Below are 72,089 nucleotides of genomic sequence, written 5' to 3'. Positions count from 1 at the left end.
TGGGAAAGGTCCTGAGTTCAGGACCTTCCTGAGCACACCAGGTGTGTGCCACATGCCTGTGATCCAGGCTGACTGAGACTAAGGGGTAAAACCTAGAGTGAGAAGCCTGTGGTGGTGGTGGTGGTGGGGATTTCTCTGTCTCTCTCTCTTTCATGGAATAAATAAAACTTAAAATGGAAAATGGGAATGAGAGGAATATAGCTGAAAAGATAGCCAGGCACAGAGTCAGACCTGAGAGTTGGCATAAACTCTGAATGATCATGTGTTTATGTCCTCAGCTGCACATTTACACAGGAGGTACTGCTGTATACTGTCTACCTGCTGTAAGTAGATAGTTATTTCACTCAAAATCATGCTTTTCATTTATGGTGGTATTCTATTTGAGTCACTTTAGGGCTTTGTTCATCTTGCCACATTATAATTTTGACTTAATACAACTACTTGTCCGAAAGACTGCCATCCAAACATGAGGAGAGAAATTGAATTATCGTTTTGTTTTTTTTTTTTAAATTGAATACTAATGGCATACTGACTATTCGACCAAGGTACATGTTGTATTAATGATGACAGTTTTTCCAAGTGTAACCAGATTTTAGACCTTGTTCTAGTCCACAGGGAGTTTCACAATAATCAGGTAAAAATTGATAGTTTTTATAAAGATTAGTGAAAAAGGAGATAAATTACTATCCCTAAAAACTCCTTTAAGATACTCCAGCAAGTAGGACCAGCAATTGGCGTGATGACTGTGTTGCTGGACTCCCATATAGTTGACCATGGTTCGAGTCCCAGACTCGGTGGCTTAAACTCACGCCAGGCGCGTGTGCATGCGTACCCAAGATCCCGAGAGGAGAATGGAGGAGAATGGATTGTGGTGTGGCCATCACCAGGGGGTGATTTCTCACTTTCTGTCTCTCTCTCTCTGTCTTTCTACTAATGGCATACTGACTATTCGACCAAGGTACATGTTGTATTAATGATGACAGTTTTTCCAAGTGTAACCAGATTTTAGACCTTGTTCTAGTCCACAGGGAGTTTCACAATAATCAGGTAAAAATTGATAGTTTTTATAAAGATTAGTGAAAAAGGAGATAAATTACTATCCCTAAAAACTCCTTTAAGATACTCCAGCAAGTAGGACCAGCAATTGGCGTGATGACTGTGTTGCTGGACTCCCATATAGTTGACCATGGTTCGAGTCCCAGACTCGGTGGCTTAAACTCACGCCAGGCGCGTGTGCATGCGTACCCAAGATCCCGAGAGGAGAATGGAGGAGAATGGATTGTGGTGTGGCCATCACCAGGGGGTGATTTCTCACTTTCTGTCTCTCTCTCTCTGTCTTTCTGGCATGTGCACATGCCATATAGCAAAAACCTCTCCAAATAAATAAATAAATAAATAGATAGATATTTCAGTAAGTTGTTTGAAAGAGATAGGGGAAGGAAGCATGTTAATGCAGAGTCACTTTGATTTAAAAAAATCAAGGTGCAGATTTCTTTCAGTTCTTCAGGAGGAATATCAAAATGAGGATTTAGGGTGACTTCTCTGTCATTTATCTCATCTCATTAATGGGAACTTCCCAACTTGCTAAATCCTATTGTTCATTATACTTTCCCTTTATTTTTTTGGCTGTATCCTCATCTCTTTGGTGAGGTCTTAATTTGAAACAAATGATGTTTGTTTGGTGGTGGGGAGAGTGGTAACCCTTGACAACTGGGTATTTTCTCCCGGTGCAAGTACTTTATTTATGAGTTTGTGTTCACCTTAAGCTGCACTATTGGCATAACCCCAGTGTCAGAAGTAGAAATGGAATGAGAGCTACTCGGCTGCTATTTTTAAACTTGAAGGAAGTGTTTTTCTTTTACCTATGTTCTTATTTTCTGTGTAAACTATAATGCCCAAAGAGGTAAAATAAAAAGACATTTAAACTCTCATTTAAGTTCTTAGAGAAAGCATTTTGTTAAACTATATTTCATGACCTAGCAAATAACAGGTCAAATACTATGACTTTGGAGACCAGCAGTTGGTGTAATGGCAGTGTCGCTGGACTCCCATGTGGTCGACTGTGGTTCGAGTCCCAGACTCAGTGACTCAAACTCATGCTGGGCATGTGTGCCCAAGAGCCCGAGAGAAAAATAGAGGGAAGGGATTGTGACGTGGCCATCCCCCCTGGGGAGTGATTTCTAGCTTTCTGTCTCTCTGTCTCTCTCTTTGGCAAGTGCACATGCCCTATAGCAAAAACCTCTCCCAAACAACAAAAGCAACAAAACAAATACCATGACTTAAAATACAGATTTCATCAAAATTTTGACCTGACAGAAACTCCTGATTATAATTCATGACCCATGTGGAGACAGAAAATCAATCCAGAAATGAGCTTAGTAGGTGCTGAACATATAGTCCATATTGTTTTGCCCCTCAGAAATCATTAAGGTAGCCATGCTTATTGGCCTTGCTCTAAATCGGTGTATTGCACTATCAGTTATATTTGTTGAAAGCCTGAAAAGACTTAGCATTAGCTGCTATGGCAAATAAATTCTTCTTCAATACTTTCTGTTGATTAATCAGTTTTCAAGTCCCTTACAAAAGATGAGAAGAATTCACTTTTTCTTTCTTTGTCCCTTCTTTGTGTCCTATCACTACCTGCTTTTCACTTTTTTCTCTACCATGCTCTAGAGGCTGTTAGTTATGAACCATCTCCCTCTCAACTCCTGCACCCTCTGCTCCCCTTTTCATTTGAGATTGCAATGGAAAATCAGAAGTTGTCTTTTATAGCTAGAGCCCCTGTCAAGCAGACCTAGCTCCCCCAGTTCCATCTCTGATAGCATTTGTAACTACTCTGTCCTCTTACTGCTTTAGACCTACAACTAGTAACGGCTTTCTGTTGGTGCTGATCACTGGGCAGCTCCTCACATATCACTAGTTCAGAAACCATTTTCACATCTCTGTACATGTTCCCTTCATTAGTTATGTTCAGTTAAACTTGTCAGAGTGTGCATTAGTTTTTCTGCTGGAACTGATAAACAATAAACCTTATCCTTTACTCAAATAATTGGCTGCACATTCTCCTGGGCACTAAAAAGAAGATGCTGAGCACATTCCCCTCTCCTTTACATTGTGCAAGCTGAAATAGTTGTGTGAGTGGTAGATATTTCAACTACAGGGTGCCCCTAGTCCCTCGAAATGACTTCCTTTTGCATATGAGAACATTCAGAATTTGCAGGTACAGTGAAGGGTGTGTGGCTGGCATAAGGGAGGCAGGAGAGAAGACAGTTCATGGATGGTATAGCTCTCTATACACAAGGGAAAGAAGAAATCATCACCTGTCATCTACCTTGACACTTCTGTTTTTGCAGCTTGGAAATCACTAAGCCATGAAGGAAACTGCAAAGATATGCAGACATATGGTAATAGGTTCTTTCCCAAGGGAGTATTTGGGCTTTTTACATCTTAAATGACTCCTATGACATCTATACATGCCTATGTTTATAATGTTATAATATGTCAGTGAATTACTTTAAGATCTTTAAAACATTATTTTATATAATATAATGACTAATTTATATAATATAATGACTAATTCAGGCCAATAATTACAATAAGACTATTTTATATGCAGTAAATACTCTAGAGTGGCAATCTCTATATATCTTTAATTCTCTCCCCAGTACATATAAGACCTTGTGCTGTGTTCCCTGATTAATATTTGAGTACATGCCTTACCCCCAGGTTTAGATTGGAGGCATATTCTATGCCAGACATAGTACGAACATTCACACATGAAATTTTCAAGTAAGGGCATTTGGGCTGTAAGTAGTAACAGAGACAACCTACATGGACAGGTGCCAAAGAAAAATATTCTTGAGAAATAAGAGTCTAAGAAAAGAAGACATTAAATATTTGAGGGAAATCAATGGAATTTAAAGTTAATAAGATTAACTGGGAATAATTTATGCATATACTTAAATACTGTTCTCTACAGTTCAAGATTGTGATAACAGAAGTACCAGCTCTAGCATAGAAATTACTAAGCAGTAGATAAAAATGACTACTTTTTATTTTATCATACATAGACAGGTACCTCAAAGAGATAAAGAAACTCCCTACCAAGATATATTAACAATACCATGAAATTTGACACATTGTTCTTTAAGTAAGAGGAAGAAATTCAATGTTTTTGAGCAAGTCAGTCACTTAATCTATGCTGTGGTTTGTACAGAATTCTTTGGGACAATGTATCAGATACATTAAATAGAGGCTATTCTGGATAAAGATATCAATTAGGGAATTATAATGATGCAAGCATGAGGTAATGCATGCCTACATGAAAATACTTATCAGTATAGATGGAAAAGGAAGAATTATGTGAAAGGAGAATTAAATAAATACGATAATAGATGAGGGAGGTGAGTTTAAAGAAGAAAGGGGGCCAAAATATTTGTATTCCTATGGTGAGAACAATCAGGCAGTAGAAACAAAGGAAATTATGAAGAGAAAGTAGAGTGGGGAGATTGGTGGTGTGATGAAATCATTTTTACCAGCTGAATATGGAGGTTTGGCAAGATGTATTGTGCGCAAGACAGTTGGAAGTTCTGATGTGGAATTTGTAAAAGGATTTGGCAGTATAGATGTCGACCTGTGAAACATATGCCTAGAGGTGATATTTTAGGCCAGAGTGCTGTTGAAATTGCTAAGAAAGTAAACTGATGTGGGAAAAAGATGAGGTAAGGGTAGGTAGAAAAAAAATCTTCCGTGAATGCTTATCAGTGGAGGACTTAGAAAAAGCAAGTGCAAAGAGGTTACATTCCATTTTAAGCTGTTAAAGTACTTCCTCATGCATTTCCTAATTTGACCAAAAGATAACCCTCAAAGGGAAAATGGTATTCACTCCAAGAAAAGAATGTCCAGATACGTTAAGTGACTGGCCTAGGGTTACTCAGTAAGTGGTAGGCAGGAACACAATGAAACCTGGATCTCTTGCCCTTTCAGCTCAACATTCCACACTGAATTCATGCACCAACCTCCATTACAGGGGACTTTTCTACTAGTACTCCTGGATATATTATGTTTAAGTACTGCTCAGTTTAAGACTCTGGTAACAGAGGTAGCCAGCTCTAGCAGAAAAAATTACTAAAATTACTAAAAATTACTAAACCATGTATAGCAATTACTACTTATTTATCTTACATAAGCAGGTACCTGAAAGATGCATCCTCTTCCCTTTCAGGAGCTTTTCTAATGGTACTCCTGAAGCCATCTGGAGTTTACAGAACTCTCTTAAAAAGACCCTCCTTGAATGGACAGGACATAGAAAGAAAGAAGAGGCCAGGGAGGCATGGTTTCCTGCTAGTTTAGCCAGATTACCTTTGCTTACACAACCAAACTCGAACCTAACACTTCATTTGTACAAGGCATTCCTCAGCCAAAATGAATGAAAAAACCATAGGCTCAAGTATTTCTGGATGTCATGGGCTATTTTTTATGACTAACTCACTTTCCCAACAGGATTGGAAATATTCTGTGGAAACTTATTGTATTTTACCTAAGAAATGGTTATCACTGACATGAAAAAAAAAAAAGGCATTTTGATGTCATTTGTGTTTCTGATGTGCTATTCTAAAATAAGTTGACTGCAAGTCTGAGTGTCAAGATATCATATTTTTCAAAGAGGTCATAGCATGACCTTCTAATACTTGGAAAAAATTTCTTTGTCTATCTCAGCACCAGATTTACCAAGCAATGGCTTCACAGTATTGAAGCACTGAGGTTGCTTCAATATAGGCTTCATTTATCCCAAATGGATTTCCAGTAGACCATCAAACACACATAGGAACATCTAGGTCCCTTATCTGGAATGCATAAAATGCATTTTGAGTTTTGTCAAATTTACCTCTTCTTTCTTATTTTGTGGCTTATCCATTCTGAAAATTGAGTTAATCCATAGTGATGTAAAAAATGAACTCTTGTTGAACTTTTGCTCTAATTTGGAAATCATCATGGAGAATGACTTTAGATAATATGTCAAATCCACGAAGTCCTGAATTTGAAATATATTCTAATATGTTTAAAAATTAGTAAACCTCAGTGTCTGTGCTTCCCCAGGACCTGGGACTGACCTGTGTGACTTCCCATTTGTGTTGAGTCTACTCAGGCTGCAATCATGTCAAAGGATAGATGATTTTCAACCCTACTATAAGCGAGAAGAAGTCCTTTATGTTAGATGAGGAAGAGGAGTGCCTGGACAGAAGAAATAAAGCCCTCAGAAATGAAGTGAACCAGAGTTGACTTGGCACAAAGTGTGGAAGCTGATGAAGAGGACAGTTGGCAGCGTTCATTTCTCAGCCTCTGTGAGGCTGTGTCTGCTGCTGAAGGCTGAAGTCCAGAGGGAGACAGTGGGAAGGTTGGGTGGATGTGAAGGGGGAAAGCAAGACTGAGCTGGAAGGACCAGAACTTGTGTCAGTCTCTTATCACATCCAAACCTCCACATTCGATGATGGCATTGTACTGCAGAAGAAGCTGGTGAACTTCATCATGGAGATAAATATGTACCTGACCTGGAAACTGCACGTTTAGCAGGAGTTTTATGGGCCATGAACCTAGCTACTATGTTTCCTAATCAGGAGAGACAGTAGAAGGAATACTAGGGTATCATGAATAGACAGTCAAAGCAATGTAACTTTTCCTCCACCAGGACCTTCTAGCTCTCAAAAGGTTCCTCATGGATTACTCTAACATGGAACTATGCTGTGAAGTGGCTTCTGGGAAATGATGATAAACTAGACTGTTTTATATACCATTTCTTTTTCCTTCTCTCTTACTCATAAATATATATTAGAAATTAAATGAGAGTAGATTGTTTTAAATGTAGTGAATAATTTGTGGTTATTTGGTAGTTCAACTCTTATTATTAATATTACATTAAAATATGACAAAATTCACAACTGGCTTGGCCTTCTCACCTAGATGGATCTATAAGTTGTCACTGAACAATTTAAATGTTTATGTTTTATTATTCAGAGGTCTCTCCCTAATAAATGCATCATACTAGTATGTTCTTTTAACAACTCAATATAAAATAATTACAGGGAAAAAATGGAATCAAATGAAATATCTGGGAAATTCCAGTAGGCAGATTGTATCCAGTTAGTCCTTCTTGGATTCAGTTGACTATGATAAAACATTAGCCAAATTAATGTTTTTGGCTAATCTTCTACTACATCTTTATTCTTTCATCTACTTGCTTTTGGTGCCTGTGGTCATTCTTTAATAGGAGATGAACAGAATCAAGTTAATCATAATCCTTGGTACAAGGTGTTTGTATTTTAACTCTTTGTTTTTTAACAAAGAGTTTTATCTATCTGACTTTCTAATAGTATTTTACTTATTTCCATTATTATTTGATAATTTAATTAATATCCATGAATTCCACCAGAGCCAAAAATTAAAACACTATAAATATACCTCTTTATCTTATGCTTTATCTTCCCATTTTAGGTAAATATAGTAGTGAATTTTGTGCTTGGCATTACTTTAAAAAAGGCTTTTTACACACATACATAAACAGATGTAAATATATGTATTCATGTATAGGTGTAAGTGTGTATATACAACCATATTATATAAACGTATATATAAATTTGTTATATAAACATATATATATGTGTATATATATACTCCCACCTATACATGAATACATATATCTACATATGTTTATGCACATGTGCAATGTTTCATGTATTTTCACACAATACACACACACACACACACACACACACACATATATATATATATATATATATATATATATATATAGCTAAGAATATATTGTTTTGCTTCACTTGTTTTTGAACTTTATAAAAATGCAATCATAGTCTTTTCTGGACTTGCTGTCCCTATACAATGTGATATTAAAGTTTAACCATATTGTACGTAAGGCTATAAATTCATTCATTTTCATACATGAGTAACATTCTGTTGTGATTATATCACATTTTATTTGTCCAAGCTCCTGCTAGTGGTTATACAGTTGGGTTTTGGTGGGTTTGTTTTTCAGGTTTTCATCTTGTGAATTGGTGCTACAAACATTCTATACAGTTTCTGTTGAGAATATACCTTGGAGTAGACATGCCAAGTAATGGTATATGCCAAGCTTTGACTCTATAAATACATAAATTGTTTTTCAGTGTGAATGTAACTATTTTCACTTCCATCAGAAAAACATATTCAGGGAGGCAACGCATTAATGGCACAAAGAGGTGTGGTATTATCTGTTGAAGATGTTTTGTAGTTCTATCAACAGTACTAGGGAGAAATGTTCACCTGTTGAAATATCCATTTTGTAAGACAAATACTAATGTGATTGAATGTATGGAAGAAAATAAAATGAAAAAAAATTTTTTTAAATAAAAGGAAAAAAAACTCTCTTAATTTATATAGCCTGTCCAATATTTGAACTGGTAAACTTGTTAGCTTTTGTTATTCAAAAACATGTAAAATTATAGTCATTATGGTAATTGATTGGAGTACTGATGGGACTGAACATATCTTTGTATGTTGGGTTGTTGGAAAAGTCATGAGGTATTTTCCTGTGCAAAAAATGTGTCATGACTTTTCCAACAGCCGAATATTTATGTTGGACTTACATAGTTATTACTTATTCATATCTTATGCCAGTTTTTTGTTGGACAGCTGCTATTTTTTATTGAAATATATAATTTAAATACTTATGATAGCCATCCTTTTATAAGTATTTTGCAAATTACTTCTTCCAATTTGTTTGTATTTTAACTCTATTTTTTTTAATACAGAGTTTTTAACTTTACTGAAACACATTTATCAATCATTTTCTTTTCTTTCTTTTTTTTTTTTTTTTTAGAGTTTTTGCTATAGGGCATGTTCGCTTGCCTGAAAGAAAGAGAGACAGAGAGATAGAAAACAAGAAATCACCCCTAGGGTGGATGTCCATGCTGCAATCCCTTCTCCTCCATTCTCCTCTAGGGATCTTGGGCACACACGCACACGCGCCTGGAGTGAGTTTAAGCGACTGGGTCCGGGACTCGAACCGCAGTCGGCTACATGAGAGTTCAGCGACATAGCCATTATGCTAACTGCTGGTCCTGATCAGTCATTTTCTATAGTTGATATTTTTATGTTTTATTTTCTAAACAAAAAAATCATTTTCTGTTCCACAGCCAGAAATTTTCTTCTTAATTTTTTAAGTTTTTACATTTGGCACATAAAGTCATGATAAATTATATTATAAAAATATATGCAACACAGATCCATTTGTTAAAGTATTTCTCTACCAATGTGTCAGCTCAGCTTTTTCATTTCAGAGCTACATATGCTCATGGTTCTATGGCCCTTTACTGAATTCCACTGTTTAGTTTGTCTATCCCTGCACCAGTACAATGACTTAATCACTATAGTTTCATTAAGTCTTATTTAATCAGGGTAGCCTTCCTGGACCTCCTTATTCTCCTTTGGGAGTGTCTTAGCTAATTTGAGTCTTTTGCATTTCAATGAAAATGAATCTGTTGTTTAAGTTTCACCAGAATAATCATTGCAATTTAGACTATTCTGGATTGTATTGATTCTGTAAATCCATTTGAAAAGGATTGAGATCCTAATGCTCTTAAATCTTCTTATCCATAAATAGGAGCTATTGTTTCATTTCTTAGGTCTTTTTAACATTATTCAGAGAAAAGTTCATAATTTTCTGCATATAGGTATTTGTTAGATATTTTCTGCACATATCTTTTGTTAGACTTACTCTTAGGTATTCATAATTTTTTTTGGTCTTTTTGTATTATATTTTCTAGTTTATAATTGAGCTTATGTCTTATCTCCTTACTCAATTCTCACATTATTTCTATCAATTTGTTAATGGCTTTTTACTTGAAATATCATAATATTTATTTTTTCTGGTCTGATTGGGATGATTAGAACTTTTTGTAAAATGTTGAATATAAATGACAATAGTGAGCATTCTTGTTTTGGTTCTTAATTTTAAAGTGAATGTGTCTGATATTTTCTTGTTTAAAATAATGTTTTTTTCTGTTTTCCATAGATACACATTATGAAGTTAAATTCTCTTTGTTTACTGAATTCTTTTTAAGCTAAGTATCTATTTAAATCTAATTACCATATTTTTATTTAATCTGTTAATAACTTGAATAGTGTTTATTATTTTCTAAAATTTGTTCTTTCGTTTATAGGGTAATTCTTACCTAGATATCATCTATTATCTTTTTTTTTCCCCAAGTTTTTTTCCTATATAGTGCATAAGTTCACCAGAGAGAAAGAGAAAGTGAGAAATCATCCCCCAGGAGGGATATCCATGCCACACTCCCTTCTCCTCCATTCTACTCTCGGGATTTTGGGCATGTATGCACAAGCACCCAGAGTGTTTTTCAGGCCACTGGGTGTGGGTCTCCAAAGGAAGTTAGCCAATGTGGGATCCAATACCTTAACCACTGTCCATCTGCTGGCTGCCATCTATTATCTTTTCATACTATTGGATTCTACTTGTAAATATTTTCTTTAGAATTTATGTATCTATATTTATTACCAGTGGGTTATTATACTTTTTATCATCTGGTTTTGAATCAAGATTATGCTGATTTGTAGAATCAACCACACATTCCTTCTTTGTTTTCTATACTCCAAATATTTATTCACATTTGGCACAATTTGCTTCTTAAATGTTTTGTGGCATCAGTTATAAAATTTAGGGGGCCTGATTTTTGTATGTATATAAATTTTATATTTTTGGTTCAACTTAGTAATAGTTGTGGGAACATTCAGATTTTTATTTCTACTTGAGGTTCTTTTTTTCTTTTCTTTTTTCGAGAGGTTTTTGCTATAGGGGCCGTGCGCTCACAGGAAAGACAGAGAGACAGAGAGACAGAAAGTGAGAAATCACCCCTCGGGGGGATGGCCACGCTGCAATCCTTTCTCCTCCATTCTCCTCTTGGGATCTTGGGCACACACACACACACACACACACACATACACACACACACTCACATGCGCCCAGCGTGAGTTTAAGCTACCAGGTCCGGGACTCGAATTGCAGTTGACTACATGGGAGTCCAGTGACATAGCCATTACGCTAACTGCTGGTCCCTACTTGAGGTTCTTTTAGCAAGTTGTAATTTTCTCTTTTTTTGTTTTGGTTAAAATTTATAATTTATTGGCATACAGTTGTTGATATTGTCATATATTTTAATCTTGGTCATATCTTGTGCCATAATCAGCATGTTATTATCCAGTATATTACTTATTTGTGTGTATTCTTTCTCTTTCTATCTATATCACTCTCTCTTTCCTTTTTGACTAATCTCACAAGCAGTTTATTTAGTACCAATTTATCTATATTAATCCTCTCTATGGTATTTTTTGGTCTATTGATACTGTATTTATACCTGCTCTTGTCTATATTATATTCTTCTTCCTGCTACGTTTGTTTTTATTCTGTTACTCTTTTTATAATGTTTAATGTTGGAAAACTGACTTTTGAGACTTTTTTGTTTGTTTGCTTTTGTATTATAATGATATCAAGCTAAGCAATCCTCAAAATAGTTCTGCCGCTGTTGACCACAAGATTTAACACATAGACTTTTTTGGCTTTTCAACTCTAGGCTTTTATATATTTTTAAAATATTTACACTGAAATTCTTTCTTTGATCCATGGATTTGGTGGAATGTGTTTGTTTTCTAAATTTTCAATATGTTAGGATATTAAAAATTTTTGTTATTAACTTCTTGTTAATTACACTTCATCAGAGATGCTGTTCACTGGGACACCTATTTTTGACATGTGTCTTTCTATGGGCTTGTACGCAATCTGTTTTAAAAATATCCTATATGTCCTTGAGCAGGACAAGCATTTCTAACTATTGGATGATGATATCTATATATAGCCATTAGAACAAGCTTGTTGGGTATGTTCTATTTTTAATCTTTATTGATTATTTTTTGTCAGTTGACTTGATAATTGAGGGATCAGTTCTGCCATATCTTATGCTAATTGAACTGTTAAATTTTTATATAGTTTTAACAATTTTGATGCCTACATTTTAAGTACATGCCTACACTTAATGTACAGCTCTCCTTGGTTAGACTTGTCATAATTTCCTAGTAAAGCACATCTTTTATTAATGTACAGTCACCTTTGATATTTCAGGGATTCTTTTTATTCTTTAAAAGACATTTGGTCTAGAAATAATATAGCAATTCCAGTTTACTTTTGGTCATTATTTGCTTAATGTACCTCTTTTATCTGTACATTTTTTTCTTGTTAGTTTCCTTATGATTTAGGAATATACTATAGGTAACATCTAACTAGATTTTTTTTTTTTTTAGAGAGATTTTTGCTTTAAGGCACCTGCAGTCACCAGAGAGAAAGAGAGACACCAAACAAGAAATCACTCCCTTGGAGGATAGTCACACCACAATCCCTTCTCCTCTATTCTCCTCTAAGGATTTTGGGCATGCACAGAAACACCTGGCTTCAGCCTCTGGGTCTGGGACTTGAACCATGGTCAGCTATGTGGGAGTTCAGTGACATAACCATGATGCCATCTTCTGGTCCCATATCTCACTAAATAAAGTTCTATGTGATAATTTTTAATTGGTGAGTTTATGTTTATTCATGCCTATTAACTGGTGAGGTATGTAAATTGATCATGATTATTGGAAAATTTAGAGATTTTTCTACCGTTTTAATTTTTATTTTGTTCATTCTCTTATTCTATTTCTTTTCCCTTTTTTCTGTTTTTTTACTCAAAAAATAAGTTTTTTTTTTCTCTTACTGCTATTTTCTTTTAAGTGATCAGAATTTATATACCTAGTTTAGGAATATACTCCTTTTATTCATTACCATTGCTTTGTTTATTTAATTTAAAGAAAGTCAGAAATTAGAGTGTCGGGGACCATCAGATGGCATAATGGCTAAGTCGCTGGACTCGTATATAGTCGACTGCTGTTCAAGTCCCGGATCTGGTGGCTTAAACTCACGCTAGGCGTGTGTGTGTGCATGCCTAAGATCCGGAGAGGAGAATGGAGGAGAAGGGATTGCAGCATGGCCATCCCCCCTGGGGAGTGATTTCTCGCTTTCTGTCTCTGTCTCTGTCTTTCTGGCAAGTGCAAGTGCACTATAGCAAAAACCTCTCCAAAGAAAAAAGAAATTAGACAGTGTCTTGAACTCTCCCTGAAAAATATAAGGCTTCGAGAACACTTTAGCTCCATTTTATCATGTTCCAATATACATGCCATTCCTGTAGAATATTCCAGTTCTGCCCTTTCTTTTGCCACATAGTCAATACCATGTTATCATTTTTAGTAAATGCTAGTTTTTTGTTTTTGTTTTTCCCAGAGGGTACATGTGCTTGACAAAGAGAGAGAGAGGGGGGAAAGCATTCCACATTGGGGTGTGGTCATGATGTAAGCCGTTCTCCCTTTCTCCAGCCTGTAGGAATTTAGGGCATGCATATATACATGCCTGATGTGGTTTTCAAGCAGAAGGGGCTGGGATTTGGTTCCTTTAACTTCTGGACCATGGAGCTGGCCTGTAAATATTAGTTTATTAATTCACTTTCCTTCTTTTATTAGAGACCATCCTTCTAGGATCATTATTTCCCCCTTGGTAGTTCCATTAAAAGTGCCTTTGTGCAAGTCTCTTGATGGTAATTTGCTTTAGCTTTTTAAAAAAAAATTTTTAAATTATTATTATCATAATCTTGTTTATATTACATTGAATCACATATGTTTACAATGTATTACATTTCTTTTTCTGGAAGGAATACCATTTATATCAGTCAAGACAAAGACATTACTATCCACATCATCATTATCAAATAGCTTTTCATCATTTTTTTCCAGATTATTATTATTTTTGTTCTCATTATTTTTTTAAATTTTTATTTCTTTTTACTTCTATTTCTATGTGTACATTTCTCACCAATCCAGTTCACCATACTAGGTTATCTTCAATAGATGATAATCCATTTCTTTGTCTGAAAAATACCTTGCCTCTCTATTTTTTCTCCTTAATGTCCTTCCTCAGATGCTATTGCTTCACCTGCCCTCTTTTCACACTGTATCTGGTATTCACAACCATTTACTTAATTTCTATAAGCTCTGTTTTTAAGAAGTTCTTTGTGGTATTTTTGGCTTCACTATGATACATTTAAGGATAGATTTCCTTTTCAGTTATCTTTCTTCAATGTTATGCTTCATCAATTTGAATATGTAGAATGCACCCCAAATCTGAACAAATACGGTGATCTTTAGACACATGCAGAAATGTGGTTCTATGGGCAGTTCATTTGTAAAGCTATAAATACCATTAACATGTGAATATGCTAGCTGCCTATGTCCTAAACTAGTTTCAGGTTAAAAGAAGCCACGTAAATTAATCAAAACTGGCCCCCAACAGATTTAAAAAAATTGACATAAAATTGCACCAGGTGTCTTCATATCTTCAGCCAATTACCATCTGAAAACAACTGGCCTTACATTCCACTTCCCCTGCTCCCATTTTCTGTCCTTTAAAAACAAGACCTAAAAGATAACTAGATTCATTTTTAAAATACATATATTGCTTCTTCCCTTATCTCTATTCTCTCCATCTACATGTTTTGTTAGATGCAGGTTATATAGTCTCATTCGAGTCTCTCTGAATTTCAGTCTCGTGTTCATACTTTCATCTACTTTGTAGCATTCATTGTAAATAAACATTTCAAGTATACATTTTAGTTTATTAACTTTCTTCAAAGGTTAATCATTTCCATTTAACCTCGCCCATTTTAAAAATTTCAATAATTATGTTTTTATTTCTGTAAATTTTATATGAATGATTTTTGTCTGTTCAGTTAGAATTTTTTCTGTTTTTTGCTCATTTTATTATACCTTTCTAAAATATCCTGTACAGTCATACTATTTTCTGTGTCCAGCAATTCCAGTATCTACAGTCCTTACAGGCTGGTTATCCTGCTTTTCCTTCTTTCTGCTTTCTTTCATTCACAGTGGCTTGCCTTCAAGTATCTCTAGTAATTTTTGTCAACATAGTGATCTTAATCTATTGTAGCCCTTTAGGATACTTGTGAGGTTGCCTCACACTTTTGCAGGTAGTGAGTGGGTACATCCCTTGTAAATTTTTGTTCAGAGTACGAGTGTCAGGTGATAATTCTCGAACTCCATCCTCACAGCAGTGATGCTACAGGGGTCCACCTCAGGGCAACCCTACCCTCTCCCTACTTACTATCTGCTTGTCCTGCAACCCTGGCTACAAGCTATTCTCACTCCCTACCGTTCTGGCCTCAGCATTCTCTGCCTCTGCATCTTCAACTCTGAGACTTCTGCCTTTGGTTCCTAGATGCCTCACTTAAGGCCTACTGCCTCCAGAGTCCTGGTTCCTCCCACCTAGGAGCAGGCCCCAGTCACTCTAAGACTCATTCACATTAGTTTGTTTGTTCTAGGCGGGGAAGGTTTCCTGGAGACTTCTCATATATAGTGAGAAAGCAACTATCTCAGAGTGTGTCCTATATAAAATCTAGTTGTTGCAATAGGAGGGTTCCTCAAAGGTCCTAAGAACATTCATTATACTGAAAACAGAATTCCTGCTTGCTCTTGAAAGGTTCTTGGAGTTTTCAATTTTGTGAGTACTCGACCCTTGCTATAGAAGCCATAAACCATATCATCCCTTGCTTTCTTTTTTTGGGTGGTGGGGAGAAGTTTTCGCTATAGGGCGCGTGTGTTCTCCAGACAGACAGGGAGAGACAGAGTGACAGATGGCGAGAAATCACCCCCCAGGGAAGATGGCCATGCTGCAATCCCCGCTCCTCCATTCTCCTCTTGGGATCTTGGGCACGCACGCACACGCGCCCGGCGCGAGTTTTAAGCCCCCGGGTCCAGGAAGCAAACTGCAGTCAACTACATGGGAGTCTAGCAACACAGCCATTACACTAACTGCTGGTCCCATCCCTGCTTTCTTGAGACAAGGGAGTAGGCAAGTAACACAGGCTCTCAATGAAAACAAATCCAAGCCAGTCTTTGAACAGGAAAGTAGAGGCATTGAGAAGCAGAAACCATGTGGAATGTATTTTGGTATAAATGGTAGCTTATCCCACCAGGTTTCAGAGATGACGGTGCTCAAGACATAGTAAGGGTGTTCAGTGATCAAGAATATGACATTGCGAGAGCAATATGGCTTCAGATGAACTCAGTGGTGGTTATTTTAAGCAATAAAATAAAAATTAAATACTTTCCTAAATAATTATAAAAAATTTATTATGAAAATTTCAAAGAAGAGGAAAGTTTAAAGAGTAATATGAAATCTCTTAGTTTTGCTACTCAAAAGTCATTGCTTGTACTTTTTCCTTCCAATAATATATTTAAGGGAGATATATCCTTTCATATTATTATTATATTCTTTTATACTGTTAGAATCACATATATGTATATGGGTATCTATATATTTAGACAGATACATCCTTATATACTACCAGGATTTTGCCACTTAATAGACACACTTGGCATTTCTTCATTGAATATTTTATTGACCAACTGTGGTAATGCCATACTCAGAGAATGAGATCATGTGAGAGGGTTCCAAGTTTGTATCTGGGATCTTCCTATACACATGGTGTGTGCATGTGCCAGTTTTATCTGGCTGGGGGGGCTGGAGGCAGGATCACAGCATGAGAACTTTGTTATACGTGCCCTACCCCCCCCACCACACACACACACATCTTTTGCTCTCTCTTGGAGGAAATATATTAATTAGCTTTTAAAAATATTTTATCAAAGCACAATTTTAATTGTTATTATGAGTTCCAGCGTATGGCTATTGCACAATTTATTTGGTCATTTTCCTATTGCTAAGCATTTATGTTTTCAATTTTTGACTCTGAATCAATGTAGTGATAGACATTTTTGTCTGACTTTCTTAATGTTTTCTTGACATGGAATCACTGAAACAAAGAATATGAGTCTTTTAAAGACTTGATATATTGCTGACCTGCTTTGTAGAAAACTTACCTTGTAACATAGCAGTCAGTAAGATAGCTGACATTGACAAGAGTAGAAGGTGACACTTTGAACTGAGGCATCACAAAATGTACCTTTTTACTATTGATGAATTGCACTTTGGCCGTACTATATCCCATGAATGGGGTAGTTCGTTCCATCTCCAAAGTGAAGAAAATAGCTCTCCCCATATATTTCTTACCAAAATAATAAATTTGTTTGTTTAGAGGGGGAAAAATTTTAACTGTAAATAAAACTATGTGGGGACCAGCAGGTGGCGTGGTGGTTAAGGTGCTGGACACTCCCACAGGACTGACCATGGTTCGAGTCCCGGACCTGGTGGCTTGCTTTCTCACTTTCCCTCTCTCTCTGTATCTCTTTCTGGTCAAATTAAAATAAATGATTGAATAAATAAAATTTTAAAAAAGCTATATGAATATTTGGCATCATCAGTCATCATATTTTACTTGTTTGTGTTCTTATTTATTTTTCCGTTAACAGAGTGCAGACATCATAAAACTTGAAGAATTCTTTTCTCCCTTCCTTTAGTAGTAGGAATACAGTGACACATAATGCACAAGGTCAACCAAAGTGTGAAATTACATCCAGATTCAAGTTCTGGCTCCTGAAATCATATTTTGCTAGACCTGCAGAGACAGTTAATTACCAGTAAATAACTACGTTGACAGTAACTAAGGACAAATGTGTACAACATAGTGACAAATGGAGCAGATTTTTTTAGGCTATTTTCAATAAGGTTTTATAATTTGGCTCTGAATGTTTTTGTGTTACTTGAGATGAAAACATGTATTTCGTAAGATTGACAACAGATTTTTGAAACACAGCTGCAGACATAGTATTGTTTATGATTTCAATGAAACCTAAAATACATTTCCTTTTTGCCAAGAAAGAAGTGAGTGACAGGGGTAGGTTGGGAGCTCACTCTTCAGTTTCCCAGATTTTTCTGAGTTCTCCCAAGATTGCCAGATAGACTGTGTGTGTGTGTGTGTGTGTGTGTGTGTGTGTGTGTGTGTTTAAGGGAAACAGGAATTCCTTTCGGAAGGGTGACAGTTGATGTTAGTCAGATGAATACTAGCTTAGGGCAGATGTTCTTAGGAGAAATCTGCTGAAGTAGATTATAAATGTTGTCTGGTTGCCAAAAATCAGAATTTCTTTGTGCCTTAATTTCAAAATGCTGATCCTATTAAAGAAGTAAGGAACAATACCCAGTCCCCCAATATACCTTCATTCCCTACCACCACCCTTTTACAAAGAGAAAACCGTATTTCTTGTTCATATTATGCCTGCACTTGTTCATATAGGTGAACCGGGTCTTCCTTAAATTTACTAAAATGTGGGCTAGCAGGTGGTGTGGTTGTTACGGTGCTAGACTCCCACATAGGCGAATGAGGTTTAAATACTGATACTGGCAGCTTGAAAATCACACTGGGCATGTGTGTGTGCATGCCCAGAATCCCAGGAGGAGAGTGGATGAGATGGAATTACAACGTGGCCATTCCCCCTGCGGGGGTGATTTCTCATTTTTCCTTTCTCTGTCTCTCTCTAGCAAATGCAAATGCCCCGTGGCAAAACCCTGAAAAAAACAAAAACAAACAAACAAAAAAACACTAAAATATCACCACAACCATGGTAAATCTTGGAAATATAATGAGAACTATAAAGGTAAAATATATCACAAAATACATTCAGAAGATTTATACAGTGTTTCCATATACTTAGTTCTTATTCAGCAGGCATACAATTTCCTTATAATAAAAGCACATTGGGTCAACAAGTGGTGTGTGGTGGTTAAGGAAACTGGATCCCCTATGGCCAATTACTTGGTTCTGAACCCAGAAGGCTTAGAAACACACTTGACTACATGTGCATGCAGTCTCAAATTTCTGAAAGAAGGGAGATAGAGAAGAGATTGTGGTGTGATCATCTCCCATTGGGAGTGTTTTCTCACTTTCTGTCTTTCTCTCTCTGTTTCTCTTCAATAAGCACACACACACCCTATGGCATAATTATAAAAGACCAGCCCTTTCCACTATCACTTTTATTTTGATACTACATTTGGACCTTAAAATTAACTATCAGCTGCTATAGGCACAGTTTTCATTTGTCAGTAAATCCTCTTTTAATGAAGTATTGTACCACATTATTGCCCCTTAGAATTGAAGTTACTTTGCTCTAAGAATGACTTTCTTTGGGACCAGCAGTTAGCGTAATGGCTATGTCGCTGGACTCCCACGTAGTCGACCGCGGTTCGAGTCCCAGACCCAGTGACTTAAAACTCATGCTGGGCGCGTGTGTGTGCGTGCCCAAGATCCCGAGAGAATGGAGGAGAAGGGATTGCGGCGTGACCATCCCTTCTGGGGGGTGATTTCTTGCTTTCTATCTCTCTGTCTCTGTCTGTCTGGCGAGAGCACATGCCCTATAGCAAAAACCTCTCAAAAAAAAAGAAAAAAAAGAAAAAAAAAGAATGTACAACCTTATGCATAATACACAGTTTGGATTTTATCACTTTATGTAAAAATCATTAAAATTCATTTTCTGTAGTATGTATTTTTGATTTGTAGAAAGATTTCATCTAAATATTCACAGCTCTTGCGATCACATCATACCTCCTTTTCTGCACAGGCCTCGTGAAGTTACAGTGCGATTTATTAAAAAACATTTGGATTTTATTTTTTCCTACTGTTGAACTATCTTATTCTTTGAAAATTTAAACTGTCATTTTATGCCTTAATATAAAAAGCTGCAAGAAAACGTTTTGCTTCTCTTTTTAGTCCTAAATAAAATGATGCTATTCTTAGAAGAGTATCTCAGAGTTACATTTTACAAACTACCTCAGGGCAAAATCCTAAGACATCACTAACTTCATGGAGTTTTCTTTTTTACACCTCTTACTCAGTTGTGAACAATCTGTGGTCATATAGGCAGATATGCTTCAATTTACTTCTGTCCATCTTAAGTTTCTGGATTGCTAAAGGAAGAAGAGGAACAGAGTTTGTTTTATGATAATTTGTGAAAAGGACTATATACCAAGAAAGGACACTTAGTAGAATTTCAGCCTTTACATTACTTGATATTTTTTATTTAGAGTTCAATGACTTAAAATTTGAAGTCAAATACTCTTTCACATACTCTGAAAAGAGACAGGCAAGTGTATAGATAGTTTTAGAAACTGAAATAATTTGTTTTTTTTTTCCTCTGATTTTCCATGTGTCACTTTCACCCATGAGCCAGTGACACTGTCTGTAGACTTTTCATGGTAGAGATAATGATAAGGACTGTAGTACTTGGATAAAATAGTAGCTTATCTCCTATGGCTTCCAAACTGCTCATGAACATGCTTTTAAGCAAGAAAACTGTCCTTTCTTTGCATTTAGAATATTGTGTGTCATCCTGAATATAGATAAAATACCTTCCCAAACTTATAAATATGCAGTCATACTTTCAGCAGGGAGATAATAAAAGTAATTTTTATCTGTCAGCATCCCAACCCTTGACTCTGCTGTTGCAAAAATGTATGTGTCTGTGGTATTCTGAAGAGTAAGTCAACTGTGCTTTGTACATGTTTAAAAGGTTAAATAAAAATTCTTTATTACATCTATTGTATGTAATAACATGATAATCTCCTTTTAGTCTGAACACCTACAGAAAACTCATTCCAGTATCAAATATAACAAACTCACACATAACCAAAGTCTTGTGGTTCTGTTTTGTAGAAGTAAAACCTTGACAGGTCTTTGATTTTTTTTTTTTTCAATTGTCAGGTGTGCACCAAGAATAGACAGACAGAGAGGAAGAGGGGGAGACAACATTCCCCAGTGGAGTGTGGTCACACCAGAATCTTTTCTCCATTTCTCTAATCCTGTGTGATTTGGGGGCATGTATATCCATGCACCCAATGTAGGTTTTTTTGGGTTTTTTTTTTTTGAGATGTTTTTTGCTTTAGGGTGTGTGTGCTCACCAGAAAGACAGAAAGAGACAGAGAGATAGAAAGCAAGAAATTACCCCCCAGGGGGGATGACCATGCCACAATCCCTTCTCCTCCATTCTCCTCTCGGGATCTTGGGCACGCACGCACATGGCCTTGGCTTGAGTTTAAGCTGCCAGGTCCCAGACTCTAATCATGATGGACGACATGGGAGTCCAGCGACATAGCCATTACATTAACTGCTGGTCCCTACCCAATGTGTTTTTCAAACCCAGTGGGACTGAGATCTGAACCATGGTCAACTATGTGAGATCAGGTTCTCTCAACTACTAGGCTATAGGCTGACCTAATAAGTATTTGATCTTTACATAATTTTAAATGAATGAAAGAATTAGTCAATCAAATACATGATCAAGGAATTGCTACATCAATCATTTCCCTTTTATCTCTTTGGATGGTTGGTTAAAAAGCAGAAAGTTGGGAACCAGCAGTTGGCATAACGGCTATGTCACTGGACTCCCATGTAGTAGACCGCAGTTTGAGTCCCAGATCCACTAGCTTAAACTCATGCTGGGTGCGTGTGCATGTGCATGTGTGTGAAAGATCCTAAGAGGAAAATGGAAGAGAAGGGATTGCAGCATGGCCATCCACCCTGTGGGGGTGATTTCTTGTTTTATGTCTCTCTGTCTTTCTCTGACTTTCTGGCGAGCACTGCACCCTATAGCAAAAACCTCTCCAAAAAAAAAAAAAGAAGAAGAAAAAAAAAAAAAGAAGAAGAAAGTTGTGCTGTTTAGACTATTAGAGTTGGTTAAAGAGGATAGTTGAGGCCGGGAGATATGTGAAATATGGTTTTAAAAGTAATCATTACATATATTGAAGCTACTGGAAATTCCTTTAAATTACTCATGGAAACTTTATTTATTTACTTATTTAATTTTGCTAGAGGGAAAGAATGAGAGAAAGTGAGAAAGCACCTTCCATCAGGAATGGTCACACATCACAATTCCTTCTCCATTTCTCCCCATTTGTTTTGTAACCTCCAGGTCTGGGACTTGAATTGTAGTTGGCCATGTTGAATATAGCTGTCTTAGTCACTCACTATGCCACCAGCTGGGCCCATAGAGAATTTTTAAGCATGGAAGTCACAGTAAGGAAGAAGGCTCTCTTTCACACTAGAAATTACTATGGAGTGAGACCCATTGCAAGAGAAATTACCATTCCTCATGTGTTCAATGGGTGTGATGGCCAACAAAATGCTCCACATGATTTAAATTACTTATTTGTTTCAGAAATTACTTTATTCAAGCATATACAGTTGAGTTTGCATAAGTCAAATGTATGTGTATAATGAAGGTCATGTGAATTCCTTTGTGTTACAAGTATGTGTTTTTCATCATTTTATCTTTCATCATTATTTTTCTCTTCTACCTTTTATATTCAGAATCTTGTATTTTATAATGTAGTTTACCTCTCATTACTTCATGCGATTAATATTCTCTTTTAACCTAGATTATAAATTCCTTGTGAATAGTCTGTCATATGTTTCCATGTTGTCCAGTCTTAGGCATTCAATAAGGTAGGTTTTGTCCAGTAAGAGATTTTATTATGGGTAGATTACTCCTCAAATTGAGAGCATTCATGAGAGAAAATAAACTACTGGGTTTATCAGAAAGATGATGGCTTTGTGTAGCCACCCAAATCTGCTGTCATTGGGTCATAGAATGAAAAGGAAATGATGAGCAAAGAGGAACAGGGAGGAGAAGAGAGATTTGTGAAGAGGTTTGTGGATAGAGAAGGGGAGCTGGAAAGAAAAATGGAGACTAATTCTGATTGCATGGGTTTATTAAGAAATAAATTGTATTATGGAACCAGCAATTGGCGTAATGACTATGTTGCTTGACTCCCATGTAGTTGACCACAGTTTGAGTCCTAGACCCATTGGCTTAAACTAAAACTGGGCACATGGGCGTGTGTGCCCAGATCCTGAGAGGAGAATGGAGGAGAAGGGATTGCAGCATGTCCGTCCCCTCTTGGGGGGGGTGATTTCTCGTTTTCTGTCTCTTTCTCTCTGTCTTTCTGGCGAGCGCACATGCCCTAACACACACACACACACACACACACACACACAATTGAAAAAAAAAAAAAACTCTATTATAACCAACTGAATGTAAAGCTATCAGAGTTGGAAGTAACATTTATACCATTCTTGGGCACCTGTAAAATGTGAAAAAGGTAATTTTATAATGATGTATTTTTTTTCTATGCAAAAATGCTTCATGACTTTTCCAATGACCCAATATTAAAGAATAAAGTGTATTTTCTTCATAACTTAAAATACCTTTTCCTTTGTTTAGTATTCCATTATTCTATTTCATTTTCTCTCTTTCTGACATTCTATACTTTTCAAACCTCAGAATCCCACTTTTGGAGATTTATGTATTCAAGAGATTTTTATGAAGTAGCTTCTAAGTGTCAGGTACTGTGCAAAACGCTCAAATAGGTTATTATTTTGTATTGTTTTCAATGCATGTAACTATTAAATGATGAACAGAAATATATCCCTTTACCTGTTATTTTAAACTTCAGTATTCATGGAAAACTAATTCAAGCATCTGCCAGATTTAGTCTATATGCACCTAAGTCCCTTGAGTAAAATCAGAGGTCATCTTGGCACCTTTGTTCACTGTGTGGGTGGGTGGAGAGGGGAGGGTGGAAGTTGTTATGAGACATCCGCAACCCGATGGGTGGAGAGTTGCCAGATGCTTAACTGGGTTCCCATAGAGGCCAAGATGAGCAGGAAACAGGTTGCAGTAGTGACGCAGGGGAAGCCTGGTGGAGCCATTAAACTCTTTCACTTAATGAAGAGCTGTAAAACTACCGGTCAGTACCATTAAGACTGAGTTTAATTACTTTGATTGGCCCTTACCATGTCTAAATGATTCTACTTCCTAGGTCAAAGTCCCCTTTAACTAATAGAATCATCACTTGTCCTCATAAGTTAAAGGTAATAGAGTGTTGGTCCAGGAGAAATTGAAGGTCTTATGGGCAAGTGAAGCCAAGAAAAATTTTTATTTTTTTCTAGTTACCAGTATAGTTTCCCTCTGCAAGTATGACTTCAGACTTGCAAAGAAGGCCCACATCTCCTCCCCAGCACTTTTCAAATGAGACAGTTCTACTGTCAGGCTTCCCTGTAAATTTATATTTGCCAAATTCATTCCTGAGAATTCTAATTTAAAGTGCAACTACATAGGCTTCTGAAGCTACCCAAATCTGTTGTCTTTATGACATAGGATGAAGAGGAAATGGTGAGCAGAGAGGAAAAGCGAAGAGAGGAGAGGATTGTGAATACAAAGTGAATAGAGAAGAACTGGAGAAGGAAAATGGAGACAAATTCTGAGTGCATGAGTTTATTAAGAAATCTGTATTATGACTAATTGAATGCAAAGCAAATGAAGATAGAAGTAATATCCTATCATTCCTGGGCACCTGTAAAATGTGGTATAGGTAATTTTATGGCTGAGAACAGTTTGATTCTAAGATTCCTTCAAAGTTAATCATCTTACAAACATCATTAACCAAGATGGCAGAGATTTTTGAGTACTGACCTCTCATAAAAGGCCAGATATTTCTAAGGGAAAAATATTTTCCATGCACATGGTGTTCACCAGTCTCCTCAACCAGTCATTGTGATGAGTAACGTGATTTAACCAAAATGGCACACCTTCGTCAAATCTTGGCAGCAGTAATAGCTATAAATTCCATCCTTTAATTTTTGTATGTAAAAAAATATGTGACAATAGGGACCAGCAGTTAGCCTAATGACTATATCGCTGGACTCCCATGTAATCGACCACGGTTCTAGTCCCAGACCCGGTGGCTTAAAACTCATGCCGGGCGCATGTGCGTGTGTGCCCAAGATCCCAAAAGGAGAATATTGGAGAAGGGATTGTGGTGTGGCCATCCCCGCTGGGGGGTGATTTCTCACTTTCTGTCTCTCTGTCTCTCTCTGTCTTTCTGACGAGCACACGCACCCAATAGCAAAAAAACTCTCAAAAAAAAGTTACACTAATTTGACATTGATGTGTTTAGGTATTTGTTTTTCATGAGACTCTCAACTCATAGTTTGTCTTTTAGCACTCTTGTTTTATTTCGGTGGCTTCAGTAAGTAAAATGAAGAAGAAAAGTGAAGTGATTGTCAAGCTAACATTTCCTTCCTTCATTTGTTCATTCATTCAATCATCAAACATCTATTGAAGTTGAATTCACTGTGCAAGGTGAGGTGTTGAGAATCAATGAAGGGTGAATCTAAATGACTTTTATTATAAAGTTTTCAGTTTGTAGGAGACACTGCAATTAATCAAATAAGTGTGAAAAAATAATTGCTAACTTGAGAAGCATCTGTGAGAGAATTTTAACCTCATTTGGGGATGGAGTTAATTCTTAATACTTGTATTTCTGTGTCTGAAGTATGTCAGAAGATGGGAAATTTTGTTTAAGAATTGTTAATTTTTATTTTATTTTTTTAAAAAGTACTTATGTAGTCAGAAAAACCTGTGTTGATATTTTAAATAGTCCTATTAATTTACATATGTTTATTTAAAGCCATTAAACCATCTATATTCATAGTCCTGATACAGTAAGACAACTTGAGCAAACCAGTTTATATTTGGGCCTGACTTCTTATTTTTTTAATGTTGGGATACTCTCAAGTTTACATTTCTGTGATTAAGTCAAGTTATTCTAAGCATCCTAATTACCACATAGCCACTAATAAGTTAGTTTGTAACACAGGGCTTTTCTCTCTAATTTCATTTGTGGAATCCTGGGCTGTTTTATAAAGAAATCCCAGACCCAACTAGAAAAACTTACTTAAAGAGATGAACTCTAACACAAAGAGGTCTTGATATTAAAAATTCAGTTAAAAAAAATCTGTAATTACTTTTACCTTTCTATGACATTTCGATGCCATTTATTCTTCCATTTCCTTTTGTTCTTTGTTGGTTCTACCTCTGACTAATGCAATTCAGATGTGCCTGTAGCCATGGAAACCATAAGAAGGCAGAAATATGAGTCTATCCACTTGTGAGCATTTATTCCATCACCCATACCTGTCAGTTTTTGGTCAGTGAAATATACTTTATTAGAAATATGAAGTGGTAAGACTCGTGATTGTTTTTATTTTATCAACTTCCAGTTTCTTTTCTTAAGTAAAAAAATGTATTTCTTATGGATTATTAATGTCCCATTCTGCCTTGAGATGCCTAAGGGAAAGTGTCATATTCAGAGATAAAGTCAGGTTTGACTTCAGTGAAAGTATTATAGAAAGGCACAAAATTTATCTAATAGGTATATATTTATTAAGCTTACTCCTAGACACAGAACTGTCTTGAGAATATTTTATTCTGTAAATACTTTATGTACATTAAAGTACTTTGAAAAATCATTCATGTATAGGAGAGCATGATCTTAATGTCGTTCGGAAATAAGAAATTTGCTACTTAAGTGATCGCTTTGAGAAATCTTGTTTTATCTTTCATGGAAACAAAAGGTGTACATACCAGATAGGAACAATGTTGTGCTTATTCCATATTAGTGAATTAGTTTAATAAATTAGTTTCTCCTTCCCTGTTGGCCAATTACCTTTGTCTTCTTTCTAAATGAATGGGTCTTTTTCCCTCCCCATTGCTATTTTACTTGGCTTACTTTTCCATTTTATTCTTTGTCATCCTTTCATTTGCATTGATTTCTGGTTCATAGAATCACAGAATATTGGAATTGAAGGGTCTTAGAGATGAAGCAATCAGCACAACACATTTTACAACTGAGACAAAGAGATCAGACTCAAGTAAAACCACATTCTTATCATCTCTTTGATCCTAGGCACCTCAAACATAGTATGTCTGAGAATGAACTCTCACTCCTCCAAACCTGCTCCGCCCACACTGTTGCCAATAAAAGAAATGTCACCCAGCATGTACTTATTTGCTCAGGCCAAAAATCCTGAGGCCATCCATGACACTTGTTTGTCCCTCTTAGCTTGATATCTCATTTACCAGCTAATCTTAGTTTATGGCTTAGTTCAATTGAAGGACATCTTTAGAAAAAGCCATCCACGTCTCTCTTCCACATCCGAGATTACTGGCCCCTTTGTGGAGCTCTTACACTGTGTATTGATTGACTGAATCCTTGATACCACACTATAGTATAAAGCCCTTGAGGGCAAAGATTGGGTATACCTTGTTCAACACGGCCAAACAGTCCTGATGTGCAGAATACCCCTAACGAACTGTTATTGAAGATTGGAAAATTGTATTAAGTCTCTTAGCAGCTACAATATATTATTACATAGCAGCAAAGCTGAAATGAGACCCCTCAGTGCTTTCCCTGTTGAAATTAGCTGCTTCTTCGTTTTCTTATTACGCCCTTCAGCAATTTATTTAAAGTATCACTTTTTGCTTACAAATAAAAAGAGCGATCATCACATATTTAATTTTATGGAACTTCACAGGGTCCTTGTTCTTTTTGATCACTATAGTATCTTCTAAGGGAAATATATTTTCCATGGACATTATGTTCTGCTCCTCTTTCTCTAAAATTTAGAAATTACGAACAAATGAAAGATGCAAGGAGTTCAAGGTCTCACATGGTAGACATAAGATATAAAACCAGTTTGGCCTGTCTCCAAAACCCGTGCATTCATTTAATCATCTTGCTACATTGATGAGTGAATTGGACCTTTATCAATAAAACGTAATATGAAATCTTCAACAGTTTTCAAAAGAGCTCCTCTCTTTCTGAGCCTGTGGGTACAAGATGACACAGAAATAAAAGCACCCTGCCAGAGTTTTGGCACTACAGCTCATTGAAGCAGGAAATGCCAGTCTTCATTCAACAAGAAGCTAACTCACTATAAAGAGAATGGACCAGACATTGGCCAGAAACTGAGCTTGCCTAGTGTGATTAAAACATGCTTTCTTTGACCACCATGTTCAGCATGCTATCTTTTTTGTAGGCCAACTCCACTAGATCCAGCCTGAGAAAGCTAGCTATTCCATCATTTGTAAAAGGGGCTCTTACTGTTTCTGGCCATCCTGACTGTGGAGTGGAATCTCAGCTCTTCATTTCTACATGGTATATACCGATGAAGAGCTGAGATTCCACTCTTGGGTACCAAGATCTGGTCATGTAAAAGGCATTGTTCATGTTTCTTCCATTTGTTTAATGTGCCTTTTGAAAGCTGTAGTAACCACATCCAAACACCAGTTTCAGCTAGCCAAGGCTGAGGTACAAGATTAATGTTTATTTTGTGAAAATATCTTTTCTTCAGACATCCCTAGTGTATCACACATACCTCATCTTACCAGTGCTTACAGTATCCTTAAGAGATGAAAAATTCTAGGGCCTTTTGATGGGTAATGATAATAAATACCACACAAAATATTTAAAGATGAAGAACTATTAGAATAGACTGAGAAAAAGAAGGCCTGGGTTCCATGTTCATTGTTCGTAATAATTCACTGTTTTTTCTTCAGTGACTTTGTAGAATATAATTACAATTGTACTTTACCCTGCAGGAATGTGATGAATGAGATAGATGTAAGGTAAGATTGAAGGTGATCTTGGTTAACTTGAAAACAGATGTCCTTGATCCAATTAAAATAATTGGCATTTTATTGAACATCAGGGCACAATGAGGTTAGTAAAAGTAAATAAAAACCCATGTTCATCTCACAAAGCTGAAGATATAGGTTAAAGCATGGTAAATCAGTGTAGTATATGGGAGAATTTCATAATCTTTAGTTTTAAAATGCAAGTACAAAGTATTTTGAGTAGTGGAGTCAGTATCTCATCTCTAAATCTAACTCCAACATTTACTTGGATGAATAAATGATTTAACTTCAAGTGAACCTCAAGTTAATCAATTGGCTATAACAATATCACCATTGGGACCAGCAGTTAGCGTAATGGCTATGTCGCTGAACTTCCATGTAGTCGACTGTGGTTTGAGTCCCATTTCTGGTGACTTAAACTCATGCCTGGTGCGTGTGCGTGCATGCCCAAGATCCCAAGAGGAGAATGGAGGAGAAGGGATTACGGTGTGGCCATCCCCCCTAGGGGTTGATTTCTTGCTTTCTATCCCTCTGTCTCTCTCTGTCTTTCTGGTGAGTGCACGTGCCCTATAGCAAAATTCTCTCCAAAACAAAACAAAACAAAAATAAAAACAATATCACCATTCAGGAATATAGTAATGCTAAACCAAAAATTGAGTACATTAATGTAAAATGTGCTCTTAAAACTGAAGAATCCTGTATGAATGTTAATTGTTGCTGTTATAATTAATGCCCTTTGGACTTAAAAGGATCCAAGGAGGCTTCAGAGAAGAGGTGATATTAGAAAGATAGAAGTCTTTGCATTGCAGTGATTATTTGTTGTTCACTGAGATGCAAATGTAACTGGGCGTTCCGTGTTTTATCTGGCAACCTACCTTGAACCTACTTGGAACCCAAGATTGGGCAAGGCTCCCAGCAAGAGTGTGAGCCAGGCTAGAACACTGGGGATTTTCTTGTTGTTTCTACCCTCCTACTTCTTCGTGCTTTATACCCTATCATCACCAGGTCAGTTTCTTTTCTTAGCAGTCTATATTGCTGGCTCATGCTCTGCTTGCACTTCATTATGGCTCCGTAGATCATGGGTAGATGAGTAGGCAAGAATGCACTTTATCTTTCTCTCAGCGAGAAGGAAGGAGCTGGAAATGGCCTTGGAAAGTAGCCTCCATGGCTACCTGGGTCATGCCACATTCCAAAAGAATGACTACAGCTAAGTGCTATTCCCATCTGAAATTGGGAAAGTCCCTCTAAAGGAATCTGACACTTTTGATCTAAACTCTGGGTAAACTAACTGCTGTTACCTTATTTGAATTATTTACAAGCAAATTTTACTACTCTCTGGAGCTAATAATTTCACTTTATTCGATATTCATTTTTTGGTCTTGGAATGAAAGTGCCACATCAGGAAGTTAGTGTTTTTAGGGTGTATGATTTTTGTTTTAGTTGTATTTGTTTTTATATTCTAATGAAAATTTTGTGCCAATAACCCTTGGTTTTTTAGGAGGACAACCAGAAACAATGAAGGCTCAATATCTTTGTATTGGAGTGGAGGACTTTGGGTCGGAACCCCATCCCTGGGAGTAAGGACTGGGCACCAGATCAAGGATATTTCTTTTATTTAGTTCAATTGTTACAGAGCAATAAAAATAACATTCCTAAGGATGCTTATAGAATGTTGTATGTAAATATGAGAGGATGTTGTAGAATGCTGTGTGAGAGGATAATTGTCCCCATGAAAAAAAAATCTTTAAATATTTTTTATTAAGTTATTTTTATTTATCTTCCATAAGATTCATGTGCTCACCAGATAGAGAAAGAGAGGAGAAGGTACCTCCCAATGGAGCATGGCCATACCACAATCCCTTCTCCTCCATTTCTCCATTATGTTGGGATTTAGGGCATGTCCACACAAATGACCTCTGTGCTTTTCAAGCTTCTGAGTCCAGGACTCAACTTCATAGGTGGCCATGTGGGATCTGGTACCCTTTACCACTCAACCACAATATCACCCTAATGAATATCTTTCAAAAAATGTTTATCTTGAGAGAGAGATAGTCTATTTGATCTTGTCACTTGACAATCCACCCAAATCCCCAGCCTTTCAACCAGCCAGTATCATAGGCTCAGCCACAGGCATGTCTGGCATGTTTTAATTAATATAGGAATGAATTGAGGGACTTCCTCTATGGCTCCAGTGTTAGGCAGTGGCACCCTACCACCTACACCACCATGGCTTGGCCTTAATGTTTTTAGATTTGGGACAGCATTGAGTGAGGTCCTAATGGGGAGTAGTGATGAAAGACCACTCTACGTCTTCCACAAAGTCAGCTGTTTGATGGCCTTGTTAAGGAGAAATGAAGTAACTGCAACATGTCCAACAGCCCCCCCCCCAACAAATGGCTTTCCAGATTGCCTGCCTGTTCCCTACAGCACCAACTCTCCAAGTATTTGCTGATAGAGGTATATTGTCTTGAAGAAACTTTATGTGACATGCCATAAAACCACTTGTTTTAAAACTGTGACGTTTCCGGAGATCCTGCGAGCTGAAGGAATTGTATTTGTTGAGTCCTATAATCATGCATTCAAAATCAAGTCCTTTCTGCCAGATACCTGTAGTGACAGAAAACACATATCTGAGAAGTATAGGATACATGCCTACTCCTTTAAGAGCAGGAGTCCATGTGACTTACACTGGTTGCAACCATGGCTGTAAGACCAGTTATATAGAGGACAACTTAGTGTGTAAAATGGCTCACATCAAAATCTGTGAAGGTCAAGAACCTTGTTCATGACTTAATCTTTTACAATTTTCGTTGTCAAGTTACTCAGAGAGCAGTGTGGTTGTTTGAGTGCTGGAAAATCGTCCTTGAATTTCATCAGTGTGCACAACATTATGTATAGGCTTGCAATCAGTTATGGACATGGGTTTATATATTTTAGGTGGCAGCCCAGTGACTTCACCCATTTTATTATAAGTTGGTCAATCTGAGTACCTGGTAGAAGTAAAGAAAAGCACTATTTTCCCAATTCCTTCAATCCTTTTTATTCGTGTGCATGCACATGCCACACACACACACACACACACACACACACACACACACAAACACACACCCTTTTCTAAAACAAAGTGCTAATCAACAAAGGAAACTGAAAATGGAAACAAGTCTCCAGGGTTCTCGATGACCAGTTTGTACTCATTTTGTTCCCCTAATACTTTATTAAAAACAGGAACGTTTGGGTCTAACAATAATAATGTAGCTTTATCATTGGAAAAAATTAAGAAGCATAATTAGTCACATCAGAGAAGCAGCTACCCTGCCTCAGTAAATATAGGACTAAATAGATTCTTGAGTGTTCTTTCTCTAAAGGACCAGGAAGATTGTATGTCATTTAATAAACTTTTTTTTCAGATACTGATTATAAAGGGGTTCTCAAGCTCTTTGCCAGGAATGGAAGGTAGCACATTTGTAAAAATTACAACACAGATGATCTGGGGTGGAAGGAATGGGGCCAATTTACTCTTAAGGGAGGCATGGGAGGCACAGTACTGTGATACAGTTATGAGTACATGAAAATATTTCTTTGGGATATTTTTTAAATTGAAAGAGAAATGGTGTATCATCATAATAAGTGATATTTAAGAGCAAATCCATCCTGCATTACATTTGTGTTTCTACCAATAGTTATAAATATTGTTTTTTAGTATTTTATTATAGAGGAAGCAGATCATAAAGCAGAGGCACTGAGGGCCCTGGAAAGTCATTCAGTAAACTAGGGAGGGGCTTCAGATTAGGAATTTGTCAAGTGCTACAGAGGCTTGGAGGAAAACAAGTTTGTTACTGGGAAGCATCAGGAAAATTGCAATTTCAAAAAACACATCAAATCAAGCTGTCAAGGATGGGTATAATCTTACTTGGGATAAAGGGTCAAAACATTCTGGGAAGGAAAAAATGTAACCAAAGGCTCTGAAATAGATCTCAGACTAACAGGTTCTTAGAAAATAGGGTATGTGTATATTCATTTACTTGAAGTTGAAACTAAAGGGCACTATATCAATAAATTGATGTATGTGTAGGGAGGGTCGGTGGTTGGATGGTGTGTTTATGATAATGCTTGGATTTTTTTACATCATTTTTAATTCTGTTCTTAATGTCACTAGCCTTAGTGAAAAAAACATTAACTCAAAGTCTTTGAGAAAATTTTAAACATAGTAAACAAATACCTCCTTTGAAATGACAAATACAAAATGAAACAAATCAATATGACATGAAAAAAGTGTATACCTCAACCTTTTGTCTGCTCCATTTACCTTATCTTTCCAGAAATCAGGTTGTTGATATGACTGTACCATTTTTCTTTAAGCAGGAATAAAACTCACAATTTAAGGATCTTTTTTTTTTTTTTTTTTTTTTTAAAGATGACTGGCAAGAAACTATGGAACTTTCCACCTTAAATCAGATAGAAGATGTTGAAGTTCCTTTCAGAGCTTGTTTAAACAATTCATTCTACTTTATAAAAATCTCAGACTCGGCATTTAGCCAAAAAGATATTTCCCTTTATCTTTTGAATGAGGCACATCTCAATGGAAATTTAATGTGTATGTTTTAGGCCCATTAACATTTTTTTTTTTCTCAGCTATATCTATTATCCGTTTTGGATGATGGGTAACCTGGACAAATGGGAAGAGTACTTTTTTATTTTTTTCATAGTTGAGATAGCTGCATGCCTCAACAGAGAAATCTTTAGTAAACTAGACTTTGAGGGACTTTACCTCTCTTTCTTTACTCCCCCTACCTCAAATCACATATTCAGCTAGACACCTATGTGATGGGTATACTGCCTTAGGGCACCAGAGGAAGAGAAGGAAGAAAAAAACACAAAGGCCAATGTCTTTCCCCCAGGCAAAAAGGTCCAATTAGTGCTTCAGTTTCTGGCCTATTTTGGGGAGGAGCAAGCAAGGAGGCAGGAGGGGGAGGAGAGATGTATGCTAGAGGTCAAATATCATAGCAATAGCTTACTGTGATCTTCCTGTGAGTCAGGCTCTGTGCTGTGAGTTTTACATAAATGTCATTTAAAATCTATTAATAACAAGCCTGCAGGATAGACATTATCTCCTTTGTTTGGTGGAGGAATAGATGTATTTGAATTATTGCCAAGTAGGTGGTACAGGAAGTACACTGCAGAATTTTAGAGGGTGGGAGAAGTCACAGGAACAGGGTTGCTCGATATGGTCTCATGGTAGGTCTTACCGTATGTGTGTCAGTTGGACTAGCAGAGGGCAAGGAAGGTGTATGCTACCAGATACGAGTTGAAGAGAGTAAAAAGACCTTTTGGCTATGGTGAGCAAGGTACTAGTAAGGCAGTCTGGGGACATACTAAGAGGATGAATTAGATGGGGTTTCTAGAAGCAAAATCTGCAACAGAGATTCACTGGAGGAGGTGTTTGGTGATGCATGTGCTACCTGGAGAAGGGAGCTAGGGTGGTAGGTTTTACCAAGGGGAGGAGCTCAGAAGAGTGCAGTTTCCAGCTGGGGGGGGGGCGGGTCTGGCCACAATGGGGTGCCACAAGAAGCTAGAATGTGAATAGTACCAAGGTGGTCCCACCTTGAGGCAATGGCAGTAGCAGCCTTTGTTCCTCTGGGGTGGGCTGCCTTGAGGATTAGGAAACTGAATTCTGGGGCTGACAGTCACCTGAAGGGAATTCTCTGGAGAAGGGAGTAGCTGTCAATAATTAATAAGATATCCCTTTCAGAGGCTTCTAAGGCACAAAGTCTCATAACAGTGAGCTGGGTGGGACCCCAATGGGGTCCACTGCAGAGAGACTCAAGTGTCATGATGAAGAATTTGAGATTGTCTTCACTCATCTTTAGTGGGTTGTTAAAAGAAACTGAGGATGGGTTTTACCAGGTCACAACACAGAGTACTTTGAAGTAGAAAATCTGGTGTGTTAGGAAGAATGGACTAGAAGGGTCTGTCTAGAAAAAAATGACCCTTTTTTAAGAAAGTAATCATAATAATATTTAACATTTATCAATCATTAATTGTATGTAAATACTGCAATAAATCCTTTATGTATTCTGGGTTATTTTATTTCCCAGAATATTCTCTGAAATCTTATTTTTCTATGCAGATGGGGAGAATGAGGTTCCAGATGGTTAAAGAATTTCTTATGTTCCATGGTTGGTATGTCCTGAACCTATTACTGCTTTTCCTGGTTTCCGGGTAGACAGACCGAAGTAATTGTATGTGGGTAGCCAGGCCATGTCTATTAGTTTCCCGTGGCCACTATGGTAAATTGCCACAAATTTGGTTTCTTAGAATAGTAGATATGTGTTCTCTCACTTCTTGGAGGTAAGATGGAAATCAGTATCACTGGATAAAAATTGAGAGTCAGTAGAACCACACTCTGCTGGAAGCTCTAGGGAAGGATGATTCCTTGCTTCTGTCAACTTCTAGTGGCCACATCACTCCAGCTTCAAGTTCAGCAACTTTGAATATACTTCTCTATCCTTACATTGTCTTCTCCTCTGTGTATAAAGTCTTCCTCTGCCTTTGTATTGCAAATGGACTCAAAATATGTAGTCTGGCTTTCTCATCTACTATCATCATGTTCAAAGGCCACAGGGTAAAAAGCTTACGTTATTGGCTGTACTGCGCTTATGCACTTGTTAAATAATGATGACTTGGCTGTTTTATGCCATTGAATATAACACACATGTGGATGTGTGACAGTTTGGTTTTGGCAATGAGCCACTACTGTCTACAGCCTCTTTAAGAGAAAGGAGCACCTGGTCAGCTCTGCCCTGTCTACACTATTCTGCTCAGCAGGGCCTTGATTCAGGTTGGTGAACCCTCATGGCCTTGGCTTGGCTGGGCTTGGTTCAGCTCAGCCCATCTCAGCCCAGCCCAGATCAGCTCAGCTCAGCTCAGCTATGAGTGCTGTGAGCTCTGAGAGGGAGGAAGCACTCTGTGAGTGTTCTCCACATGCATTACTAGCTCTAAGAAGGAGGAAGTGCTTTGAGTGCTGGTATGGGCTTTGCAGACCTACTGAGAGCTCTGTGAGTTCCTACTAAACTCAGCCAGTAAACAACGTGATATCAGTACCTTGTGTCTTTTTCCACCTCCCTGTTTGACCCAACCTTTGGAGGAGGAAAGAACCTTGAAAAGCAGCCTTTTCCCTATAAAAAATACATGTGATTGGATTTAGGACCCAGAGAAATAATTCAAAATAAAAATCTCTGTAGCTTATCTTCCTTATTTTCCAAATATAACTCTCAAGGCCTTTTGTATCCAAGAGTAGTTACTGTTGGTGCCTTACACAAATTGAATTGGAATTGCTAATTTCATTCTACAAAAGTATGCTGAGTGGTTTAATTTTGAATCAAAATTATTAGGTAATTATATTCAGTGCTCAAAGTGTATATGGTAAGTGGTATAAATTCTATGATGGTTCATTTGTTTTAATAAGCTATTTTTTTTCCTATTTTTTTTTTAGAGGAAATGAATCCAAATTGTTAAACTAATTACAATCACACAACAACTAAGTGGGACCTAAAATTGAGTAATATTTGCCACAATCAGTTTTTATGAGAAAGAAGCAAATAGCAAAAATAAAAGTTGGAAATAATTTATCCTTCCTGCCCATGCAACTTCCAGGATATGTCTTGGATCCAGCAAGAATTCCTTCTTTATTGCTCTAATTCTTTCATCCTTAATCTTGTTCATTAATAAAAATTTTTACTGAAGCACCTCTAGGTCACATACTGTAAATCCTGTTGAAAATTAACATTGGTAATGAACATTGTTAGATATTGCAAGGGCCTCAAGTAAACATTAAGTTATATCCAATGTACTATACTTTAAGAGTCAAGAAGACAGATTGTGGCAACCATAAAAAGCATGACTCAGGTCTCCTGCTTCAGGGAGTATAACCAAGTAGTGGTGCCGACTTCAGTCCCTCTAGATCTACATCATGTTAATGCCAAGGCCATGCTTCCCATCAGCTACTCCCAGCCAACAGCTGAGCATGGTGGGGGAACTGTGAGATTCAGGACTTTTCTAATGGGCATCTTTAGCTCTGGACTCCTCATTGGTATCCTATAGTGTGACACTCTTTGGACCTATTCTTTACTTTTTTCTACCCACGTTTAACTTTGGTTGCAGTTTGATCCCTCACTCATGTTCTCTGGCTCCCTCCCCTTGATCCTCTGCAAACTTTTCTGAAAATCTCTTACACATCTTTACCATCTTGAAATTCTCTTCACTGGAAAGCTGAAATAACACATGGCTAGACACATGCAGAAGCTCTCAAAGACTCAAGAGAACTTGTATTTCACCTGAGACACACCAACTTAGAATCCATTTTAGCAATTTGTCAGGCAATTCTTATGCTTGGCCAGTTTGAGAAACACTGCTGTAAAATAATGAACCAATTCATACAGGTTAACCATGTAAATGAATCCCATAATCTTTACAGTCCCAGCACTTTGTAGAAATATATATTGTCAGGACATCTACATAATCTGTTTAATTGATGTTTCATTATAGTGAATTTAAATAATGACAGTAAGATTACATTACATTTTCTTGGTTCAGTGAAGTGAATCCCTCCTTCTTTCAATCTTCAGTTCTGTGACAGATGCTCAGCATCATTCTGCTTTTTATTTGTAGGTTCACCAACTAGATAATGAACCCCTAGTTCATTCCTTAGCTGACCATATGTTAATACTTTGGAGATTTCTACATTTTTCATATATTGAGACTAAGAGGCTTTACCATTGGTTGTCTAGACCCTCTTTTCATGAGAGCAAAATTCAGATTATTTTTTCTGCTTATGTTACTATCAGCTAAGAAAACTTCAAACAAAAAAACCTATATTTTGCATTTTGGCTACTGGTAGGGGTGTCAATAGACATGTTGTATGGGATTTCCAGGAAGCATCCTTAAAAGGAAGGCCAACCCTTCTCTCCTTTTCTCCCTATTACCTGGAATACAGATATGAGAGCTCTACTTCCAGCAGCCATCTTGGACTATGAGGCAGTACATCAAGGAGCAGCAAAACAGGAGGAACCTGAATTCCACATGACCTTAGAACTGCCAGATCAGTCCTAAACTGCCTCCTCAGGAGCTCTTTAATGTGATATGAAAAGATATTTCTATTGTTACTAAGCTACTATTATCTCAGCTTTTTCTAGAATATGTAGCTAATCCTAACGTAAATCATACCACTGCTAGTGGTCACATGCAAAGACTGAATAAACATTTTATTTTTGCACTAGGAAAAGTAGATGGAACTTTTGGTAAGGAAGACAGAAAAACAAGTAGAGGGTCAGTGCTATGGAATTTAGTGCTGTTTTTATATAAGGTTTGTCTGCTTTAAGAAAAATAAACATGTTGTGAATAATAGTTATTGCCATAAATTATCCAGGAGTATAAATAAGAGCTTTTCATTTTTTAAAATTTTGTCAAAGGGCACATGCTGTTGACAGAAACGAAGAGAGAGATAAAGAGAGAGTGTAAGCAGGAAAGCTTTCCTTCTGCCCTGCCATGGGGTATGGTGAAGTAGCAATTCCTTCTTCTCCATTTTTCTCTTCTTTGGGGACAGAGACAGGACATGTAGCCAGGATATGCATGCACATGCATTTGGCAGGTTTTTCAACCTGTGAGATCTGGGGACTCCAACCACAAAGTTGGCCATGTGGGATCCAGCCACCTTAACTACTAGCTATGGGCTGACCCAAGGACTTTTTAAATTTTAGTGTGTCAGGGTCCAGAAGGTGAAATGATGGTTAAGGTGCTGGACACTCCCACATAGCCAACCACAGTTCAAGTCCTGGATCTCGGGGCTCACTTTCTCACTCTCCCCCTCTCTCTGTGTCTCTGTCTCTCTCTGGTCAAATTTAAAACATAAATGAAATGAAATAAATAATTCTTTTAAAAAATTTAGTGTGTGTAAGTGTGTGTGTGTGCATGCTCTATTGAAAACTCATAGTAAAAGAAAAGGATATTTTATATCTAGTCATTTTTTGTTTGTTCACCAATGCATTAAATTAAACATTTAAAAGTACCTATTGTGTCATAGGAAAAGTCATGATGCATCTTTGCATAGAAAAATATGCCATGAGTTTTTCAACAACCTAATATTCTGTGTCAGGCACTTTTGAAGTGTTACAAATTCAGAGAAAGATAAGACAAAGTCCTTGTATTTAGGAGCTAATAACTGAAGAAAACAGACATAAAAACAAATTATAAATAATTTATTAAAAAAAAAAAAACCTGTAGTGGCACTAAATACAAAGACAGGACATGTAGCCTTAGATGAGACTTAAAGGACATGGGCGTTAGCCAGGCAGATAGGCTGAGGTAACAACATCAGTACAGAACAGAAGTCCTACATGTGGAGAGCTACAAGTAACTTTATGTAAGAGAAGCAGCTGAGGGCCTCTGCAAAGCTGTGTTTTATGTGCTGTTCTACAGAAGATGGACTTGAAACTATAGGGGATTAGCAGACACTGAAATGCTTCAAAGCAAGGAAGTAAACTTGCCAGATTTGTGTTTTATTTAAAATGCTCTGTTGCATCATGGTGACTGTGGGTGTAAGGGGGATGCGCAGGAAGTAAGGAGAGCAGTTGAAGAGGCTATTTCAGTAATCTAGTCAAAATGCAGGCAGTGAGGAGAAGGCTGTGCAAACAGGGAACACAGACTAAAGACCTATGGCAAATGAAATCATCAGGGGTCAGCGGTAGTGGGCTGTGGAGGTAAAGGACAGGAAGAGGTCAGAATGATTAAAAGATTTCTAGGTCAAATTATGGATAGAGAACAGTGCCACCATTGGAATGCCCAAAATCTCTACATGCAACCCAGAACTTGCACTTTAGCACACCCTCTGTAGTCAGGCTTCCTGGGTTAAAATCCTGTCTACTCCTTTTGATTATAGGCCAGGTGTTTAACCTCTCTGATTTTAATATTTTTTAATTGAAAAAATGTTTTAACAAAATATGTTTGTTTTAAAATATAGTGTCTATTAATACATGTCTAAGCACTTAGTACAGTGCTAGGTATAAAGTACTCTATAAATATCGGTAATTACTGTTTGTACTGTAGCAACAATTAATCTCATGCATCTAGAATAAATTGGTTTCGTTATCCAAGAATATGAACAGAATAAGAAGGGATGTTTGTGGATAGATTCTTAGGAAAAATCAACATTTTAGGGATTTCAAGAAAAAGTTCATTTGCAGAAGAAAAGATTAGAGAGGTAGGAGAAAAACACAGAAGAGTTCAGTCTATGTAAAGTAGCCAAGTAAGCAGAAAGCTTCAAGAAGAAAGCGATCAACAATGTCTAATATAAGCAGAGAATCCACTAACCAAGTAAAAACGCCCACTAGATTGTAAAGCAGGAGATGACTGATGAACTTATAGTGAGTTCAGGGGAGTGGCAGGGCTGAAACCAGGTGGCAGAGGTTAGAATGAAAAGAAGGTGAAGAGATGGAAATACCAAATAGACTAGCCTTTTAAAAAGCTGAAGAGGTTAGGGAGGGAAGTAAGTGGATGAGCAGGATTTAAGTCAAGGAAAGGTTGTTATAGACCAAAAGAAGATAAGGAATCATGGGAAAGAGAGATAAGAAGGAGAAGTGGGAGGAAAAGAATTAATGAGACATGTAAAGAGAGCAGTGCCGTGTAAAGACACTTCATCTTCTTATAATTAAGCAAAGAAAATAGATGGGAGTCACCCGTAGGTGTGTGAGAGGAGGGAAACAAGGTTGCAAACAAGGTGCCTAATGGCCACAATATTTTTGTAACTGGTGGAGAAGGTAAGTTCATGGACCAGCCACCTGTAGTTTCATTGCTCTATTCAATGAAGATACATTAAGTGAGATTGTGTCAAGTGTTAGACTCTGTGGGAAATACCAATTGTTGCTAGGTAAATTGTTGACTCTTAGGGACATTTCCAGCCTAGTTGGGAGTCAATTATGTATATATAGAAAGTGACCAACAGTAAAAGACAAAACATGACCACTGCCAAGTAAATCCAACAGGCAATAGCACTTTTAGAAACTGGTAGAAGAAGATACATGTGGACTTGCTCTCAAAGAACTGTTGGGACTTTGAAGAATTGTTAAGCTTCAGATAAGCAGAAAGGAAGGTGCTTAGGACAGGCAGCAAAAATCGATGTAGAGATGTGTGACATTTTCTGGGTAGAATGTTCTTAGGATAATCTGAAAATAAGAGTGAAAGCATGAGGGAATCAGCAGTTAGCGTAATGGCTATGTCGCTGGACTCCCACGTAGTCGACCGCCATTTGCGTCCCGGACCCGGTGTCTTAAAACTCACACTGGGCGCGTGTGCATGCGTGCCCAAGATCCCGAGAGAAGAATGGAGGAGAAGGGATTGCGGCGTGACCATCCCCTCTGGGGGGTGATTTCTCGCTTTTTGTCTCTATGTCTCTGTCTATAGTGCACGCGCCCTATAGCGAAAACCTCTCCAAAAAAAAAAAAAAAAGAAGAATGAAAGCATGAGAATAAAATATTTTGCAAGATGAGTAAAAGCTTTAGAGGTATTTGAAGGAGATAGACACTGAGGGAGAACAGTATTATTAAATCAATCTGGACAGAAAAGAGCACTTAGAAATGGCATTATCTGAATGTTTTGATCCTGGCCCTCTGACACTGAGTCACTTTAAAGGAAGTGACCAGTCCCCAGACAGTGATTGATAACACAGGATATGGCACCCTTTTGGGTTTTGGTGTCTTTTCCTGCATCCTGCATCATGAAGTCTGGGAAAAGAGGGCCATGCACAATAATTTTCATTCTCATCAAACCCTGCTATCCAGATGGAGGAAATTGCGAAGGGTAGTTGGGCTGTGTACCACTGAGCAATCCATCTTTACACACACAGACTTGTCTAAAGTTGCACATACTCCTCTCATGTTACCATCGCCGACAATGTAAGGGCGTGCCACAATGTAAGGGTGTGTGTTAGGACTGGCCACACGAGCAGACTCATCAGAATGCTGCTGAAGAATCAGGGCTCCTTGAATCTAATGATTAGGTTTTGGGCCTGTGGATTTGTCCTCTTTTGTTGTTTTTCTATCAAAGGAATTTCAAATGACTCTTTCCACTTTCAAAGCCAGGGTTGTAAACAATAAGCAGTAGATGAACATCCCTCTGAGCAAACAACAGGCTCTCCCTTCCTGTGTCAAGCCTAAGGCTGAGCATAATACTGTCCTGTGCTCCCAGAGTGTCTGAGCCGAACTACTAGACCTGGGGGATGGGCAGTTGGGGAAGGAGCACAGCCACTGACTTTTTCTCTGGAAAGCCAGCGGCTGAAAGAGATGTTCTGGATAGGAGTAAGTGAGCAGAGAAAGGGCTCATACCCAGAAAGGATTATTAGTATTACATTGGTGATGCATCTGGGCAGAGGAGACAGCCAGTTTTGTCTTCCATTTATTATTTGAGTTTAAGAATTTACTGTATGCAAAGTAAATGGGCAGTACAAGGGAAAAGCTGCTAGTACATGAGGTCTTTTAGAAGCTCTTTCTTTTGAGACAATTATTGACATTGGTTTTTAATGCAAAAAGCCTGGATTATAATTCTAGTCACAATCACTGTGCATAACATCAAGGCATATGCTTCCTTGTGTACATGTAAAGAGCGAGGTTACTCTGAAAAGAGATGTAATTTTCCTATCCAAGATAGCTCGTTTATTTTGATAGCTGCAAACACACAAAAGAGACTGGGCAGAGACTTCAGTTGCAGGTGTTCTTCGGGGAGTGCAGATTGGCGGGGGCTGGATGGTGGAAAACCTGTAGACTTCCTCTCCAAATAGAAGCTGGGAAATCATCCAACACGTCCCACTTTCCTGAGAGGAAGCAAGATGTAGGGACAGGAAGGCTGTGTCAATAAAGCGTTACAGCAAAGCCTTTTGCAATTGTTTTTGTATCATAAATATGCTGCAGCCAAGCTTATGAAATTTTGATTTTGAACAATTGTAATTTGCTGACATTCTTCAACAAAATCGAAAAGGAACTGAGTTTGTAGTCCTTTCCCGTGAAATCTGCTGTAAAACAACACAGAAAGGAAACTTCAGTACGGGAGCCACCCTGGTCAAACCAAGTGCTAATTAAGACATGGAAGATTGTGCTTCCACATCACAACCTGCCCGGAAAGAGGAGGATGTGCACTTCTCAGGAGGGGTTTCCTGCTTGGGCCAGTAGCCTTGGCTTTTGGGATATTACTGACCTTGGCTTCAGAAATAATCCATTCCATGATTCTAGAGTTGCTGCCCCAAATTCCTCCACAATGCTCCCAAAAGGCTTCAAGATAGCTTGCCTTCGCTCACATGTTCACTTGCCTCCCCAAACACACAATCTTTCATTTCTGACATTCGATTCTTTGGGTGATGATGACTCATCAATTAAACAAAGTCCTTCCCAACTCAGTCATACCCTCCTCTCCTTCCTGTGATTGTAATGGCTCCAAATGTTCCTCACCTCATCATTCCTTGCTAGCAACAACTGCTTCTAGGTGACAGCAAACAAAATGGAGCAGAGAGAGCTATTCTACTTCCTACTCTTGCTACTTAGCTACTGTGGCTAAGTCTAGGAAGAGAGATAGGTCAAGTTTAAAGAAAGCTCTCTGGCTGAGGACTTGAACCTATAATAATGACAAGACCTGAATCACTTTGATAAAACACTGAACCACAGTGACTTGGTGTCTGTAGCAGGTTAGTTTCCTATGGTAAGGATCTTGGATTTATGCATGGGAAGGGAAGCTTTGTGTCCTATTAGAGTTATGGAAAGGCCTTTGGATGGTGGTGGAAGGCAGTCTACTATGTTCAGAAAGCTACTGAAAGGATATACCAAGTTGAAAAGTGAGAAGCCATTGGAGAAAGAGTTTTGGACAAGGCTCTCTCCTTTAACAAGATTAGAACCTTGGGAACCAGCAGTTGGCGTAATGGCTATGTCGCTGGACTCCCACGTAGTTGACCGCTGTTCGCGTCCCGGACCCGGTGGCTTAAAACTCATGCTGGGCGCGTGTGCATGCATGCCAAAGATCCCGAGAGGAGAATGGAGGAGAAGGGATTGCGGCATGACCATCCCCCCTGGGGAGTGATTTCTCGCTTTCTGTCTCTATGTCTCTCTCTGTCTGGAGAGCGCACGTGCCCTCTAGTGAAAACCTCTCCAAAAAAAAAAAGACTAGAACCTTGTAGAACTACCACGTTTTGTTGTCTCTTAGTCCCTTGTCTATTCCAACACTGACCATGTGCCAAGCACAGTTGTTAGTGATGAGAACACATGATAAAACAATGTCAGACATAAAAGGATTGCTCGAATAAAGTTTGCATTCTCATGAATATATATTTAAAAAGTATGTCTATCTCAGGGATAGCTCTGGTTTACTCCTGCTTTCTTGTATAATTACTAGAACCTTACCTTTTCACTCAAAAATTCTGTTTGGTCAACAATTTATATAATCATCCTAATTCTTATAACCTGGGGTTTTCTGAAGCACTGGGCATACAAGTACGGCTGGTCTTTAGGAAAAGTCAGAGTTTTGAAAGATAAAGAAGCACACAAACAAAATGATTGCTGGTCAATATAAATCCTCTGGTAAAAATAAATGTAAGCTACTGAGAGAACTTGTGTAGGTCTTGAAGAGTACTAGCAGCTGACTGAAAGATAAGGGGAAGAATGTGGAGAGGTCAAGTGAAAATAGATCGGAATCAAACACTGGTTTTCTGACTGAAAAAGACAAAAGGAAAAGTATGTGTCCTAAACTAAATATCCATAGGAGAAAATGGCTGGGATAAGGTGTTGTACATAGTATAAGGCTCAAAGAATTTGAGTATTACAATAAATCTGAACTTGCCAAAAGGAAAACATATAGATAATATATTTTAGCATATGTTTTAAATATCTTCTTTCATTTTTTATATCCTAGACCCCTTCTGTATTCCGCCCCAACACCTACATGCATGCACACAGTCACACGGCAGAAGCAAAGAGCATATTTGTACATATATTTGTATAAACATATTTATATATGTATATATGCAGTTTTTCCATGCATTTGTACATTCTTCAGTTGTAAGGTAATCTAAGGTAAGGATGCTTCATGTAAAAGGGACTTCAGGAGTCTAAACTTCTCCTAAGTGCTTTCTGAGATCCTCCTTTTATTTCAGTTTCTCCTTTTCCTTTTTCTTCCTGACATTTTGCTTTTCTAGTGAAAGAATGCTATTTTACCTTCCTTTTAGAAATAGCTAAACTATAGTAGAGATGACAGAGGGGCCCTTTTTGTTGCATTCTAGATGATCGAATGTGATGGAATAGTTTTGCAACATTTCTAGGACTGTACTCTGTAATCTCTATCATCAGTCACATCCTGCTAGCTGGATATTGACTTGGTGTTGGTGAGGGGAAAAATGAATCCGTCAAGCCATTGAGATTTAGAGTGTTTGTTTTGACAGATAGTGTTAATCATCTTAAATAATACACCTTCTCTTTCTCCTTATCTTTTCCTACTAAGTTGAGCAAACACCTGAGAAGATGATTGTGGATGGCCAGAGAATTATTCTAGTTGTTCTTCAGTACATCTTTTTCTACTTTGGAACTGAACTAGGGAGATGAAGACTTAGATTATTCTCTTGTTTTGTTTTGCTTTCCAATCTTTAATTTCAGTTATAGTCCATTAGAGGATTTAAAACGTGTGTCATCACAAGTGGGCCTGGATAACCCCTCAATTTATCTGATCATTCTTTTACCCAAGTTTTTCTTCCAATATTTATCAGAGAAACAAGACATGTTTTGTATATACCAACTTCCATTACTTCTATATTATTCAATTTTTAAATTGTCTTGTTTAAGGTTTATTTTTATTTATTTATTTTTTTCATGAGTGAGAGAAACCGAGAAAGACGACACCCCTAACAGGATCTGGATACCACAATACACCTCTAGCTTTCATCCAGATCACTGGCAAGCTCATGCTAAGCACACTCAGGGAGGTCTCTGGACTTGAATCGGAAGCCTTCTCAGGTAGTATTGCCTCACAGAACATTGCATTTTACCACGGTGCCACTGTCTGACCTGTATACTGTTCAGTTCTTATGAGCATGGTTAGTGGAAAAAGCAATGCATTGGATTTACTTCCAGACCTCTCTCGCTAGCTGGGTACAGTTTTAGGGGCTCCCTGAACCACTTTAATTGGCTCAAGATGACTTATTGGGCTGGTTGTCCACCTAATTCTCCTATCATTTTCTTCATCCTTGGCTCAACACGTCTCTTGATTGCAGCAGAAAACAATATGTTCATTTAAACATCAACAACAACAAAACAACTTTGAGTCTCAGGGATCAGAAGGTTCTATGAATTCAGAGATGAAATAAACAAAGCTTATCTATGAAGGAGCTTGACATCTCATAGAGAGAAACATGTCTGTGGAGGATTATGGAAGGGGCTATGATGGGAATATGGATGCCTGGAAAGAAAAAAGGCATGTCTGACCTATGCAGTTTTCAGGGAAGGTTTCACATAAAAATGTGGGCAACGGCTTTTTCAGGTAGAGTAGGGAGACAAGAGCTTGCTAAGATATGACACCATAAATTCTAAGAAAAAAGGTAAAAACAAACATCACACATAGGAACTATGAACAATGCATTATTATTGGAGCATTAAGTTTGTACAAGTTGAGAAATGGGTAGTTCTCAATGGAAAAGACCTTAGAAACTAACCTAGGGGACCAGCAGTTAGCGTAATGGCTATGTCGCTGGACTCCCTCATAGTCGACCGTGGTTCATGTCCCGGACCCGGTGGCTTAAAACTCTCTCCGGGCGCATGTGCGTGTGTGCCGAAGATCCCGAGAGGAGAATGGAGGGGAAGGGATTGCGACATAGCCATCCCCCCTGGGGGGTGATTTCTCACTTTCTGTCTCTCTGTCTCTCTCTGTCTGTCTGGCACACGCCCTATGGAAAAAACCTCTCAAAAAAAAAAAAAAAAAGAAAAAGAAACCAACCTAAAGGACCCCATTTTATTTGGGGGCACATCTTTACATGGTACAGTTTTGTGGTAAACATGATTTGGTGTATAGTTTTTTGATGGTTGTGACACCATTTTCTAATTTAAAAAGTGTGTGTCTAGGGCTCTCCATGGTTCCTTTGAAGCTGTCTGAGCTATGATTTCATGTTTGGTGAGTCAGAGGGAGCCAGCAAGATCAGGAAGTGCTGCACAATAGGACTGGGAATAACCATTCTCACAGGTTGAAGGCAGTTGATAAGGTCAGAGGGTGGGGTCTCCCGCATCCTTCTATGATGACCTGGCAGAGCAAGAGTCAGATCCAGGCCTGCTTTTCTGTGCAAGAACTGCAGGGTTGGAAGGTCTCAGAAACAGAGAAAACTTCTGCCCTCCTTTATGCCATGTTCTAACCTGTATATACTTAAATTCCATACACATGGTGGGTGATCGACATATAGTTATTGTTGACTACTACACGAATTTCCCTCAAAATCTTTATGAGAAGAATAAGAACAAGATTTAATCTTTGCAATTTGACTCCACTAACTAAAATATATTATTATAGATATATGAGAGGATTTTAAACATCTTTGGAAAAAAATGGAATTAAAATATAAGTTTATTTTCGTGCAAGAAAAATGAGAAATCCATGCATAAAACACATTTTTTCCACAATTTTTGAAGACCCCATCATATATTTGCATGCAATTTAAGAGAAATAACAGATATTTTCTTGTCAAATATTGTACTTTGCTATGCAATAATGAACCTAGAAAATAGAGTTGGAAGAAGTTGAGACTTCATCTAACTCCTTTTTTAAATTAAAAAATAAATGTTTTTAGCTTTTTTCTACAGGGCTTGTGCATTCGTCCTATAGCAAAGATAGAGACAGAGAGAAGGAAAGTGAGAAAGCACCCCACCAGGGTGGATGGCCACACTGCAGTCCCTTCTCCATTCTTTTCTCAGGATCTTTGGCATGCAAGCACATGCACCCAGAGTGTTTTTCAAGCCTCTGGGTTCAGGACTTAAACCATGCAGTCATCCCTGTGGGATACAACACCTCGAACACCATACCATCTGCTGACTCACTCCTTGTTTTTATAATGATAAAAATTAGGCCCAGAGCTATTTTACCAGATATTAAAACTATTCTAATAGGATTTTCATCTAAATTAAGCTAATTTGAATATATTTATATTTATTTCCAGTAAAATCTCGGATTTTCATAACCACACAACATTGATTTTTGCCTCTAAAAATATCATCAGCAAAGCTTCTTTTTGGTCTATTATATTTTTCCTCAGTTAAGATTTTCCAGGTAGACTGAATCTACCTGAAGCTAAGACACTTTGCACTTCTAAATAGTGCATGGTGCATAGTATGTGTTTAAGAATTCTTATCCAGTGAGATTTAGCTATATCTAAAATTATTCTTACAAAATATTAATACTTTTTCCTGATAAACATTAAAGATATTCTTGGAGCATATAACTGAAGAAAGAAAGAAAACCATGCCTACAATATTACTATCAAATCTTCTTTTAAAAATAATCTTAACATTTTCTGGAATGTAAGACCAGTGACTTATCTAGATATAATCTTCTGGCCTATGTTGATTTTGGGGAGCTTTGTCATACCTTCATAATGGTGTGATGTCTGGTAGGTTTTTTTTGCATTTTTACTGGAAATCTTTGGTGATCAGAAAAAGTTGCATATAGGCTTGCTTTGCATCCTTTGGATGTTCAGATCCTTTGATGCTGAAGCTGCGATGGAAACAGTTCTGTTACACAAACTCCACCCTTTTTCTTTCTGTGGAATAAAAGACTCATATCCTTGAGTCTACTCTAAAATCTCCAAGCCAGTGAGTCTAAGACTAAAGAATGCACACTGTTACAGGGCCATGTTCAATTTAAAAAATTATGTTAAGTGAAATGCTATGAAATTAAAACCTATTTATCTATTGTTTTCTACAAACAACAAGAAGTTAACCTTCAGAGACTTTTGACCGATTGAAAGAAATAAAAGAGAAGTTAGAAATGGGGATAGTGGGGAGTATGCAATAGAATGTGGTTCTCTAATGCCCGGGGTAGGAATCAGCTTATGGCCAGACCCTCCAGGAGAGATCAAAATGATCAATCCCAGGTTAAGTCTTGTTACCTACAGCTGACTTCTATTTATAACAAGTTTAGGGGAGAATGTGATCCATCTTGAAGGATAAGATCAGGATGGCTCAGGAAGTGGCAGTCAAATTGTTTACTTTCTCATGACCTTTCCTTCCAAGTCACCCAGCAGGTGCTTTCAGAAGCGTTAGTCCAGAGGAGTAAGCCCCCCCAAACAACAACATTTGGAGAAGGTTTTTTCAGTTGATAATCCTGGACACATAACACCATGGAAGGATTTAGAATAAACACCTTCATATTCAGTAAACAATCCATGTTGCTCACTGATCACAACCTTTGTCCCTCCCTATACAATGAACATGTAAAACTAACCTCTTGCCAGTTTTTCAGATTCACAAGGTTTACTTGCTGCAATTCAAACAGAGTAGACACAAATTTTAGGTCAGACAAGTCTGTAAAAATAACCCGTCTAATTACACATACTATGGAAATAACTGGGAAGGTAGATTCAGACCTTATGGTTAGAGCAGAATAGGAAGCAAGGCGTTGTTTCAGAGTCAGACTTGAAGACCATTGATAGGCCAAGTGGTGATCGTTGGGAGGAGGGCAAGAATGACTTTCTGTTTATAAGACTCATTTTTGTACAAAGCTTTGCTGTTTGAGTGAAATAGATTCAAAGTGTTTTCCTTCTGATTAGTACTCCTTAGTACTCCTGCAACCCTGTTGAGTCACTCCTATTAATCACGTCACCTTTTTCAGGAAATGAGTATCGTGATAAACAACAAAGCTGGCTATAAACAATCATGCTAAATAGTATGATGTAATCAGTTTCCACCTGCAGTTAACAGAATGTTTTAAATTTTACTTAGGGGTAAAACCTTCTTTGGTGGAAACTGTTTATGTAATAATAATATTACTATTGTTTATGAAGTTCACATTTTGTGCCAGACATGATTTTAAGCAGTTTATATTATCTCATTAAAATCTCATAAACTTATAAGGAAAGAAATACTCTCACTTTTCCAAAGACGAAACAACCTTAGAGAAATTACCTAACTTACTCGATATTGTGTGCATATTAAGCAGCTTGGGATAGGGTGCACACAGCAAGTCAGAGGAGCCAGGATTCAAATCCAAGCACCTTATGCTAGACTTTCCACACTTGACGTCTATCTTTTTTGCAGGCTATAATCCCTGGGAGACAGAAACCTTTAAACTGTTGCCAACTTAGCGGGAATGAATTTCAAGTCCTTCACTGAAGTTTTAAAAAGCAAAAAAGGATCCTTAGGAAATCAAGAAAGGGAGGAGGCTATAATATAAAGAAAATAATGGCCTGTAGTTGAGAACGAGGGTAGTAAGAAGAGAGAGGTTACTTGAGTTGGAGTTCACAAAGATAAGCCACTTGCTAGTTTTAAAATTTTGCCAATTCTTTTTCTATTCTTCTTATTTTATTTTTGAAAATTATTATCAATTGACTTATAGTGATTATATACATTTATGGGGCAAGTATGACTTTTCAGTACAAAGATATAATGTGAAATGATCAAATCAGGGTAATTAGCATATTCATCACCTCAAGCATTTGTTATTTTGTGTGTGTGTGTGTGTGTATGTGTGTGTGTTGGAACATTAAAATTGTGTTTGGGCTAACAAGTAGTGTGGTGGTTAAGGTGCTGGATCACACATAGCCAACTCTATGGTTTGAGTCTAAAACACAGTGGCTTGAAAAACATGCCAGGAGAATATGCATGCATGCTCAAAGTCCTGAGAAGGGAATGGAAAAGGGATAGTGGCATGGCCATCCCTCCTGGGGGTGTGATTTCTCACTTTCTCTCCCTGGCAAGTATATATGCTCTATGGCAAAAATCTTTTCAGAACACTGAAAAACAAACAAACAAAAAACAAAACCTTTCATTTTAGCTAATCTGAGATACTCAATAAATTATTATTGGCTATCATTTCCCTATTGTACTCTACCTAACACTAGAACTTGTTCTTCTTATCTAGCTGTAATTTTGAATCCATATTCAACATCTCTTTAGCCTACATGACCCCTCATTATTCTAGTCTCAGCTTCTATGAGGTCACTACTTTTTTTAGTTTCCACATATGAGAACATGCAGCATGTTTCTGTGCCTAGCTTATTTTGCCTAATATGATGTCCTCCAGGTTCACCCACGTTACTTCAAATCATAAAATTTCAATCTTTCCAATGACTGAATAACATTCCATTGTATCTCATAATACCACATTTTCTTTAAATAGTATTAAGAGCCTGTCTAAAATACCACAAACGAACACACACACACGGAACATTAAATTTAAAAAGTATATATTTATCCATTTAATTTCATATAACCCTACCTCAAGAGATTTGAAGTAGTAGTTCTCCCAGGAGATTGTAAAACTTCTGTTATTCATATGGATGATAGTTGTATCTGAGCTAGGATAGGTACTTTTTCATATTTCAGAAAAATGTATCATCCTTAACTATAAAGGCAAAACATCTTTAGTCAGCTGCACTACTTTTTAATTTATAGATGAGAAATTGAGACCAGAGACATACCCAGAGGCTAATATCAAGGCCAACACAGCTTATATACAATGTCTTATTAGCCATGCAATGAGCATTTTGAAAATCAGAATAACCACATTGCTAAAATAGAATTCCTAAATTTTGTTGAATTTCCTCATCTATTGCAAAATGAACATGTTGGAAAAAGTTAAGTCTTCAAAGTCAGGCAGATCTCATTTTCCTATATGTATTCTGTAATCTTCCCATGCCTCAGTTTCCTTATCACAATAAGGATTTTTTAAATCAGATCATTTAAGTGATGATAAATGAATTGACATAAATGTATACAAGGGTACTTCAAAACATCCATACAAAATTAGAGTTATTTTGATGTAAAATTTTGAAATCTATCATAGTTTTCTCATAATATATACATTTTCCATGAATTTTTTAAAAGTTTACTTTATTTATGGTAGAGAGCTGATGTGCCCTGACAAGATGTAGAGAGAAAGAAAGACAGTCAGGCTCCACGAGGTGTGACATCTGAGAGCCCATTTTGCCGTGTTCCCTGAAGTTTGAAAAAAAAAAGCTAAGAGGTTAAAAAAGTTTAGGTGGAAAGAGGGTAGAAAAACTAAAGCAAAATGCAGAGAGAAGAAACAGGACATTAATTTCAACTTTGGAAAATATTCTCACATGATGAGAAAATGTTATTTACTTTTGACTGGCACATTTTTATGTACATTTTTAGAAGAATTTGAATTTTCTGAACAGAAGACAATCAAGCTATTATCTCTCTGGATATAGTCAAGGTTGTTAATCTATGCTTTAAAAAGAACAGTAGAAAAGCTGCTCTGAAAAGTAGAAAATAAGGTCAAATTTCTGTGTTTTGTGAATTTTAAAACAAAATGAAAGTCAAGACTTCATTAAAATGGAGAAAGAAGCATGTGATGTAGGATCAGGAAGCAGAGTTGTTGTCCTGAAAACATTTCCTTTTTAAATTGTGAAACTAAACGAGCCGGGTCTGCCAAAAACTAAATCTTAAATCTGAAGACTGTTTGCGAAGCTGTGTGTGGTGTATATTTAGCCACAGGGTCATCAATTTCCCAGATGACATCAGCAGTAGGTTTGCATATTTCAGCTGAGACAGACAAAGATGAACTTATGTCACAATGGCAGGGACAAATATGAGGAAGTTCGAGGAAATACACACCTACAAGTAGGGTGGTTATGAAAAAGAGCACTGAGAAGTCCTAGGCTTTACCCAGGGAAACAAGAATTTGTGCAACCCAGTTGGCAAATATTTCAGTTATTCCTGGTGATATAGCCACAGTTATGCAAGAAAACAGAAAAAAATTAATACTGAAAATGTTCCTTGAGTAATTTTCATTATATTTGAGTGCTCAAAAGTTCTCTCATTTGTATAACTCAGATATTTATACTTCTTTAGTAAATATTTACTGACATCGAGCACAATGAAGAAACTTAGGCTCATTTCCATGATATGACGCAGACGTGTTTGAGAGACTGCTTACAAAGAGAACTTGCAGTTTAGTTGAAAAAGAAGAATTAAAAAATTTTTTTAGTAAGATTTATTTTTTGCCTTAGATCATGCACTCATGGTGGGGGAAGGGAGAGACAGTGAGAGGAAAAATGTGAAATCACCCTCTGGGGGGCATGATCATGCCACAATCCCTTCTTCTCCATTCTCTTCCTGGGATCTTGGGCACGCACGCACATACCTGGCGTGATTTTTTAAGCCACTGGTTTGGTTCTCAAACTGTAGTCGGCCATGTGGGAGTCCAGTGATATAAATGCTATGCCACCTGCTGGCCCTGAGAAAGCAGAATCTTATCTGATGTCTGTTTTGAACCATGTCTATGGGCTTGAAAGAGCTTATCCATATGTGACAAGATTTTTTGCTTTGTTTGTTTACTTGCTTGAACTTCGGTCATACTGATTATTTGTTTCTATTAAGTTATTCACTAAATTAAGTACTTTTTTAACTGAAATTTTATTTGGCTCTCTACATTTAGGAAAAGTACAAATGACAATAACACAAATTTTTAGTCCAGTTCCTCTTCCTCAGCACTTTCTTTTTTTTTTTCTCTTGGAGAGGTTTTCGCTATAGGGCGTGTGCGCTCACCAGACAGACAGAGAGAGACATAGAGACAGAAAGCGAGAAATCACCCCCCAGGGGGGATGATCACGCCGCAATCCCTTCTCCTCCATTCTCCTGTCAGGATCTTGGGCACGCCCGGCGTGAGTTTTAAGCCACCGGGTCCGGGACGCGAACCGTGCTCGCCTACGTGGGAGTCCAGCGCATAGCCATTATGCTAACTGCTGGTTCCCTTCCTCAGCACTTTCGATCAACCAAAACCAAATCAGAGCCCACAGCCTTAGATTTCAAGTCTTTATTTTCTCCTATATCCAATAGTCTAGAATAATTTTCAATAGAAAGAAGTTATTAAATGTTTCTGGTCAATTCAAATATTCACTTGGAAACTTCCAATTAATTATTAGTACGGTATTGGATAGAACCAAATCTTGTTTTACACATCTCTTAAACTGAATAGACTCTGATCCCCTCTTGTGTTAGTTTGGACTGAGAAAACAAAATCTAATAAACTGGGTGGCTTCCAAACAACAGAAAGTTATTTCATGTAATTCTCAAAGCTGGAAGTTTAAATCAGGGTGCCAGCATGCCCAAATCTGGCAGGGGCCTGTTTCCTGGTTCACAAATGACCATCCTCTCACCTCATCCTCATATTTTGGAAAGCGTAAAGGAGCTCTCTTTGCTGAGGACACTAATTCCATTTATGAAAGCTCCACCCTCATGACCTAATCACTTTCCAAAGGCCCCATCTCCAAATGCCATTACAGTAGGGAATAGGTTTCAAGGTATCAATTTGAAAGGGGACACACACATTCAGTATATAGCAACAACAAAATAAAAAATTTCTTTTCCCCCTGTGGAAAGTACAGCAACTATTGATGGTGAAAGGTACTTTGGAAATCCATAAGCTAGATTTCATTCCGTTGTTTAACCCTTTTAATATTACAATGTGCACCTATAATAAAGCCTTACTGCAGCCAGCTCTTGACTAACCCACCACTCAATTAAACAATATTATTAATAGAAAGATTGTCATTTGTTCACAAAGACCAAGATAACGAGAAACAACTGCTCACATTTGTCTGAATATAGCAGAGTACAATTTCTGCACCTAAATTTTAGTATGTGTTTATTATTGAGTGGTGCTTGTTAGATACCACGTACTGTTTCAGACCCTGAGGATAGAGTGATAAAGAGAAGAGACAAAGAATCTATCCTTATGGGCTTTACATTTTCATGTAAGAAATAGAAATTAGACATCAAATAAATAAAATTTATAAGGTTTAAGCAAGGAAGAAATATGAAGTAAGAGGGTATCAATCAGTGGATTCATTTTAAATCAAGTGTTCATGGGAAGACTTTCTGACAGGGAGACATTTAAGCAAACATGATTAAAGTGAGGAAGCAAAGCATGCAAAGATGAAGGTGTAGAAGGGTGTTCTGTGAATGCTCTAAGTGAGGTATCCATACAGGCTAAAAACTCAGAGTGAGGGACCAGCAGTTGGCGTAATGGCTATGTCGCTGGACTCCCATGTAGTTGACTGTGGTTTAAGTCTTGGACCCAGTCGCTTTCTTTCTCTCTCTCTCTCTCTCTCTCTCTCTCTCTGTCTCTCTCTCTCTCTCACTTTCTGGTGAGCATGCGCTCTATAGCAAAAAACTCTCAAAAAATAACCCCAAAACCAAACCAAAACAAACAAACAAAAACTCAGAGTGAGAACAAGCTTGGCCATAGTAAGGATTTTACCTTAAGGATAATGGGAAACTACTGGAGGATTTGGAGTGAGGGCAATATTTTAGCAGATATGAAACAAAAGAATATATGTGAGCTATATTTTGTAAATGTTGTCTTTCTTCTCAATTTCCACTAAGAATTGGACTGGGGTGGAAAAAATTGAGACATGTAAAATGGCGAAGTGATCTGAGAACCTTAGGTCTTTATTGCTTTGGAGGAGCAGCTGTGTAAGGGACCGAGGCACAGTCATGGTGATACTCACCAGGGTAGCTGCACTGAAATCAGTGGGATCCTGAGGTCTCGCCAGCAAAGTTCTTTCTTTAAATAGTGAGAGAGAAGTCTGTGTGTTGTGGCTAAGCATGCCCTGTGATGACAGCTACTGTAAAAGACCTGCAGGATGTGGAGACTTTCCTACTGCATCAGGTAGAAGACGAGTCACTGAACAGGGAGGCCTAGTGGACTACTAAGGTTAAACAGAAGCTGTGACTAGTGCAGCTGGTTTCCTCGCTCACTTCAACATGCCTGAGAATTGAAGAGATGTCAAACAGATTATAATAGAATCTCAAGAAAACCTGGTGTTGGAATAATGTTAGGTGCTGTATAAGAAGAAAAAAAAAAGTGAAAAACAATTTAGAGAATTAAAGTTGAAAACTGGTCTGCTATCCAGTTTTTGGTTCCAAGGATACTACTTATCATTATTCAATACATTCAGTTTTCCATGAGCCATTCAGAAATCTTATTACAGGTAGGAAGAGTACAGTGAGTTGCACGTACAGTTATGGTGCAGAACATACAGTTATAATAGAGAATATGCAGATTAGAAAGATACTTTATCATAAAGGATGCCTGTTGATTAGTAGATTGGCAATACAATCCATTTTTCTTCATTTTCAGTAATATATTTTATAAAGGCTTGGGTCTATTGCTCTGTGATATATGTGTATGTTTGTACGCACCTTTAAAGGAGAGGCTATGAGAACCTCACTATCTCACTCTAGAAGTTGTTACAGATCCCTAGACATAGTTCTGCTTATTCTTTTTTAAATTTATTATTTTTATTTTTAATGGCCAGAGATAGACAGCTAGACAAAGTACCCTCCAATGGGGCATGATCATATCACAAGTTTTCCCCCTCCATTTCTTCATCCCATCAGTATTTGGAGCATGCACACACACCAGGTATGATTTTCAAACTGCTGGGGCCGAGATTTGAACTGTGGTCAGTTATGTGAGTCTGATCTCATAACCATTACCCTACAGGGCTGGCCCATTTCTGTTTATTCTTATAGGCAAAATGAACTGATTGTGGATTAAAGCTATCTTCAAATGTCTTTCCTGTAGTGTAAGCATTATTCTGCCTGCTAACAAAATAATCTCAACTATAGGACCAACCAGCCATTCCCCACTACTTCCTGAAATACCTACACATGAGATTATTGAGGTTATCAGATAGGTTGGATTTTAATGTGGTAAAAGTTAAAAACACAGAATATGAATGCTATATGGAGTATAATATTCTAACCAAATGCAATCTGGCTATGTTATATATACTTTAAAATATTCTTTAAAGATTGACATTGACTTTTTCTGCCAGAAAGTTGATTAACTATTGGTAATTTTATATGTTTGAAACTAATATATTGGTGAGAGTGGGCAATAAGAAATAACCACTATTTAAGCTTAAGCTACATAATGCTATAAAAATACTATATTTATCTGGGAACACTGAATTTTATACCTCTGGGGGCAAAAGTTGCTGCCAAGTTAATTTTTGGAAATAGTCTTAGTTTTCATCATCAAAAGAAATAGTCTTACCATCAGAAGAAGAAAGGTCTCAGTTTGACTTATATAAGAAAATTGGAGAAGAGATTATAAGACTGTCTCTTTAAATGTCTTAAAAGTTAATAAACTGCCTTCATAGGAATATTACTAATTTTCCTGATTAAAATTTTGTATGCATGTCTCTGAAACAACATTTGAATAAAAGTCATCAAGACAAGTAAATAGCTAGAAAATTACTTATTTTAACTTTATATTTGAATAAGTGGCCTCTACATAATCCTTCATTTTGATGCATGCAAAGTACTTTTGTGCAAGAAAAAATGTGTCATATTTTATAAGCCCATATCTAATGTAGACATGGAAGAAGCATCATTACTACCTCTCTTTTTTTATTTAATTTTATTTATTCATTCATTTATTTTAATTTGACCAGAGAGAGAGAGAGAGAGAGAACTGAGAAAACAAGCTACCAGGTCTGGGAGTGGAACTGTGGTCGGCTATGTGAGAGTGTCCAGCGCCTAAACTACCACTCCACCTGCTGGTCCCCATCTCTCTTTAGTGTTATACAGAACTGACAACTGAGATTCCATGAGAGAGAGTGTGTTCAGCTCATGTATATGGAGAATGTGCTGTAGCACACAGCTGAAGCCTGGAATCTCCCCTGGGAGGAAGCTATTCTTTAAGGATCCATGAGGGCCTGATGACTCACTGGTGTCCAGCCTCCATCAGAAGAACTTTTGTGCTAGCACTCTCTTGCTTAATTGGCTAGCTACACTGACACCTCCCTATACGGACCTTATTACTTCTGCTCAAAGTAATGGCTTTTGAAATAGACAGGAGATATCCAAGCCCCTAAGGAGCCACTTACTAATCCAGATTGTTACCCAACTCCAAAGCTACTTGGGCCTTTGAGTTTGTGTCTGACCATTTGGAAGGCTTCTTATTGACACAAAGTCATCTTATTGACAGGAAGAAACAGATCCTGACAGTGTGTTTGTAGCTCAGTAGCTAAGATGGGGACTGCTGTCATTGTGAATCAGACGCCTGGAAGTGAAGAGAAATCGTAGTCTCTCCTACTTTTTTCCTTATTTATGTATCTTTAAGATAGAAATAGCTACCATTTTTTTCTCATTTTAAATATTAATACTTTATTTTAAAAATTAAGAAAAAAATGAAAGATTCAATGACCTTTTTGATATACATAATGCTTTAATAAATATGCTTTTAAACTTTCTCTATACAATCACTTTATGTATTTATAATTAAAATTCTTTAGTGGCAACAGCATTTTTATATTGTAATTTTTTAAAAAAAAATCTGATGCCATATTATGAGCATTTTACTAAAAATAAATTCATACTAAAAGTTTAAATGGAAACAGTATCTTTTGCAGGAATACACCACCATTTATTTAAGAAGTCTCTTACGGTTTGGTAGCATTTTGTTGTTTTCTGTTTTATGGTATTACAAAAAAACTCCGAATGAATGTCCTGAAACATCTATCCCTTCAGTTGCCTGATTATTTCCTTAGGATTTATTCTTAGAACTGGAACTACCAGACTCCAAATGCTAGTTTTAAGGGTTTTTAATATATGGTACCAAGTTGTCCTCAAGAGGGGATATGCTCATTTATCCTCCCCTCTGTAGTAATCGAGTATGGAAAGCTTGTTTTATGACTCAGTTTTCACCATACATTTATTTCTGTTGGCTCATGACAGAATATAAACTTTATGCAGTTAGGGTAGATTTGAAAAGGGACAAAGTCTCAAAGTAATTAGGACCATTTCATGACTCTTCATGAATCACAAATATGAACTTTCTTCCTACCCATGCTTTCATGGGGAGCAGGAGATGTGTTGGGCCATGTGTGGCATACTGATGCTGCATGGCTAATGTCTCTGGCTTAAAGAAAGCTTCACTCAGGTTTGATATGGATCTAGCAGGAAGTAGAAAGTCCCATAGTGTTTATGAAAGTCAGTGTGAGAAAATAATCCTCCAGCTGCAAAGTGAGTTTCAATAGAGAAGGTAGAAGGAACTGACAATTCTTTTCCTATCTCATATTTTAAAGACCTAAGATATTTGATATTTTGTGACGTAAGGGCACACGTAAACAGGAACTGGATTCTTCATTCTGCCAACTTTCCTTGTCAATGCTTTAGGGAAAAAATGCAAATAAATCAAAAGGCTGAATATACAACAAAGGAATGCAAAGATTTGACATCACTTGGAGGCATATAATTCTGATATAAGGAAAAAAAAAACCTGGGAGCTGTTAGTAGAAGGAAGTATTTAGTTAGAACCTTTCCATACCTCTTCAATAATCCTGATAAGTAATTATTGTATTGATATAATCAAGTTTCTGCATAAGATAATTGTTTTAAAATTTCAGTTTTAATACAGTAAGCTCCACCATTTAAATTCTATAATCATCATTCTATAATGCTACATTGCTGGACTGGAATTCACTTGGAAGTAGGCTTGTCAAAAGAAATTGTTTCTTTCTCTGAGCTTTCTAGAAATGTATACATCAGGCCATTTTGATTCTGATCTTGGCCAGCTAGACTGACCTGATTTGTTTGAATCTAATTGTAAATGTGATAAGAAACCATTGGAAAGTAGCTAGCAGGTGGATACATTTTGCATTATCTTAGGTGGGTTTCATTTATCTCTCCCATTTGGAGTGGTGAAAACCATAAAATTTTCCCACTATTATCAATCTATATGAGGAAACCAGACCTCTTAGAATTTCCCTTATTCATTTTGTGAATACCAATAAAATATAGGCATACAGACTCAGGTTGATCAAATGTGTTAAAGTCATTTTATTGTTTCTCCATTTAAAGAGAGAAGGGGTGAAAAATCCACCACTAGTACCCACCAAATAATATAGACAGTGTGATGGTACTTGTTGATTGTTTTCACATAACTGGTTAGAGAATAAACTCCCTTCTTCCTCAGGCTCTGCCTCACATCATCGACCATAAGAAGCAGCAGCCAGACTTTGCTTGACTGTTGTGGCCCAAAATAGCAGATGGGGAGAGGCTGACTTCCTCAGGCTGTGCGCAAGCTTCCCTTGGCTATACTTACTTCAGATACCACAGAAGAAAAGACAAGTACAGCTGTTTATGAAAGAGGATGATTAATAAGACTAGGAAGATGAAATCTAGCAGTTTCTACATTGCCCTCTCGGATTCTGTTCTGAAATTTCCACATAAGAGGCTAATCTAGGAAGGTGAGAGGCCACATGAAGAATAGGAACTGAGATACCCCAGTCTAGAGCCAGCACCAACTGCCAGACATTTGTGAGAGGTCATCTTGGACCTTTTGTTTCAACTGACTGTAGCTCTGTGAATGAGCTCAGGTGAAACCAATAAAGAAACCAGTCAGTTAACTCAGATTTGTGAGAAATCATAAATTACATTGTTTTTAGCCACTAACCTTGGGGCAATGTGTTACATGGCTAAAGATAACAGACACTCAGCTTGATTGTTTTATATTTATTTAGTTTAACTGACAAGTCTTAATGGTTTCTTCCATTTAGTCTTAGATTTCTTTTTTTTGTTTTGTTTTTTTGTTTTTGGAGAGGTTTTTCACTATAGGGCGTGTGTGCTCGCCAGACAGACAGAGAGAGACATAGAGACAGAAAGCGAGAAATCACCCCCCAGGGGGGATGGTCATGCCGCAATCCCTTCTCCTCCATTCTCCTCTCGGGATCTTGGGCACGCACGCACACACGCCTGGCATGAGTTTTAAGCCACCAGGTCCGGGATGTGAACCGCGGTCGACTACGTGGGAGTCCAGCGACATAGCCATTACGCTAACTGCTGGTTCCCAGTCTTAGGTTTCTTAAAAACAATGCAATTTCAGTGTCTTTAGCTAAAAAAAAAAAAAAAAATCCACCAAGTGAATGTTCTCATTTCAGAACCCGTTCTGCAGTGTACTTGCCTGGCTTTGCCACTTCGTCATTCAGCTATGCTACCTGTCCCTCTGCGTTTTCCTATTGTTTATTTCTATGACCCTTGTTCCTTTTATTTCTTTCTGCTTTCCAGGGTTCACCACCACATCCTGAAAGCTTAAATTCTTATCATTGTTTGAGTTCTTCTATATTATTTCAGATGAGGCACTTGGCTCCATTTTTTTGAACCCATAGTGGGACTCATGCTATACTTCATAGCATGGAAATGTGCAACCACCAATATTTTCTCTTTGTGATAAAAGACAGATTAATTATTGGTAATGATTTTACTCTTTGTATGCTTTATTATTTTTTGGAGTGGTAAGTAGGGTGAAAATAGTTGTGTTTAACCTATTGAATAGTGACAAGATGCAAATAATGTAGGCATCAATCTAAAAATTGGGAGAGGAAATTTGAATATCTAAAATGAATGTTACTTTTTCTGTGACTCATTGTTTTCACATTAGATATGAAACACCATATCTTAGGTTACTGCTCAGTATAGTAATAAGGTACTGATAGAAATTGAACAGATCCAAAATATGATTACTTTGTCTTTAAATGCTAGATAATTCTGTATGTTTGGAATAAGTTTCATTTATATGAAATTCTGACAATGATTTATGTCGTTCACTCACAAAACAATATAGTAACAAAGGAAAAATTACTTACCAGTTCTAGGGTTAAGTGCTTTAAAATCTAACTGATGTCAGCAATAGGAAGGTAGCAGATGATTTCTCTTTTAGATGCAGGTATTATATTCACATCTGTAATTTTTTATATACTCAAATAAACTGAACAAACTTTATTAAAATATTTGACCTCTAGTGATACATATTCAGGAAAAAGAAGAATAGAAGATAGGGTGGGAGAGCAGAAAAAGACTTGGTAGAGAGCAGAAAGACATTTTGCAAGAACGTAGAGATAGAAAGTCTAGCTGAGCGATTTTTAAAAAATAATTAATTAATTAATTAATTAATTTGCTGTGCACTCACTGAAGAGAGTCAAAGAGGGGGTAAGTGAGAAATCACCTGCCTGGGAGAATGGCCATTCTGTAATCCCTTCTCCATTCTTCTCTTGTGATTTTTGGCATGCCTGTATTTATGCCTGGAGTGTTTTATTCAAGCTGCCTGGACCAGGACTTGAACTGCAGAGTTGGCCATGTGAGATCCTGTGCCTTAACCACTACACCACCTGTTGGCCCCTAAAGCACCTTTAATTTTAAGGTTTACTCAGGTGAATTTAGAAAGCAGTATTGTAGTATAATATCAAGTTTGAGGCTCAGAATTCGTAGCCAAACTACCTTGATTTGAATATAAAGTCAGCCATCATTTACTAGCTGAGAGTCTTGAGCAAATTGTTAAACATCGCCATGCTCCAGTTTTTGACTCTAGGAGAGCCTAACACCTATCTCCTCAAGAAGATCATGACTATGGAGCCAGCAGATAGTGTAGCAGTTACATTGCTGGACTTTTACATGGCCTACTGTGGTTTGAGTCCTAGACCGGGTAGCTTGAAACTCACACCAGGCGTGTGTGTGCGCATGCCCAAGATCTCAGGAGGTGAATGATGAAGAAGGGATTGTAGGGCGGCCATGCTCCCTGTGGAGTGATTTCTCACTTTCTCTCTATTTCAGTCACTCTTTCTCTCTGAAGAGTGCACTTACCCTAAGACAAAAACCTCTGCAAAAAAAGAAAACAAATGTCGTGAATATGAGCTGTAGGAAAATGCTTAGCACAGATTGAGTACTTCATGATGGTAGCATCATCATCAGATTTGTCATTAAGAACAATAAGCCAGTTTTAGCATAGGATGGTTCAAGATAAGAATTTTCTATTAATTGTCAATAGCGGGAGAATTCTTACAGGTTTCCAGAAGAAGGGATAGTAGTAAGATAATTTTTTAAAAAAATCTTTAAAAATGTTTTATACTAAATTGTATTTTTAAAATTTTCATAGAGTGATCCAGATGTGGTGGCAGTACTGTTAAAATACTGTGCTTTGTAGGCTGGGGCCACATGGAAGGCCCAGGTTTGATTCCCAGTCCAACAAGAAGGCTGGGACAGTGGTCCGTAATACCAGTGACCTGGGAGGCTGAAGTAGGAGAATCACAACAGCAAGACCCTGTCCAAAAATATACATCAGAGTAAAACTTGATCTTCTCCTTTGGGTATATAGTTCTACAAATTTCAATACATGTTTAGACTTGTATAAAGCCACCGCAATCTGAAGACTGAATTGTTATGTCATACAAAATATTCTCCACATATCATCCCTTTAGAATGAAATGCTTCTCCACTCTTAACTCCTGACAGCAAGGGATCTGTTCTCTATCATAATAGTTTCACCTTTTGGGACTATGATATAAACGGAATCATATATTATGTAATCTTTGAGACCAGCTTCTTTCATTCAGTATATCTTTGAGATTAGTCTATGATGTGTGTGTTAAAAGTTTGTGCTTTTCATGACTGAGAAGGGTAGCATAGTATGGATACCACAGTTTGTTTATCCATTCGCTTGTTCAAGGACATTTGAGAATAGAGCTGTTATAAATATTTGTGTGCAAGTTTTTATGTGAATATAAGTTTTCATTTCTTTTGAGTAAATATTCTAGAATTCTAGGGTAACTACCATTTTTTATTTCCATCAACAATGTATTTAAGTTCATTACTCCACATCTTCTTTATCACTAGGTACTGATTTATTTTTAAATTGTAGTCATTCTTATCTAATCCTGATTTTAATATGACTAGTGATTTTGAACATATTTTCATGTATCTACTTGGCATCTTTATTATCACTCAGTAAAGCCCTCTTTTCAGTCCTTTGCCCATATTTTAATAGGGTTGTTTGTGTTATACTCATTGAGTTTTGAGAATTCTTCTTATAGTCTAGATATCTGGTCGTCTGTTGGATATATGATCGCAAATGTGTACTTAGATAAATGCAGATGTGTTCCTCCAGTGTTTAGTTAGTGTATTCATTTTATTAGTAGTGTCATTCCCAGAGCAAAAATTTGATTTTTTATAAAATCCAACTTATTTTTGACTCTGATAATATCTTAAAAAATCTATTAAATCCATAAACATTTTTAAAAGAGCAGCCTAATAAAAACATGCAGTTAGCTGGTAATTTTCTTTCTAAAGTTCATGAAGAATATATGTTTATTGTTCATTTTGGGTTGTTTTTTGTTTATCTTTTCTATTTCAAGCAGAATTTTTTTATCTATAATTTCCAAAGGTCTAACATTGTATTGAAATTATGATTCAGTAATGCAACTGTTTTCGAAGTTTGATAAAGTGTTTTTCCTTTCCTAGTTCTGAAAGCAAGACTATTTTTAACGCTTTCACCAGGACCATCAAAATAACCTTTTACAAAAACAACTTTTGACTAAGGTAATTGCTTGTCTCTGCTGAGAGTTGAGAAATAAAGCAAAATTGACCACGTGTTAGGAAACGAAAATTGAATACCACAAGAAGTCCAAATATTAATGTTTTTTCCTGTCGGGCTAAATAAAGCTTCTGCTGATTCTTCAATGTTTCCTATAACATGTTAGATTCAGAATTAAATAGTTAAAAACTCTTCTCCCGGGTAGCATGCCAGTTTAGTTTCCATCATCATTTACTCTGCTATAAAAAACATTTGATCACAAATTGTTTTAGTCTCTTGGAGCATTTTTACTGACAAATAAAGTCCAGAATGAATGGTTTTTCATTTAAAACAGAACCACCATAATATCAATCAGTATATGTCTAAAAACTCTAAGAAACATTGTTTAGATATTGCTTATAGAAATTGGTCCTAGCTAGGAAAAGGAAGGAGGAAGAAGGAAGGAAGGAAGGAGAAGGAAGATGATTTAGAAGGTCTATTTTCTCCCTATGGATCTAGCAGAATTTATCAGGTGATTTTTATCTGGGGAAGACTGGACAGAAAGAAAATATGCATTATTTCACAGGTTCCATTGTTGTCGCAACTACCATCCCACCAAGGGAATTTTGTTTTGTGTGGATGAATTCCCTTATGGATGCCATGTCTTGGACTTATAATGTTTTCTTCACCTAAAAAAGTCCTTATAGAAAATTGTAAACACAGGGGGGGTGGGGAAAGATGCACAGAAAAGAAAAGGATTTTAAATAATCTTGTAGTATCTTCTTGTATACATCAAAACTCTGGAAAGCCTACTTGATGGTTGCTTTGTGAGCCTACTTGATGGTTGCTTTGTGAGTAACCAAGATTATTATTGAGAATATTTACATCAAACTGTGATAAAGTACTATGTTTTTCTTCTCCATGTTAGGGAAGTGTATTAATAGCTATCACATTAAAATTGTACAGTTATGTCACTTGAGGATTTTACTATTGTATTTTTCTTTTCTTATCTTTTCTTTGTTTGTTTTTTTTTTTCTTGAGAGCGAGAGAGAGAGTTTTGCTATAGGGTGCTATAGGGTGTGCAGTCACCAGAGAAAGAAAGAGGAGGTAGAAAGTGGGAAGTCACTCTGCCCACCACCCACCGGGATGACCATGCTGCAATCCCTTTTCCTCAATTCTCAGGATTTTTGGCATTCATGCACATGAGCCCAGCATGAGTTTTGAGCCACCAGGTTGGAGACTTGAACCACAGACAACCACATTGGAGTCTAGCACTTTACACCACCTGCTGTCCTTTATAGTTCTCTTTAATAATTTGAGTGAATTCTGTAAACATTAGATTGATGACTAGCTTTTCCATCTATAAAAATGTAAAACTTTATGTGACCCTAACCTTAAATGTACAGAAACACTGAGAGTCTACTACATAATAAAGAGTCCTTAAGGATTGGAAATCCCGTTTTGTATATGGGGCTATGCTATGATCTAGATTTAAGAACTTTAACCTCAGTTTTCTATGTTTGTTGTTGTTGTTACTAAAGGGCACACACAAGAAGTCCAAATATTAATGTTTTTTCCTGTCGGGCTAAATAAAGCTTCTGCTGATTCTTCAATGTTTCCTATAACATGTTAGATTCAGAATTAAATAGTTAAAAACTCTTCTCCCGGGTAGCATGCCAGTTTAGTTTCCATCATCATTTACTCTGCTATAAAAAACATTTGATCACAAATTGTTTTAGTCTCTTGGAGCATTTTTACTGACAAATAAAGTCCAGAATGAATGGTTTTTCATTTAAAACAGAACCACCATAATATCAATCAGTATATGTCTAAAAACTCTAAGAAACATTGTTTAGATATTGCTTATAGAAATTGGTCCTAGCTAGGAAAAGGAAGGAGGAAGAAGGAAGGAAGGAAGGAGAAGGAAGATGATTTAGAAGGTCTATTTTCTCCCTATGGATCTAGCAGAATTTATCAGGTGATTTTTATCTGGGGAAGACTGGACAGAAAGAAAATATGCATTATTTCACAGGTTCCATTGTTGTCGCAACTACCATCCCACCAAGGGAATTTTGTTTTGTGTGGATGAATTCCCTTATGGATGCCATGTCTTGGACTTATAATGTTTTCTTCACCTAAAAAAGTCCTTATAGAAAATTGTAAACACAGGGGGGGTGGGGAAAGATGCACAGAAAAGAAAAGGATTTTAAATAATCTTGTAGTATCTTCTTGTATACATCAAAACTCTGGAAAGCCTACTTGATGGTTGCTTTGTGAGCCTACTTGATGGTTGCTTTGTGAGTAACCAAGATTATTATTGAGAATATTTACATCAAACTGTGATAAAGTACTATGTTTTTCTTCTCCATGTTAGGGAAGTGTATTAATAGCTATCACATTAAAATTGTACAGTTATGTCACTTGAGGATTTTACTATTGTATTTTTCTTTTCTTATCTTTTCTTTGTTTGTTTTTTTTTTTCTTGAGAGCGAGAGAGAGAGTTTTGCTATAGGGTGCTATAGGGTGTGCAGTCACCAGAGAAAGAAAGAGGAGGTAGAAAGTGGGAAGTCACTCTGCCCACCACCCACCGGGATGACCATGCTGCAATCCCTTTTCCTCAATTCTCAGGATTTTTGGCATTCATGCACATGAGCCCAGCATGAGTTTTGAGCCACCAGGTTGGAGACTTGAACCACAGACAACCACATTGGAGTCTAGCACTTTACACCACCTGCTGTCCTTTATAGTTCTCTTTAATAATTTGAGTGAATTCTGTAAACATTAGATTGATGACTAGCTTTTCCATCTATAAAAATGTAAAACTTTATGTGACCCTAACCTTAAATGTACAGAAACACTGAGAGTCTACTACATAATAAAGAGTCCTTAAGGATTGGAAATCCCGTTTTGTATATGGGGCTATGCTATGATCTAGATTTAAGAACTTTAACCTCAGTTTTCTATGTTTGTTGTTGTTGTTACTAAAGGGCACATGTGCTTGCCAGAGAGACAGAGAAAGAGGGAGGGAAGAAAGCACTCCCCATAGGAAATGGTCATGCCATAGTCCTTTCTCCTTCATCTCTCCCTCCTTTGGGACTTTTGGGCCTGCACGTGCATGTGCCTGGTGTGTTTCTCAAGCCACAGGGTCTAGGACTTGAACTGTGGAGTTGGCCTGTGGGATCCGGCTGCCATAACCATCAAGCCACAGAGATGACCCTGAACCTCAGTTTTTTATAATGTAAACTTTAGAGTTAGCCAAATATTGGTTTAAATCCAAGCCATGATTCAGGGATAAGTTATTTAACTAATATGACTCTTACTTTCTTTACCTTTAAAATGATGAAAATTGTCCTTGGATACCTATATAATAAAAGAGAGATAACATGGAGAACTCTCAGTTCTATACAAATGTAAGGTATTATCATTTACAACTAAAGCTCTGTTGAATGATTGGACCACATTGGGCCATGCTGCTGTAGAACTACAGTAACAGTATCTATGGAAATAAAATGAAATGACCAATTTTTATAGATTGTTGTTATTTGGGTCATTGTGCAAATAAATCCTATTTTTCCTGAAATCTGTGGTCAAGTTTTGGAAATAATTTTTGCTGCCAAGTGATTAAAGACATCTTTGGACATAAACTCAGCCTTTATCAGATGCACTAATTTTTCCAGGCAGAATTTTGTCCTCCATAAAACCATTGCTTACCAAGAAGGACCTTGTTCACAGAGCAAGATCTGTCTTAATGTTTCTTACTTTGGAAAATTTTCACATCCTCCTTTGGCTGAATCAACTCAAGGATCAGTGTCTCTGGCTGCACAATTGAATGGTGCACCAAAGTGGAAGAATATAACATAATTTATTGTAGTGGAGGTAAGTAATCCTTTATCTTTGAGCCTGGTTCTTTTTTTATGCATCATACTGAAATGCCCAAAGGAGCATCAAACAACTTTTCTAGGCTGTTAGGTAATGAGGCAGTGACAGGCAGACACTAGATGAAAGGGGCCAGAGATGGCCTGGGGTCTGCTTCTGTTGGGATTTCCAAAAGATGGAGGCAGAGATATAGGTTAGGAATGCAAAATAAGCAATTTGGAATTCAGGCAGGAACTCAGTCTCGGGCAACTTTAGCAAGACGAGCTGGGACACAGAATGGTATGCTCCAAGAAAGCACTGGTCCTTTTCATCTTTCTCAGCTCAAACACGCTCTTTTGGTTATTTCCCTGAGCACTACTACTGGTCTTAAATGACTGGGGTGAGATAGTGTAGACCCGGCTCTCCTGAAGGGATGGACCATTCTTGTTCCCATAGATTTCCTTATCCTCTAACCAAGAACACATCTCTACTTCTTTGGAAAGATTTTAGACTTAGGATTCTTTGGTCATAAACTCCCAGAGCAGGGTATCTGGGCCAGTCAAAAGAGACTTTCCTCAGTTGGGGTATCAACCTCCAGGCCCAGGCACCAACTACCAAAATTCTGACTGGAATTTGGACTGAGGTTCATAACAGATAATTTCCATAGTCAGATATAATAGGTCCACTAGTTAGTATGCAAGAGATTGACTTCTTTCATCAGTATCCCTCATTTTATATTCATAGTTGCACCCCTCATTTCTGTTCATATTTCAGTTTACTCTGCAGAAAACAACCAGCCTTAATTTCCACAGGTAAAACTTGAAATTAAATATTTTCTCTTTCAAAATATAATTTAATGTTCATCATTTTTATCCTCTGAGTTTTCTACATGGCAGGCATTGAATTCTATATGATTAAATAATTAGAGTTAAAAAGGAGGTGAAAAGACTGTAAAGAACTCCTAAAAATTCGTTTCATGGTTTGTAGTTGTACATACTGAATAATTATAGCCTTTCTACCTACAGGTCTAAAGTAGGAAGCCTCTTTAAGGATTTATTTCCAGTATGTAGATTATTTAAATGACCTCTTTCCTATTCCTTTTTGGGATTTTTTTTTCATTTCTTTTTTCCTTGAATCCTCCTTATTATAGAACTTAAAGATAATCAAGTAGCAAAGTAAATAAAGCATTCTTTTTTTCCATTAGTAGCATCGTAAAGATTTAATAGAAAATAGCAAAACTAATAACTATATTTATTTATATTTCTTGGAAGTTTTCTTCTTTCTATTTATTCATGTATTAATTTCATCTAGAGATGAGCACCATGGAAATATAGCAGTATAATAATGTATATATATGGAATAAATATCTTGCTAATACTAATTGCATAGAGGGGGGGAAAAGTAAATGATTGCACCTGTATACAGATTTAGGAAAAAACAGATAAAGTGGTAAAGTGATTAGATTAGGAACCAGAAAATATTGAATATAAATCCTATCTTTTCCATTTACTAATAATGCTGCAGTTTGGATATCCTCTCAAAATTCATGTGCTGGGGGAACCAGCAGTTAGCGTAATGGCTATGTCACTGGACTCCCACGTAGTCGACCGCGGTTCGTGTCCCAGACCCGGTGGCTTAAAACTCACACCGGGCGCGTGTGCGTGCGTGCCCAAGATCCCGAGAGGAGAATGGAGGAGAAGGGATTGCGGCGTGACCATCCCCCCTGGGGGGTGATTTCTCGCTTTCTGTCTCTATGTCTCTCTCTGTCTGTCTGGCGAGTGCACGCGCCCTACAGTGAAAATCTCTCAAAAAAAAAAAAAATTCATGTGCTGGTACTTGATAGTATTGTAAGGGAGATTAGTTATTGGGTGGTTAGGATGGGGCCCCTGTGATTGAATCCTGATAGATTTAGAAAGAAGACAAGGCAGACAGAGACCATATGAACATAGACCATGCTCCATTCTGCTAGAAGTTCTGCCTTCTGTTTTGTGATGCTCTGGAAATTTCTAGCCATCAGAACCGTGAGTCGATAAACTTCTATTTCTTTATAAATCACCCAATTTCTGATATTTCTGTTAGCAATGCAGTAACAGGCTAAGACAACAAATTAAGACACTTAAGTTTTCTAGGCCTCAGTTTACACACTAGAGAAGTAAAGTAGAGCTTTAGTTCCCTAGCTGTATGACTGGGTTAATGTATAAAATAAATTTAAAAAGACAAAATAATAGTAGAAATATGTTCTAAGTAAAAAAATAAAATAAAATAGAATAAAACAAAAAAACTCAAAAGTATGAGAATATGAAGTAATGTTATTATAGTACCTCGGTATAAAGTGATGTATCCTATTGATGAAAAACACACTATGTGAAGAAATGTATCCTATGTCTATTTGAAATACTCATCAGCGTCCCTTTATCTGATCAGAATTCATGCAACTCACAGTCCAATAAATGGCTAAGTGAGGTGGTACAGTGACAATGCAAGCTTTGTGATGTTGAAGCCTCATGGAATGTCAGGTCTCCCTGTACTCACCAGGTGCATGTTTGCATAAGCCTATCTGCCTGGGGCTAAGGGTAGATGGTGCTGGGCCCCCATTGTGAGTACTCTCTCCATTCCCTAACTCTTGTGGAAGAAATAAATAGAGTTTTAAAAATGTAATACATGGACCCTCAGGTTTCACTCTTAACTCTTCCATTAATTTATTGAGTAAATTTTGTCTTCCCTGGGATTATTAGGACCAATTATCCAATACTCTGGTTTACTAACACACAGCTCTCCTTTAGTCAGTGGACAGAAGTCTATAAAGCAGATAGAGAGCCAGATATCTACCTTAGGCTGTGTTCCCTAAGAAAGCAGACTCTGAGATAAGGATGTGAGTCTTGGAATTAGTAGTTATCGTAGTGACTATGTCGCTGGACTCCCATGTAGTTGTCCACAGTTAGAGTCCCAGACCCAGTGGCTTTAAACTTATGCTGGGTGTGTGTGTGTGCATGCCCAAGGTCCCAAGAGGAGAAGGGCGGAAAAGGGATTGCGGCCTGGCTATCCCCCCCGGGGGTGATTTCTTGCTTTCTGTCTCTCCGTCTCTCTCTGTCTTTCTGGCAAGCCCTGTGCCCTGTAACAAAAACCTCTCCAAACAAAAAAGGTAAAATAAAGAATTTGAGTCTAAGCAATTTATTTGGGAGGTAATCCCAAGAAACACTGATAAGAGAGTAGAGAAGCCAGACAAGGAGGGGCACAAAGTCAATGCTGAGTACGTTCATGAACAAATTAATGCTGCTCACAGCTAGCACTCAATCCCTCTGGATTGTTGTTCCATTAGAGGAGGTAGGGTGTTGGTTTACTTCCCCTCCAATTCCTTTCTTTCACTGGCTGAGGACTGCTCTTGTGTCAGCAGCTCCTCAGCTGTATGGCTTGCCATGCACATTGGCCAAGCATCTCAAAAATATCACACAGTGATATGTCACAGGTCACAAGGAAGCCATAAGCCCCCATGAAGACAGAGGGTGCTGAGGAGTTATAAGCAGGGTCATGACAGCATATGCCCTGGGGGGTGATGTCTCCCTTTCTGTCTCTCTGTCTCTCTCTGTCTGTCTGGTGAGTGCACGTGCCCTATCGCAAAAATCTCTCATGGTAGATCAACATTAGAGCGTAGTTAGACATTGAATAAATACTTGAGGATGTTGAAGAAATTTCCTTTTCTAGGCACTTCTTAAAGAACAAATAATCTATTCCATTGAAGTAGTTGTTATTTTTCAAAAGACTTATTTCAGATCATGTTTTTTGTTTGTTTTGTGTTTAAATCTTACAGATAACTGTACCATTTGAAGAAAATAGCAGAAACATTCAGGATTCAATTGTGTTAGTCACTGGACTTATACATACAGCATTTTAGTAGCATGAAACAGATGAGTGATAATTTGAATTTGGGTTTAGCTGCTTGAAGGAAAGGGTAGGAAATGGAAATATATTTGAGAGTCTATTATATGTGAGAGACTATAATGGGTGCCTTTATTTATTCATTCACCAAATGTTTTTTGAGTACTTACTATTGTACA

This window comes from Tupaia chinensis, unplaced genomic scaffold (assembly GCF_000334495.1).
Source record: "Tupaia chinensis unplaced genomic scaffold, TupChi_1.0 Scaffold144180_1, whole genome shotgun sequence".
Lineage (NCBI taxonomy): Eukaryota > Metazoa > Chordata > Mammalia > Scandentia > Tupaiidae > Tupaia > Tupaia belangeri.
Note: the sequence above shows the minus strand (reverse complement) of the source record.